Source organism: Aegilops tauschii, chromosome 3 (assembly GCF_002575655.3).
Source record: "Aegilops tauschii subsp. strangulata cultivar AL8/78 chromosome 3, Aet v6.0, whole genome shotgun sequence".
Lineage (NCBI taxonomy): Eukaryota > Viridiplantae > Streptophyta > Magnoliopsida > Poales > Poaceae > Aegilops > Aegilops tauschii.
The window spans coordinates 616692273-616764106 of record NC_053037.3 but is presented as its reverse complement, the minus strand read 5'-3'; the positions used below and the strand labels follow the sequence as shown (position 1 = coordinate 616764106).

Below are 71834 nucleotides of genomic sequence, written 5' to 3'. Positions count from 1 at the left end.
CATGCCCTACAAAAACAAGTTAGACGTTCTCTACTTTGTTGTTGCAAGTTTTACGTGGCTGCTACGGGCTGAGCAAGAACCGTTCTTTACCTACGCATCAAAACCACAATGATAGTTCGTCAAGTTAGTGATATTTCAACCTTCTCAAGGACCGGGCGTAGCCATACTCGGTTCAACTAAAGTTGGAGAAACTGATACCCGTCAGCCACCTGTGTGCAAAGCACGTCGGTAGAACCAGTCTCGCGTAAGCGTACGCGTAATGTCGGTCCGGGCCGCTTCATCCAACAATACCGTCGAACCAAAGTATGACATGCTGGTAAGCAGTATGACTTGTATCGCCCACAACTCACTTGTGTTCTACTCGTGCATATAACATCCACGCATAAAACCTGGCTCGGATGCCACTGTTGCGGAACGTAGTAATTTCAAAAAATTTCCTACGCACACACAGGATCATGGTGATGCATAGCAACGAGAGGGAAAAGTGTGTCCACGTACCCTCGTAGACCGAAAGCGGAAGCGTTAGAACAACGCGGTTGATGTAGTCGTACGTCTTCACGATCCGACCGATCCAAGTACCGAACGTACGGCACCTCTGAGTTCAGCACACGTTCAGCTCGATGACGTCCCGCGAACTCTGATCCAGTAGAGCTTCACGGGAGAGTTCCGTCAGCACGACAGCGTGATGACGGTGATGATGTTGCTACCGACGCAGGGCTTCGCCTAAGCACCGCTACGATATGATCGAGGAGGAATCTGGTGGAGGGGGGCACCGCACACGTTTAAGAGACCAAGAGATCAATTGTTGTGTCTCGAGGTGCCCCCCTGCCCTCGTATATAAAGGATGGAGGAGGGGAGGCCGGCCAGCCCCTAGGGCGCACCAGAAGTGTGGAGTCCTACTAGGACTCCCTAGTCCTAGTAGGATTCCTCCTCCCACATGGAATAGGAAAAAGGGAAGGGAAAAGGAGAAGGGAGGAAGGGGGCGCCCCCCTTCCCTAGTCCAATTCGGACCAGACCATGGGGAGGGGTGCGACCACTTTTTGAGGCCTTTCTCTCATTTCCCGTATGGCCCATTAAGGCCCAATACGAATTCCCGTAACTCTCCGGTACTCCGTAAAATACCCGAACCACTCAGTAACTTTTCGATGCCCGAATATAGCCTTCCAATATATCGATCTTTACGTCTCGAACATTTCGAGACTCCTCGCCATGTCCCTGATCTCATCCGGGACTCCGAACAACCTTCGGTACATCAAAACACATAAACTCATAATACCGATCGTCACCGAACTTTAATCGTTCGGACCCTACGGGTTCGAGAACTATGTAAACATGACCGAGACATGTCTCCGGTCAATAACCAACAGCGGAACCTGGATGCTCATATTGGCTCCTACATATTCTACGAAGATCTTTATTGGTCAAACCACATAACAACATACGTTGTTCCCTTTGTCATCGGTATGTTACTTGCCCGAGATTCGATCGTAGGTGTCTCAATACCTAGTTCAATCTCAGTACCGGCAAGTCTCTTTACTCGTTCCGTAATGCATCATCCCGCAACTAACTCATTAGTTACATTGCTTGCAAGGCCTATAGTGATGTGCATTACCGAGAGGGCCCAGAGATACCTCTCTGATACTCGGAGTGACAAATCCTAATCTCGATCTATGCCAACCCAACAAACACCTTCGGAGACACCTGTAGAGCATCTTTATAATCACCCAGTTACGTTGTGACGTTTGATAGCACACAAGGTGTTCCTCCGGTATTCGGGAGTTGCATAATCTCATAGTCATAGGAACATGTATAAGTCATGAAGAAAGCAATAGCAACATACTAAATGATCAAGTGCTAAGCTAACGGAATGGGTCAAGTCAATCACATCATTCTCTAATGATGCGATCCATTAATCAAATGACAACTCATGTCTATGGCTAGGAACTTAACCATCTTTGATTCAACGAGCGAGTCAAGTAGAGGCATATTAGTGACACTCTGTTTGTCTATGTATTCACACATGTACTAAGTTTCCGGTTAATACAATTCTAGCATGAATAATAAACATTTATCATGATATAAGGAAATATAAATAACAACTTTATTATTGCCTCTAGGGCATATTTCCTTCAGTTTGATCATTTTAAGCGGGGCCGTATTGTAAGAAGCTGAACCACCAAACAATTAACACGTACACCCGCACATCCAAAAAGCGTTGGAGCAGCGCGAGCTCGGCCGACACGACGGTGCCCTGACCGTACCGTCCGCTGGGATGCTGTGGCGGGGAGCATGAGCCCTGGCAAGGCGGACATGAAGACGAGGAGGAGGTGGAGGCAGGAGGAGATGGGCAGTAGCGAACCGGCGAGCACCCCCTCCCCCCCCCCCCCCGAGTGCGTCGCTGTGGCGGATGGCGCCCGCGAGCAGGTCAGCGCACCCACAGCACAACTCCTCGGCCTCCTTCTCGGCGCACCCATGTCGTGCTTTGAAGCTCCGTTGAGCCATGGACCACACGGGCCGCGGCCTCGTCTATGACCCCGACTCGCTGGCCGTCCGCGCGCTGACCAGGTTGCCCAAGCGCAAGTACATTCATGTCTCCCTCACCGTCGACGACACCCTCTACGTGTTCAACTGGATCCCTAAGTTCTACAAGAAGTGGTGCTGTGAGGCCCTCACCTGTCGCCAGTCCCCCGACGACTACAAAGACTGGTCATGGCGCGCTCTGCCCCTGCATCCCTTTGTGCATGAGCCCAGCAGCCACGGCACCCCCAGCCAAATCGACTCCAACGCGTTGGTCGGCGATGCTGGCGGTGAAAAGACTCAGCATATCCAACAGAAGAACTGAGGTCTGATTGCTTTTCTTTTCTACATCTAAGGGTCTAGGTGTTAATTGTTTGCTAAGTCAAGAAGTGATCATATATTTTCCGAAAAAAAACACCACAAATGTGGTGGCTTTTGCAAATAATTAGGGACCATATATTTTGCTGCAAAGCTAGTCGCAAATGTGGTGGTTTTCTGCAATTACCTCATGGGTTGTGCAAAAGGTCGCAAGTTCGATCCCCATTCCATGCTGCTCTTTTCCCCTCCTCTCAGGGGTATTTGGGCACAATGTACAACATTAAGGGGCCGGCCCATAGCTGCATGCGAGATGGGAGAGCGAGAGGGACGTGCTGAAAATGACAGCGAACCATTTTTTGGGATCAGGTTGATTCTCTAAAAGTTGAGGGGATTTTCTGCAAAATGTCATGACGGACCAAGAATATCAATTCTCCTTACTAATAGGTATAGATACGAATATTCGATTCTGAGCCCGAGCTCAGCTGATCTCGAAATCATGCTCGTCCAGTAGCATATGGATCCGTGCCAGTTGTTGTATTCCCGTCTGCATAGCAGATGTATCGATGGAAAAATAGGTAGCGCGTGGGCGCATTAACTGCACCGATGGACGGTAAGGTCAGAGGCGGAACAGCAAAAGCATGCACGGCTCAGCGATTCGCGTGCGCCAGGCTGAGCCGTCTCCGTGTGTCAGCCGCTTCAACGGCTACCTGACCTGCCCGTCTCGGAAATCAATCAGACCTGCTCCGCTGAATCATCCTCCCTGAGTCTTTTGTTCACTCCATTAAGATGTAATGAGTCGCCCCACTTAATCGTTTGTGGCCGTTCTCGGCGCTATTCGTGTACCCTCATACTACATTAACTATCCCTTTTATGTGGAACCACAATTATCTACAAGTAGTATTTATCTGGGGAGTTAAGCTTTACTCAAAAAAATCGTATCCTGGATATCTACATGTCTCAATTTTCTGCCCCATCTACGGTCAGCAATACACTGAGGAATTTCACGGCGATCCCCCTTAACCACTCAATGCATCTTACGTGCAAGCACACGTCTGAGAGGGAGTCTTATCGAAGTTTTTTCACCAAGCACTCACGTCAGTTGCTGCAATCAAATAGCCCAAATCTCTGTACATTTAGAAATTCAGTCAGGCATTTTTTTGCCATAAACACAGCCGTGCAAGCCTTTCACGTTTAGTAAGAGCACAAATCGCAATATTTATGACATTGCGAATTCAGATAGGGGGTAATCTGTCCATAAAACTTTGCTCGCACGTCCGTAGTTTTAATTAGTCTGCTTAGGTCTCTTAAGTAAAAACTTAACGCAGGCCCATAGCCTATTCACCTACAAACGGGTGTGGGGCATCAACGTAAACGGGCAATTCCACGGAAAAGCACACGCACAGCCAACGATTTCGTTGTGCAGGAAATACAGGATATCTCCCTTGTTCCCCTTCATGATCACGACCTCGTATGCAATTTTCTTTCTTATTTAGGTGCTCAAGCTGTGCCTGCTGAAAAACACACGAGAAACAAATGATCCAGTCACCAACTCAGTTATATATTCATACTTTTCAGACAACCACAAGTTTGCCATATCTTACTTGGGTAAGCATCGAACGAAGGTAAAGACCAGTGAACTCCAGAATGAAGATGGGACAAGATTGTAGCACACAATGGATGTGATCTATGCCCAGCCACAGAAACAATGAGCCATGTCATACTAAGATGCAGACTGGCGGAGATTGCCGTCTCCTCCGATGGAATCCCACACTCTTCAAGGCGGAGCAACCAGGGGCCATCCATGGCAAGCTGTGGCATATCCTTTTCGCCGCATGCGCAACCAGCCTATGGAACGCCAGAAACGCGCAGGTCTTCAGGAATGAACTCTGGCGGTCGCGGCGGATCTTCCATGAGGCGGCTGAGTTGCTCACGTTGTGGACCGCGCGCGCATGCGATGCCGACTCCAGGGCCACCATGCGGGCAGGGCATATCTTCTTACTTCAGGATAGACACATGCCGGCTCCCCTCTTCTTCTTCTTTCTCTTTCCCTCTTTTCCCTTTTTCTTTCCCTTCCTACTCCTCTTTTCATGTTAAGGTCTGGTGATGGCCTGCTGCATCCCCCGCGCAGCGTTAACATCACCTTCATGTAAATAACCTCGGTCATCCGGGCACTGCCCGTTTTGAATGCATAAGGTAGAAGGTACCCTACCTTTTTATTCAAAAAAAAAAAAACTCCAGAATGTAGTGCATGACATACACACCGCTATCCTGTACTAGCATGGTGTCCGGATATTAGTGTCAAGGCAGGCATTTTCTTTTTCCTTTTTCATGATCCACAGAGATGAACTCACCTCATGCATGGTTCGTGCTGCGCCACCAGGGGGTACACAAATGTCCAGCCAGTCGTCTCGACCAACCCTGCACCGAACATGACATTGGACAGGTGGCAGAATCTAAACCGGAACTTCCTCGCTAATGCCTCGTGCTTCCTCTTCATCTCATCTGTCGGACCTGTCTCGGTTGGGTCAAGCACCATCACAACCTTCTTCTCGGTATCGAGAATGTATAATGACCAGCGGTCCACGAAAAGCACTGGGAACATCAACTGGATTTTAATTCAAAGAAAAAACAAGTTAGAATTCAATCACAATGCAGCATACGATTAAGTAGGTCTTCAGTTACCCCATCCGACACGCTTACCTTCTTCAGCCAATCAATTTTGTACGCTATCAATTAAAGTTCATCCCAGTCCACTTCATTGTCTGCCCTGCAAAGCTCTTCCAGAAAGCACATCCAAACAACCCACGGTTAGCATCTCCAGCAAGTGAAAAAATAATTCACAGCAAAAATGCCAACTAGCAAGGCATGTACCACAAAGCACGGATCCCTCCACCTCGCGAGCCACACGCGGTACATCCTCTTCTCATTTGCATTCAGCATGTGCTGCATGCATCTCCGGACATTTAACGTCACCTCACCACCAGGAGTCAGCTCAGCCTTCAGGTCCTGACTAGACGCTACCGCAAGTATTAGATGGAAGTGCTGGAACCATCTCCTGGAAATGAAGTGTTATTTTTGCGACGGTCAGAGAAACCCACCGATGAAGGGTGCATTACGCCTCGGGGTTGACCCTGTCAGCTGACTGTGTGGAACGAGTTGGAGATACCTCCCGTCTCCGCCGCAAGCCCTACCGTGGCTTCGCCTGGCATCCAGACTCAGTATTCGAGTCTGCTGGCACGGATCTGTTGGTCTCGTCTGACGGTAACAACACCAGAAGTATTGGATCTGGTTGTCGATGGCTGTTGGTGAACTCCTCCAGGAGTGGGAACCTAAAACACACACACACACAGCCATGGGTGACGGACAATCTTAAAATTTCTTTTGCCAGTGCCATTGCCATCTTAACTTCAGGTATGCTACAATTCCATATGCATAAATTCAGAACATTCCATGTGCTACAATTCAGTAGAAATGTTGTCTGAACATTCCATATCATAACTTGGCCACTGTAAAGAAAAGCATCCATATATAGCTGACCAACGGATATCATTTAGTAGACATGAAAAAAGGCAAAGAATCTTGTCTTGATATAGAAATCTAATTAGAGGTGAAATTAGAGGTGAATTGGCAGATGTGATATGGAAAAGATTGCCTTCTTTCGTGAACGGAAGTATGATTTCTCCACGGCCAATTTGATCTTCGATGTACATTTTACCCTCTGCATTTATCATTTATTCCCCAGTGTAATTTTAATAGGGACATGCTTAGGATTAATATGGCCACTAATTACTAGAGAAAACATCAAGATGTAACCTATTGTATCCCTGACTTTTATGCAGAAAGCACAAGAAAATAGTAGTGGCTTCTCTACTGTTGGTGAGCCCGGATAAGTGCTTATGCACTAATTTGCCTCCTAATAACAGATAAATTATCCAATAACGTTGTATGGCAACTAAGAAACTTGTGCTAATCTAATACAGATACTGACAAAGAAACAAGTATGATTGATGTCCACATGTCATGTTACACAAAACTATCCAAATCTACCTGTACGATTTTGGAGTGAACCAACAGCAGCTACTGCCAACTCACATACTGTATACTTGCATGTTCCAACAATTACAGATCAACATGATAGAAATCTTGAGAATTTCACAACAAGCATCAACACTCAGGATCATGAATCCATTGAAAAGAAGATGAGGGAACTGGATTAGTTACCCGTGGTGTCTGGTGGAGGCTGTCGGGCTAGAGATCTCGTGCAGAATGAAGGGGACATGGACTTGTTAGTGCCCGAGAACGAGATGCCGCCGACCAGTACAGGAGAAAGACGACACCGGCGAGCAGCTGTCCAGTAGAGGGGAGCAAGGCAGTGAGGAGCGCCGGCGAGACTGAGATCTAGAGAGCAGCGGTGGCGTCGGGGTCGACGTCGATGGGGCGGTGGCAACGGCGTGAGCGGCGATGCAGCCCAGCGGCCATGGACGGACGGAGGAACCCTAGAGTGTTCGGATTTGGCTGCTCCAAGCTGTCCGCGAACTCCTCCCTGATTGGGAACCTTGAAAACCACAGCAGAGTAAGCAGCGGCGGCGGGGAATCGGGGAATCCATCGAAGCATGAAAATCCAGAGGCGAGCGCTACGGCAGAGAAACTCACCGGCGAACTGCATCCGCCGCGGCCGCCATTACCGCGAGGTACCTCCCCACCAGCAATCGACGACCTCATTGCTCGTCAAACCGGCCGTCCCGAACCCTCGACATGTCTCCCAGGCGGACCCCACAAACAGACGTGCACTCCAGGGACGGCTCAGTTTGGCCCCTGACGAACTGGACTACCATCGTACAAGTTCTGAGCCACGGCTCAGACGCCGGCAATCACGGAGCGACGCCAACAGCTACGCAACTGGCCCACCCGTGCGCACTGTGCCATACAGTATATAGCCTGTATCCTCTTTTTTCCACGGTCCAGCTCTGTTGCATCTGACACACTTTTTACCATCCCAATGCAACAACCAAAGGCTCAGATTTCAGGAGCAGATGAGCCCGAGCACCAAATTGACCTGTCCGTATAGATATAGATACATTGTGTATTCTAGAAAGAAAGAAAAACTTTCTCCTCATCACCGCCGGATCCATTAAAATTTTGAATCCGTGGTTAGGTTATGCGAGGAGACGCTGATGACCACCATCTGGAGATTTGATTATCGTCCGAAGAAGAGGACGAGGAGAAGAGAATGACATCATGAAAACAAGTAAACAACTGCTATCCCAGTAATGCAGAGTGTCTAACGGGGCGACCTATTAGACACCCTGACATGATGAAAACGACCACCAACCTCGTCAACAGGGACAAAGAGATTGACATTAGACACTCCCGCCTGAAGCAGAGTGTTTAATGTGCCGGCCCAGTAATTCTATGCTAGTTGCTAGTTAGTTTTCTTTGGTCGTTCATTTCTTTTTCCTTTTTCTTTTATACTTTTGTTGATATTTTGAAATATAGAATATATATATATATATATATATATATATTGAAAATTAATTGAACTAGATTTCTAAAATTCCTTTACTTGAAATTTTAAAAAGTTCATAGTGCATTAAAACTGTTCATGTAATATAAAAGCTTATACGGGCAAATTTTGAAAAGTGTTTGTGCCATTATAAAAATTCCTTGATTTTTAAAATACTGACACGTTTAAAATATGTTCATGGCATTATGGTAAAAAATTTAAAAATATTCGTATTATTTAAAAATTTGCCAGGGACATCTAAAAAATGTATCACGTGTTTAAAAATATGTTTAATGACATTAAAAAAATTTCATGAAATGTAAAAATGGTCACGCATTAAAAAATTGGTTCATAACATAATAAAAAATGTTTGTGCCACTTAAAATATGTTTTATAAACAGTTAAGAAATGTTCGCATGTTTTACAAAAAATGGTCATGAAATTAAAAAAAAGGTTCAACGATTGTTTAAAATTATTTACTTTGTATTATAAAAATTCCATTGTGCATTTTATAATTTTTAACTTGTATTTCACATTATCTGAAAATATTTAGCATGTATACAATAATTGTTCAAAGTGTATTGAAAAAAGTCGTCTTTCAAAATTGAACAAAACAAAAGAAAAGATAAAAAAAAGAAGAACAAATAAAAAATTAAATGCCAAAAATTAATAATAAACTTGACAAAAACCAATGGAAGAACACAAAGAAAAATGGGGAAACAACACAGAAGCTTCCAAAACCGATCCATAATGGTCCTAAAACCACTACCACTGAACCCACGGAACACGTGTTATTGGACCGGCCTACCGTCTCGCAAAGAGTGAGATATAGCTCTCACACACATGCTTTGAAAACGGTTGAGCACCGATACATGGCAGTCCAACATGTTTAAAAAACGGGCGAGCCCGTGTAGGCCTCCAAGGAGGGTGGTGAAGATTGATGTCGTAGTTTGAACGGCAAACAGTGAATTTGAATGCTGATAGGACCTGAATCCGATGCAAAAAGTAAGTACTGCATTATCCGATGGTACTATGTACTGAGCATGGGTTTAGCTGGAGGCTGCAAGAAGAGCGCGCTTGGCGTCGCACGCAGGTAGGAAGCCAGTGAAGAGATCGATGAAACGATGTCTGGCGGCTGCGGGCACAAGTTCTCGGTGGTGGAGAACCTCATGCCAGAAGCCAAGGTCGTCCATGAGACGTACGCTCTCGGTGGTGGCGGATGAGGTGCACGAAAAGCACAAGAGAGAGCTCGACAAGCTCATCGTCTCGATGGTGGGTCACGCGGTGCAGTTGAGGGTCGCGCATTCGGTGCCCACGACTGTTGATGTCATCGCCCCTACTCCAACAGGCGAGATAGGACAGAGTAGGCGGATGGTGGAGATCGCGGGCAGCAACCGTGGGTGATTTGAATTCAAGTGATGGGCCAAGTTGTGCGCTTGGGCCGTGGGCCGTGTAGAGTGTAGTGGGGTGCATGTGTGTGGAGCAATATATAAACTCGAGTCCCTGTAGCTATATGTCATCGCTTTCCCCTCTCGCTAGGGTTCTTTTTCCTCTAGACGGCGCCTTGCACCGCTGTGGAGATCGCGATCCCCTGACCTCTCCGTCTAGGTGCTGGTAGCCGGGGTCTCGTACCCACGGGCTCTCCCTACCCGGGGAGGCAAGTTAGGGTTCTCCCGCCCGCGGAACCGTCTCTTCTTCGGGCAAGAGATCTGATGGACACCTTCGGTTCGGCGTCTGGATCTGTTCCAGTGATGAGCGACATGGAGGCGATGATGGCAGAACTTGGACTCAAAGAGGACGACCTCCTGGATGTGGTCGTAGATGAGGCCGATCTCCCAGAGGATGGGGCGAGGTGGTTGGCAATTTGTAGGGTTCACGTAACAAAACCCTATAGCACCTACTGGTTTTACAGGAATATGCGTGTGGCATGGGATTTGACTCAAGAGGTCAAGTTTCGACAACTGGACGACAACCTGTATACTGTGCAATTCTCTTGTCTTGGGGATTGGGAAAGAGTGATGGAGGAAGGTCCATGGACGTTCAAGGGCAAAGCTGTGATCATTGAACCTTATGACGGGTTGACAAGACCATTCTCCATTGAGCTGAACAAGATTGAGATGTGGATTCAGATCCACGATCTTCCCGAGCTTTTGTTCCACCTGATCAAGTCCCTTGCTGCTACAGTAGGGGAGTTCATATATGCAGAGCCTAAATCTCCTGATTTTGAGGGTAATTTCTATCGGGTAAGGATTAAAGTAGATGTCACAAAACCTCTCCGGAATGCTGTTTCTCTGGTGATAAAAAAGAAGAGAGAGATTTTCCGTGTCAAGTATGAAAGGCTACCTGACTGGTGTGCCGTTTGCGTGTTTCTGGGTCACCTCTTCAAGGAGTGTGGCAATGGTGTACATCCTCCATCAGCGCTGGTTTTCAAAAACCTGCGGGCAGACTGGTTCAAGGGCGCGGGACGCGGCCCAGGTGGTGGGAGAGGAGCAGGAGCTGGTAGAGGAAGAGGACGCGGGGGGCGCAGAACCGGCAGTGGCTCATCACAATTTGATAACTCCAACTGGTCTGACCATGATATAGAACAAGAGGCGGGCGAACATGACTCTGCAATGCTGGATGCTGAAAACAATAGGAAGAGGGGCGTACAGGTGATTGATCAAGCTGGGTCACCATCTGCGGCTTTGTCTACACCCAGGGGCGGGACTAACCTTCTGGCTCTCCCCCCTCCATCTGCCCCCGTGAGTCCATCTTCAAAACAAGACCCCAAGAGGAACAAGCCGACTCCGACGATTGAAAAGGGGAAGAACGGTCCAGTAAACAAACCCTCTGATGCGCATTTGGCGGGCTCCCATGGGGCGGTCGCGCCTAGCACAATGAGTCTCCTCTGTTGGAACTGTCGCGGTGCAGGCAAACCCGCGACAGTTCGAGAGCTTCGCGACATGGCGAGGCAGTTTGCCCCCTCTATTTTATGCATCCTTGAAACACAGATAGAGGGATCACGGGTTGAGAGCTTAGCGGGTAATTTAGGTTTTAATAAAAGTTATGCTGTTAGTAGTAGGGGAAGAAGTGGTGGTCTTGGTATTTTTGGAATGATGAAATAAAGGTTGAAATTATTGGCTACTTTGAGTATCATATTGATGTTGTGATTAATGATCTGTGCGGTGTACAGAGTAGAATCACTTTTGTGTACGGAGAAGCTCAAGTACCGGAAAGGTATAAAACATGGGACATGCTGAGAAGTATTGCTAGCACAAGCACCCTGCCCTGGGCAGTCATCGGTGATTTTAATTAAGTTCTCCACGCCCATGAACATGATGGCGTCACCAATCGCAGCCAGGCCCGGATGGATGCATTCCGAGATGCAATTGATACTTGTGGATTAATGGATATTGGTTTCAAGGGTAATAGCTGGACTTTTGAGAAGAAAGTAGGGGGGGGGGGGGGGGGGGGACTTTTACTAGAGTTCGCCTTGATAGATGCATAGCTAATGCAGACTGGTGCACAGCGTTTCCTGAGGCAGTACTTCACAACGAGACAGCAGCGTCCTCGGATCATGCACCGTTGCGCCTCCAACTCAAGGACGTGCATGCATGCAAAAAGGGGCCAGATCTTTTAAGTATGACACCATGTGGGAGCGGCACCCTGACTTGATGGCTTTTGTTGATAATGGTTGGAAGGAACAGGCTGCTAGCACGGTTGAGAACCTACACGGAAAGCTGCAAAAGATGTCTGCCGATTTAACAAACTGGGGCAGGGAACATTTTGGGAATGTTCGTCTGGAGATTCGACAGCTAAAAGCCCAGCTCCAATCACTGCGCACGGAACCGGGGAGATTAGCGCCAAGCCATGCAGAGATTAAAATAACTGATCGGCTGGTAGAGTTGTTCCACCGAGAGGAACTATTGTCGAGACAAAGGGCGAGAATTGTGTGGTTAGCACACGGAGATAAAAACACGTATTTTTTCCACATTAGGGCTAGCCAGAGGAGAAGGAAAAATCAGCTCAAAGCTCTGCAATTGCCTGATGGAACCATGACCGAAGATATAGCAGTACTGGAGGAAATGACTAATTCTTTCTACACCAACCTGTAAACATCTGAAGGAGTCCAGGATATGGAAGCGGTCCTAAACACAGTGCCACGCAAGGTATCTCCAGCTATGAATGAAATTCTGAATGCACCGTACAACAAAGAGGAAGTGAAAGCTGCCCTATTTCAAATGTTTCCCATCAAGGCCCTGGGCCGAGACGGTTTTCCCGCTCACTTTTTTCAGCGTCATTGGGAAGTGTGCGGGGAGGAAGTGACGAAGGTAGTTCTAAGAATTGTTGATGGAACCGAGTCGACTGAATGTATTAACAGCACAATCTTGGTGCTAATTCCGAAGGTAAAAAACCCGACACTTCTAACCCAGTTCCGCCCCATAAGCCTCTGCAATGTACTTTATAAAATTGCTTCCAAGGTTATATCCAACCGCTTGAAGTTAATTCTGCCTGATATTATCTGTGCGGAGCAGTCAGCGTTTGTGCCAGGAAGGCTTATAACTGACAACATCATTGCTGCTTATGAGTGTCTCCATTTTATGAAGAGAAATAAGGCAAAGAAAAATCGACATTGTGTGTTGAAGTTAGACATGATGAAGGCATATGACCGTGTGGAATGGGCTTATCTTCAGGCAATAATGGTAAAGTTGGGCTTCTCTGATAAGTGGGTAAGCATAGTCATGAACATGGTAACATCAGTCAAATTTTCTGTGTTGTTCAATGGCAAGAAATTACAGGAATTTACACCATCTCGTGGAATCAGACAAGGGGACCCGATCTCTCCTTACCTATTCATGATAGCAGCAGAGGGCCTTTCGTGCCTCCTTAAATCCAGAGTTTAGTCATCCAATCTCAATGGTTTGCAAGTGGCTCCTTCAGCGCCACAAGTGAATCATCTGTTATTTGCTGATGACAGCCTGCTGTTTTTCAAGGCAAATGGGGAGGGAGCAAACGAGGTGCGCCAAGTTTTGGATATTTGCTGTTAGGCCACAGGGCAGAGGATCAATTATGGTAAATCATCGATATACTTTAGTTAGGGAGTTCCTGAGAACGTAAGAGATGAAATAAAAGGTTTGCTTCAAGTCCCAAATGAGACTCTTAATGAGAAATACTTGGGTATGCCATCTGGCATAGGGTCCTCGAAGAATGGTGCATTTAAATATCTCAAAGACCGATTGTGGAGTAAGATACAGGGGTGGATAGAGAAAACCATGTCCATGGCGGGTAAGGAGGTTCTGGTGAAAGCGGTAGCACAAGCTATCCCAGTCTATTCCATGTCATGTTTTAAGCTCCCTAGAGGGCTCTGCGAGCACCTGAATATGCTAATAAGGAAATTTTGGTGGGGAAGCAGAGATGGGAAGCGGAAGCCTAACTGGGTTTCCTGGACAGTGATGACCCAGCCCAAGGGCATGGGAGGCCTCGGTTTTAAAGATTTCGAGCTTTTCAACCTCTCGCTCCTCGCTAGACAAGTGTGGCGGATCCTGCAGAACCCTGATTCTCTCAGCTCAAGGATTCTGGAAAGTGTTTACTATCCAAACAGTTCGATATTACAGGCAGAGTTGGGGAGAAAACCTAGCCAAATATGGAGGGCTTTAGTGGAAGGGCGAGACGTCTTGAAACAAGGACTGATTAAAAGAATTGGTAACGGGCAGGACACAAAAATATGGGAGGAAAACTGGATCCCGAGAGATGAAATGATGAGGCCATATGGGTCTACATGTAGCGACCCCCCCCCCCCCCCCCCTATTAGTGTCAGAATTAATAGACTCCACGAATGCCACATGGAATGTACAGCGGCTGTAGGAGGTATTTCTACTCATCGACATTCCTGCCATACTCAACATACCTATTTGCACAAAAGGTGTCGCTGATTTCTGGTCTTGGAATTTTGAAAACAACGGAATTTTTAGTGTTAGGTCAGCCTACAGAATGCTCATACAAACTAAGCACCGTAGAGCGGCCTGGTTAGAAAACACAACAGGTTCTTCAACGGCCGACCGCGATGCTGGATCTTGGAAACCATTGTGGAATACTTGTGTGCCTGCCAAGGTACGGATGTTCCTCTGGCGTTTGTCGAAGCACTCCCTGCCAACAAATGACGTCAGGGCTCACAGGAACATGGCGGACTCGAATACGTGCGGGTTGTGCGGAGCTGCAGATTCCTGGCGCCATTCCTTGTTGGAATGCTCGATGTCAAGGTGCATTTGGGCTCTGGTAGATGGAGAACTTGCGGATCATCTCAGAGAAACTACTGAACCGAGTGCAAAGAACTGGCTGTTCACGATGATCAACACACTCTCGCATGAAGCTTTTGTCAAGCTATCGGTGACCCTATGGGCAATCTGAGCTTCTAGGAGGAAGGCCATCCATGAAGGGATTTTTCAAAGTCCTCAAGGCACACACTTGTTCATTGGAAGGTTTTTATCTGACCTTGAAATAGTTAAAGACGGGAAGCAACCAACTACGAATAGGACATATCAGCCAGCAGCAGGGAGGCAGGTTCGTCCGAAGGCTCTGCCGGAGGGTTTCGCAAAAATCCATGTTGATGCGGGAGTTTCCAATTCAAACCGACGGGAACAGCAGCGGCAGTAGCCAGGGATGGTCATGGTAATTACCTGGGGAGCTCTTCCCTCGTCACTATAGGTCTACATGACCCAGCTGCTCTGGAGGCAGTCGCATGCCGAGAGGGGATCGCTTTGGCTGAAGATTTGAACCTTCACAGTTTTGTTATTGCATGTGACTCTAAACAGGTAATTAATGATATCACAAACAGCAGTAAAGGCCATTATGGAGCAATCATTTCAGAGACCAAGGATAGAGCGCTAAACCTGAACTGCAAATTCAGTTTTGAAGGGAGAAGGGCAAATGTTGAAGCCCATAGCTTGCTAGATTTTCACTTTGGCTGCTACAACCCCATAATCAAGCTTGTATCCCACCAGCTGTGGACTATGATGAATAAAGTGTAGTGATACCCATAAAAAAAAAGCTATCTGTCATCAAAAAAGAAAAGAAAAGAAACAATTATCCCCTTCCCTTGACATCTTCTTCCTTCTCCTGCCCTGATCTTCTTCCCCAAGTCGCCACCTACCGCAGTCCCAAATCCTAGGGTTTGCCCCAAGGCAAGGACACGACAGTTGGTATCAGATTGTCTTGTTGATATATTGTTCCCCGCTTCCTCGAGATCGGACACTAACATCGACCTATCGGTTGCGTGGCTGCTTCAGTAGCCGCCTGCAAATTCAAGATCAATGTTGGTCTCGTTCAGAGAGGGTGACAACAACTCCGTTCAAGCCAAATGCGCAGACTAGGCATTTGGTGGAGGTCATGGCGACGTTCGAGGTGTGCGTGCTACAAGAGTTGGCAGCCCTCAAGGGGATCGGCAAGCAGGTGTCGCACATCGACAAGATCCGTGCGCGGCTCGACGGGGAGTTTTCCGAGCAAGTACAATGTCTGGATCAAGTTCAAGCCAAGGGGGATCTCTCGGTCACTTCCATCGGAGAAATCCATTAGGAGCAAGTTCATGTGGCGCGCGTGATCAAGGAATCCCACAGCACTCAGGACGCGGATCTGGACCGGCTGGCGCAACCAGGGTGTTTTGCAGCGTCCCCAACCGTTGCGCAGGTAGCGTCTACTGTTCAGGCACCTCCGCCGCTTCGTCGACCGTTTGAGGTCAGGGAGGGTGCCGCAACAAAAATGCTACATCGACGGGCTCATTACGGGGTATTCACGGACCTTCCAACCAACTAATACTTTGCCCCCCCCCCCCCCCCCCTATTATCAGAAGGGTGGGGCCGTCCCTCCTCCTTTTGTCCAATCACAGGTTGACACTTCAAATTTACCCCGTAAAAGGCCCGTAACACTCCGTTGATGTAGCATTGCTCGTGCCGCAATCCCCGCGCGTCCTCCTGACGAGCAGAGCTCCAAGCGGTCGTGGATGACAAAGATAAAGTTTCCTCGCTTCGATGGTGACGGGTCCGCATGTGGCTGGACAAATGCTAGGTCTACTTCCAGCTCTATCGGATCCCGAACGACTTCAAGCTCATGTCCGCCTCTCTGCATCTGCAAGGTATCGCTGCTGATTTGTACCAAGCATGTAAGCATAAAGACGCGTGCGCCGATTGTCCAAGGTTCAGAACAGCAATACTGCAAGAATTCGATGTGAATGTGCGCCGTAACTGTTTGAGGGAATTACTGTTATTAAAACAAGACGATTCAATACAGCAATATCGCACCATGTTCAATCAGCTCGTCTATCAAGTCTGCTTGTATGATGCAGACATCGGTGAAACAATGTTGGTGACTCAGTTTGTGTCGGGCCTGAAAGAGGAAATTCGAGCGGCTGTTGAAATTCAGTTACCCCAGCCTATGGTACTAGCGGCTGAATATGCTCTTGTGCAGGAGGTTGTGTTGGAGCGTCAGAAGATGCAGACCTATGGCGAGCAAAGGAGAATTATACTCGCCCTCTGTTTGCCACAGGAGATCTGTGGCGAGCAAAGCAACTCAAGGAGTTCAGACGTGCAAACGGCCTATGCTACAGCTGTGGAGAAAAGTACAGCCAGTGTCATGTTTGTGCAAACAAACCACCCTTGCAGTTCAAAGCCCCGGAAGCTCAAGAAATTGAAGAAAAACTCTTCAGATGAGATCCTGAAGGGACACATCAACGCCACGCTCCATTTAGCCACCGCCCTTGTCGATGCCGGCGTCCAGGTCACTTTCCTCCACATCAAGCACAACCTCCGCTGTCTTGCTCAGACGCCTCCGCCGCCGTGCCTACGCTTGCTTTCCATCCCTGACAGCCTCCCCGACGACCACCCTCGCAGGTCGCAGCTTCTTAGAGCTTCTGGAGTCCACGCGGACGACCAGCAGTGCCGCATATTGTGCCCTGCTCTTGTCCGCCGACGCGCAGGCGACATGCATGCGCTGTTGCCGATGGCACCGTGCCGTTCGCCATGGACGTCGCCAAGGAGCTCGGCATCCCGACGCTCGCCTTTGCGACGCACAGCGCCTGCAGCTACGTACCTGGCGCTCCTGTGTCCATGCCCAAGCTCGGCTAGAGCCCCTTCCCTGCGGACGACCCGGTGTGCGGCGTTCCGGGGATGGAGGGCTTCCTCCGGCGCCGAGATCTTCCTCGGGGACTGCTGCGCTCGCTGAACAAGGCGACAGAGACCCCTGGGTGCTCAAGCTCGCCGAGGTCACCGCTCGCTCCAGCAAGGCATGTGCGCTCATACTCAACACCGCCGCGTCCACGGAGCAGCCAGCGCTCGCCCACATTGCGTCGCGCACAAGCAACATGTTTGCCATAGGCCCGCTGCACGCCAGGTCAAGGTTCGCCGCAAGCCCAAGCCTGTGGAGAGAGGACGACGGGTGCATGGCGTGGCTGGACAGCCACGAGGACTGGTCCGTCGTGTACGTGAGCCTGGGGAGCCGCGCGATGATCACACACGAGCAGTTCACCGAGTTCCTCTCCGGCCTGGTGCTACTGGGTACGCCTTCCTCTTGGCGCTCTGGCCGGACATGGTCCAGATGACGAGCTCCGCGCTCCTCCGAGAAGCTGTCGGGGCCGGCGGTGGAGGGTGGCAAGGCACGAGCCGTCGAGTGGGCTCCTCAGCGGGACGTGCTGTGGCACCGAGCGGTGGGCTGCTTCCTGACACATGCCGGATGGAACTCGACGCTGGAGTGCGCCATGGAAGGCGTGCCAATGGTGTGCTGGCCCTTTTCTGACCAGCAGATCAACAGCCGCTTCGTGGGCGTCGTGTGGAGGACGGGGCTGGACGTGAAGGACGTCTGCGACAGAGGCGTCGTTGAGAGGACGACGAGGGAGGCCATGGAGTTCGACGAGATCAGAGGGGTGGCCCAAGCTATGGTGCAGCAGTTGAGGCTGGCGCGGAGGTGGGGTCGTCGTCATCCGAGTTGGAGCGGCTCGTCCGCTTCATCAGGGAGCTCAGCATCAGGTCCTGTTGAAGCCCAGAACTAATGAAGACTGCTAGCACAGCCTCTCATGCACTACATGTTCAGAGCATCTCCGACAGCCGCGCTATATAAGCATCGCGCTGGAAAATTTGCATGCTCCGGGCGCTCCAGCGGAGGCGCAAAAACCGCGCGCGTGGCATAAGTGGTTCAGCGCGCGGAGCGAAACGGCATCATGCGCCGCTTATTTCGTGCACCCGGTTCCGTGTGCCGCACACTCGAGCGCGCGTGCCGCACCCTCTCCGCCGCGCCGCCGCCGACGAATTCGCCCGAGGGATGGACGCCCCGACACCCCACTCACCCCTTCCTACACCCGCGACGGAGCTTTGGCTTCGCCTCCGCCGGTGCTCCTCCATGCACCGGTATCGCGCGCGGCCTTTTCATGCCGCCATGGACGACCTCGGCGGCGGGTGGCGTCGTGCCGGCGCCCGCCGTGAAGCCACGTGCCCCCCCCCCCCCCCCCCCCCCCCGCCCCCCCTCGAAGCTCCCAAATGCGGCGCGGGCGAAGGCGGGCAAGGTTTCCGGGAAGAAGAACAAGGCGGCGGACGGCCCATCTAGGCGGTCGAAGAAGAAGCTTGCATGGCGTGCGATGGATGCGGTGGCGACCGAAGCGCCGGCGAGCCCACTTGTTTGGTCACCGGAAGCCCAAAGTGCTTTTGAATTGCTTAAATCTGTCCTAGTGTACGTGCCAGTTCTAGCTCTCCTAGATTTTTCTCAATTTGTGGTGGAAACTAACGCGTGTGACACGGGAGTGGGAGCTCTTCTTCTTCAACAAGGCCATTCCATAGCATATGCAGGGGATCCTGGACATTTAGGGGGATAATGATCAAGCTAAAGAACTCCTCATTCATTTGGTTGTCGCAATGTAGAGTGATGGCAAACTTTCCTTGCAGGATGGACTAATTCACTACAAAGAACGAGTGTGGTTACCTCCCAAAGATGCAAGTTACTCGAAGCCTGCACGTTATCCTGGACTATTGGAGCCGTTGCCGGCTCCTAAACAATTTTGGTAATTGTTGACCATGGATTTCATGGAAGGATTACAACGATCTGGGTGTTTCAACTATGTCCTGCTGGTAGTTGATAAGTTGTCTCGTACGCCCATTTCATCTGGCTTACAGCATTCATGCACAGTTTCTATAGTGGCAACAGCTTTCATGGATAATATTCATAAACTTCATGGCATGCCTGAGTCCATGGTGACTGATCGTGACCGCATTTTCACAAGCTTTGCATGAGTTCGCCACATCATCCTCGAACCGACGGGCAGTCTGAACGTGTCAACCAATGTTTGGAGGCGTACTTGCGCTGTTTCTCTCATGATTGTCTTGTGAAGCGGGCACAATGGTTGTCACTAGCAGAATATTGGTACAGCACCAGCCCTCATTCTCCTTTGGAAGGCAAAAAGTGTGGTTATAGGTAAGATTCGGGTAAACTCCAAGGCAATTCAGCATATCGCTTGTCAGAAGCATGTGGAGTTTCAGATCTGGATTCCTTGCTTCCGGATGGTGGAATGGTCCTTAATTAGGCTGTTACAACAACACGTGGAGTGTACCCGTGCTCGCAAGAAACATCAAGCAGACAAGAAACGCTCTTATCATCATTTCAGTGCGGGTGATTTCTTCCTCAAACTTTAGCCTTATATTCAATCTTCGCTGGCACCATGGGCACACCACAAGCTGTTGTTCAAATTTTACGGACCTTTTGAAGTGCTGAACCACGTGGGGGCTTCTGCTTATCGTCTTCAACTTCCGGAACACACAACCGGATTAATCCTGTTCTGCATGTGTCTCAAGTTCAAAAAGCGTTCGGCCCGAATTGCAAAGTACAGCCCGAGCTTCCTCCTCCTGATGCTCAATTTGCAGTGCTTGTTCGTGTGTTGCAGCGCCGCCTTTGTCGGTGAGGAGCCATTACAATGGTCAGACCAACCGGGGACATCGGCAAGCTCGGAAGACCTCAAAGAGCTCCGGAAAGTTTTCCTCGCGCCCCAGCTTGGGAAAAAGCTGGTGTTCGAGCTTACCTATAACCGCTCATTTGACGATGGCATGAGTGAATTCGAACTACTCCTGTCCGGGAATACTTTCCTTGAAATGGATACAAATTTTTTTTTTCGAAAAGGGGGGAAGAAATGGATACAAATAGATGTATCTAAAACTAAAATACATCTAGATTCCCCGGACAAGTATTTCCGGACGCAAGGACCATAGCCGATTCCCAATTCCTACTCTGCTCCTTACAGATGACTCGGGCCAAGACGTGAGGGCTGGGTGGATCGTGGCCGGCCGTGCACACCATTCATATCGCCGGAGCACCGACCTGCAAGATCCAACCGGCCGAGGTCAGCCTCCATCAGCTCGAAGAAAGAGGTAGGCGGCGGCACACAATTTATCAATACCACCCACGTACACCCACTGCTTGAGGAGAACCTAGAGCCGGCATTTCCGACGACCACCAAAGATAAAATCATATTTGATATGGCGGAGTTGGACTTGGACGACCTCCGCCAATGGGACATCGGCGAAGACATAAGACTGGTTTGGAGGCGACCCAAGCACGGCAATGGCTGACAACATCACGCCGCCATGCGCACAGATTAGCAGCTCAGGCGGAGGAGAACGCCGCCACAGCATTGTCCGCTCCTGTCCAGCCTCCTCACCCGATTCACCAGGCATTGCTTGCTTGCCCATACATTAACAGTCACATTCATCTCTATCCCTGTGAACGATGATGCAACACGCGGCACTCTACTGTTTATAAGGAAATTCCCTTTGGCAAAACTAAACTGTTGTGTTCCAGGAAGTAATGTTCCTTTCAGAAGATACAACTTACTTCGAACAAATCCTTCACCAAATGGCCAGCATCCTAGAATTATCTACAATGCATATGTTTTTAATTACTCCGAAATGAAATCCTTTTCAAAACAATTCAGGCAAAGAACCAGCAAGAGTAGAAAGACGGGTATCGAGAAACAGAGTACTTCGATTGCTTTCTTGTACCCGAGGCAAACATGTGAGTGATAGTTATCATACTTCTCAAAGATGAAATGTTTTCAGATGACCGCCAATTTACAACAAGAACACCGTTCATCACAACAGAGTTTATTCACTCCAATAGGTTTGCATCATAGAGCTATGCCTGGCGCTATCCTGAGATCCAAGTGCATGTACCAAAGAGCTAACAGCCATCTATTGGATTGGACCAAAAGATCCCACCTAAAGCGGAATGCACTTCTCCGATGTGCCAAACCCTCTGAAGTCCATCCTAGCAACAGCATCATGGTCAATGCCCTCGGCTTCATTCTGGCCAGGCCGCGCTTTCTGAAACCATTTTATATCCAGTTATTACTATGAACTAGCAGGCAGAGGCAGTTGTTCATGAGGTTTGATCTTGAGAAAAACAGCAAAGGTTAATGGTTGGAGCGAGTTTTGATGTGGACTCAAATCCTGCTAAATAATAAGGTGAATATGATGCACCAGAGAAGCAAGTTGAACGAAAATCCTGATTGTTATTTTTAGGGTAATCTCTTCATAATAAAAGCTTTTGGAATGTACCCTCTCCATTTCTAAATATAAGCCCTTTTAGAGATTTCAACACAAACTACATATGGATGTGTATAGACATATTTTAGAGTGTAGATTCACTCATTTTGCTCCGTATGTAGTCACTTGTTGAAATATCTAGAAAGACAAATATTTAGGAACGGAGGGATGTTGGCACTGGTCCGACGTCGACGTAGTGATCCGCTGATTACTTTCCGGCGGAGCGACGAACGACGAAGTAGGCTGGAGACACGCAGGTAGCAAACTAGCTGACTCCGGCGAGTTGCACACGTACGTACGAGAAGCAGGCTAACTGGATCGATTTTGTAGCTGGCTATACACGTGAACAGGACACGGCGACTTGATCGCAAAACCAGGAACGTGTCGTCCCTGTTGTTTATTGCTTTTACAATCTGATGATTACAGGGGGACTAGGTATAGGTATAAATAGTATCTATCCTACCTAGCATCTAGCCGACTCGGCAAAAGACTACAAGTCCGTCCCGGACTAGTTTTCTCCTAATCGTGATTATCTCTAACAATCACCCCCCTAAGCACGATGTCCTCACTTCACAGCTTGGACGCCAATCCTTCCCCGCATCTCCGTGAACTTCTGCCGCCCCAAAGACTTGGTCAGGATATCTGCAAGCTGGTCGTCGGTGCAAACATAGTTGACTTCAATCTTGCTTTCTTCCACGCACTCCCATATGTAATGATACCGTATGTCGATGTGCTTTGTCCTATCATGATGCACTGGATTCTTACATAGGGCAATCGCAGACTTGTTATCAACATTGAGCACCACACTCTCTGCTTCCTTATCTGTGAGGTCACCGAGTAGCCTTCCTAGCCACACCCCTTGACCCGCCGCGGTCGCAGCTGCAATATACTCCGCTTCGCAGGATGATAATGCGACCACCTTTTGCTTTTGTGATAGCCAAGTCACTATGCTCCCGCCCAAGAAATATGCCACTCCCGATGTACTTTTACGGTCGTCCACATCTCCTGCCAGGTCGCTATCACTATAGCCAAGTAGCTCCACCATCTCCTTCTTCTCTCTCAAATAGACACAACCGAAGTTTGTTGTCCCTTTGATGTACCTGAGTATATGTTTGATAGCTGCCCAATGTTCAGTCGTGGGCGCTTCCATGAAGCGACTCACTATGCCAACGGAATAGGCCAAGTCCGGTCGTGTATTCACAAGATACCTTAGGCTTCCGACCACACTTCTATACTCCGTTGCATCAACCGCAGAGGCTTCACTCCTTTTGCTAAGTTTCAGTCGAGGCTCCATTGGAACAAAACTTGGGTTGCAATCCTCCATGCTACAGCTTTCAAGTATCTTCTTTGCATATGCCTCCTAGCATAGTGTGATCCCCTCCGGCTTTTGATGTACCTCGATCCCGAGGTAGTAAGTCAAGAGCCCTAGATCACTCATCTTGAATAGCTCCTTCATCTGTAGCTTGAATCGCGCAATCTCCTCTTCGTCTGCTCCAGTTATCAAGAGATCATCAACATAGATGCCCACTAAGAGACGATCCTTGCCTTTACCTCGCTTGTACATAGCATGCTCGAGTGGACTTTTCTCAAAACCAAGAGAAATCAATGTACGGTCAAGCTTGATGTTCCACGCCCGAGGAGCTTGATGTAGCCCGTACAATGCCTTGTGTAGCTTCAACACCTTGTGTTCCTCTCCTTCTTTGATGTACCCCGGTGGTTGCTTCACGTATACTTCTTCTTTCAACTCCCCGTTCAAAAATGCGGATTTTACATCCATGTGATGTAGCTTCCAAGATTCTTGAGCCGCGAGAGCTATAACTAGCCTCACCGATTCCATCCTTGTAACTGGAGCGAATACTTCCTCGAAGTCCACACCTTGCTCTTGCACGAATCCTTTAGCTACGAGCCGAGCTTTATGCTTCAGCAAGTTCCCTTCGGCATCCTTCTTGACTTTATACACCCACTTGAGCCCTATGGCTTTATGGCCGTTGGGAAGATCCTCGAGCTCCCATACTTTGTTGTCTCGTATCGATCCCAACTCTTCATCCATAGCACGACGCCAGTACTCCTCTTTGTTTGCATCTTCAAATTTCGTCGGTTCCTCGACGCTTAGCAAACATTGTCGTCCTCTTCTTTTAATTTTCACTGGATTTATCTTCTGAAGCGCTTTCTTCGGATATAAATCTAACACTGGTCGAAGACGGACTGGCGTAGGCGGATGTTCCCTCCTCTCCTGTTCTGTCGAAGACGAAGAAAATTCATCTGAAGTTTCCAAGCTTCTATTTTCTGGCGATTGGGGCTCTCCTGGGCTATCTGCACGTGCACCAGAAGAACCAGCCACGAAATCTGAAGTTGCTTCACGTGCATGCACTTCTGGACCTCCTGTCACGTGGCCTTGTGGAGATTGGGTAGCGGCTGGGCTTTCTGGCTCGTGGGAAGAACTCCCTGGTGGAGAGCCTGGTGCTGGGCCGCTGCTGCCTCCAGCGCACCTGGCTGGGCTGCCGGGTGCAGGATACGTGGCTCTCTCTCCACTGCTGCTGCTGCCTGTAGCGCCGCTCGCAGCGTCTCTTCCTGGGACGCCACCACATACAGGTGAACTCCCTGACGCGTCTCGCCGCGCGTCGTCGTCTCGAGCATCGCTCCGTGCCGCCGAAGTGTCCGGTTGATCAACATTATCTGCTCGCTCAGAATCGTTGTAAAAAACGTGAAAGATTTCATCAGAGATCGGGTATACCGGCTCGGTGGAGTTCCAATTCCATGACCTTGCTTCTTCAAAGACCACGTCACGCGTTACAACCACCTTATTGTTAGAGGAGTTGCATGCACGATATGCCTTCGTGCCCGCTTCATAGCCAACCAACACCATTGAAGTACTCCGGTCCGCCAACTTGCTAGTATGCCCAGCCACCGTCTTCACATGCGCGACGCACCTAAAAGTGCGAAGATGATCAACCGCGGGCTTGTGCCCGTACCATGCTTCATACGGCGTCATCCCAACCACATTCTTGGTTGGAGCCCGATTCAGCAAATAAACGGCCGTGTTGACCGCCTCACCCCAAAACTTGCCCGGCATCCCTTTGCTCTTCATCATGCTTCGTGCCATCGCCACCACGGTTTGATTCCTCCGTTCCACAACACCGTTTTGCTGCGGTGAATATGGCGCCGTAAGATACCGCTTGATCCCATGTGCTTCGCAAAATTCCGTGAATTCACGAGACTTGAACTCACCCCCCCGATCGGTACGGAGGGCCTTCAGCTTGGCTTCAGACTCAACTTCGGCCGCCATCTTTACTTTCCTGAAGGCTTGCAAAGCTTGATCTTTCGTCTTCAACAACACAATCCACATGTATCTGCTGAAGTCGTCGACGATGAGCAAGAAGTATTTGTTCCCAGCTGGGGTAGCCGGAGTAATAGGGCCGCACAAATCTCCATGGACCAACTCAAGAGCTTTACTTGCTCTAAAGTTTCCCTCTCTAGGGAACGAGGCCCGCCTTTGTTTCCCAACAAGGCAACCGTCGCACACTTGCTCAACATGATCGATGCACGGTAGACCACGTACCATCTCCTTTTGTCCAAGTTGCCGAAGAGCTTGAAAATTTAGATGACCGTAGCGCGCGTGCCACTTCCATGTTGAGTCTTCCATGCTTGACAAGAGACATACTGGATCCACACAATCCAAGTTGAGGATGTAGAGTCTGTTCGGCGACCTCTGCACTTTCATGATCAACATCCTCTGACGGTCATACCCCCATAAATAGCCATCTTCGAGCACAATCTTGCAACCACGCTCCTCAAGCTGGCCGAGACTTATGATGTTGCTCTTTAGTTTGGGAATATAGTACACATCTGTGAGTACCTTGTGACCGCCGTTCTTCAGCTCAAACAGGACAGTGCCTCGCCCTGTGATGCCAACGGTTCGCCCGTCACCGAACCGAACCGTGCCTCCCACCGAGAGATTTAGCTCAGAAAACTGGTCCTTGTCGCCGGTCATGTGGTTGCTTGCTCCCGTGTCGAGGTACCACACGTGTCCCGCCGTGTTCGTCCTCTGCTTGTCATGAAGATAAACCTTCTCTTCGTTGAGCGTGACAACCTCGGTAGCCGGCGCCTTTGGAGCTGGACCCACCTCGTCCATAAGCTCGCATACTTCGACCATGAGCATCATGTCGCTATCATCGCCTCCCTTGGCCATGAGAGCTCTTTCCTTCGGTGGATTCTTGCAATCAGACTTGAAGTGACCGAGGATTCCACAATTGTGACACTTTACTTTCTTTATGTCAAATTTTCTCCTTGGTTTTCCAGCCTTTTTTTCCTGTCCAGCGAAGTCCTTTCTCGCCGGGCGTTGCTTCTCCTTTGCTTTACCGCCGCTCGAGGATCCACCTTGCTTTTCTTTCATCAGGGCCATCCATTGAGCCATTGTAAGCATGAGATGCTCACTCTCCTTCGAATCGCCGAAGCTGAGACGAATTCTCTCGTCGTGGGCCTTGAACCTTCCGACGAGATCCTCGACCGTGAGAGTCTTTAGGTCGAGACATTGTTCGATCGACGTGACGATCTGGATGTAGCGTGCGGGCGCGGCGCGCAAAAATCGTCGGACGATCGCAACTTCTTCTAGGGTTGAACCATAGCTGCGTATGCCGTTGACGAGGGTCTTGAGACGGGCGGCAAACTGATCAACCATCTCACTTTCATCCATCTTCAGGCACTCGTAGCTTCTCATCAGGGACTGAAGGTGTGCTTCCTTGACACGATCATGACCCTGGTGCAGGATCTTGATGGTCTCCCATGCCTCCTTCGCCGAGTTCTTTCCGACGAGGTGTTGTAGCACATCCTTCGGCATGGCGGAGTAGATCGCTGTTAACGCCTGACGATCCTTCCGGTACTTCGCCGCGCCCTTTGCGTACTCGGCGCCACCCGGGTCGACGGCTTCCCAGAACTCAGCTCCCTCCATCGCGACCTCCATGTTCATCGCCCATAGTGCGTAGTCCTCTCGATCCAGACGGGGGAATTGTGATCCCCCCACCATCGGCATCGGTGCTCCCGCTGCCGCCGTCACAATCTCCTTGCCCGTGGTCGACATGATCCTTCGATTGCTTTCCGAGAATCACGTCAATACCAAAGCTCTAGATACCAATTGTTGGCACTGGTCCCGACGTCGACGTAGTGATCCGCTGATTACTTTCCGGCGGAGCGACGAACGACGAAGTAGGCTGGAGACACGCAGGTAGCAAACTAGCTGACTCCGGCGAGTTGCACACGTACGTACGAGAAGCAGGCTAACTGGATCGATTTTGTAGCTGGCTATACACGTGAACAGGACACGGCGACTTGATCGCAAAACCAGGAACGTGTCGTCCCTGTTGTTTATTGCTTTTACAATCTGATGATTACAGGGGGACTAGGTATAGGTATAAATAGTATCTATCCTACCTAGCATCTAGCCGACTCGGCAAAAGACTACAAGTCCGTCCCGGACTAGTTTTCTCCTAATCGTGATTATCTCTAACAAGGGAGTAGTCATCTGTAAATGAAAATAAAATAATCACACGTCAAATTAAAGATGGTGTACAGTGTTGATTGCATTTAAACTGTTCTCCTAATCTTTGCTATCATTTGCAAGTAAAAGTAAGTTCAGGTTAAAGCAGAGAACAGCCCATCCGTTGGTTCTGCATATAATTGCAGGAGTGTAGCATAAAGTTCCAAGGAATACATGACTCTTATCCTGTAGCTAAGCAGACACCCAAGATTTTCCAAGAAATTACTCGTATGACAGTCAAGTTAATAGTCAGCATAAAAAATAACATCACCTCTAAATAAAATCACTAACTTGCCAACTGATGGAATAGCAACTTCTACGACAAAATATATATCTCTGCAAAGAAAGATCAGGTGAAATTGAAGATCAAAGAATGTGAACAGAAGAACCTGTACCTGTTTTTCTGGAAGCATCAACAAAATTGATAAAACTCTGAGCATCTTGTCCAAGGAATATATAAGTAATTTTCATGCATACATGTATGTTTTACTGAATATATTACCGATGAAAATTGTGATGTTCCTAACAAAACTAGACAAAGTTTGTAAGCAACAATGAAAATCGATTTCATTTCATAGAGAACATGGCAATCAGAGATGTAACAACAGGTACAGAATTGGAAGTAGATCCTCTATGACAAAAAACTCAGCAAGCTTGTTTCTAAGGCAGTAAGGCTTGCACGGCCAAAGAGATTTGATCCCTACTGGGCCTATTTGTCTGAAGCCCTCAAGATAACTACCCATGTGCATGTATTGTCTACACAGCTTATACGTTATTTTTCTTGGCCCTCTCGTCAGACGCCTCAATCATTTTTGCGACTCTTTACCATTTTAAATCGCACCTTTTCATCAGGTTAAGATTCAATGCTGCAAAGCCTTTTATAATGTTATAAAATAGCCATGTTACTTCTTGAGTTTTCTTTCCACAAGTATAAACTACCTCTGACCCATACCTGCAGTTGGATAATGTTGTTTCATGACCTCCATATTAAGGTTGCAAAGTTCAAGGTATAGTAATTTGTGTTACTTTTGTTAGGAAGAGCAAGCTATATAGTAACTGGCACCGGCCGACCTAGACAGTCAAAAGAAAATACCACGATTGGAAGTCCGAATTCAACTCAATTTAGATAACCCTTGGCACGTGTTATCCTCTACACGATATGCTCGATGCTTTCCTGAACCACGTAAGCGTTTCTGATGGTCCTGAATCATGAATTTCTAATAAAATGAGCTATTAATAAGATTTAATTTAGTAAGCTAAGACTCTAGTTTCTTAAGCCGAAGAACTGTTTCATACTTACGCGAAGGGGTACCTTTGAAATATGACTCTGTTGATAAAACCGGCTGTGGTTACTTTATTTGGCACTGCACCAATGGTTGCTAGATTTTACTGCATGCCAACTATGTAGCATCAGAAGCTTAACTTGCACATTACAAAACAATGGGGTAACATCAGGTTTGGCCTCTGCAATCTGAACTAAAACACCACATGTAATTTTAATTATCAGTGATGCTCCCTTGTATTTAGTAATAAAAATCTGAAAAAAATATGACATTAATGGCATACCTCAGGCTTATTGGTATGTAGAATGTATTCTATATCGGAAAACTGCAACATATGCAGCCTAACCTAATATGGTCTTGCTATAATAAAGTAGACATTATTCTACAAATTCATCAACCACAAGCAACCTTCAATTTTATTTTATTTTACTACGATGATACCTTCTCTGTAACAAAACAAAGGACTATATGCAAACATGAAATGTTTGAGTGAGTATGAGCCTCAGTACATATAAAACAGAAAGTACATGAACAGTTAAAAACATCTTCACTCTTCTTTTTTCAATAGCAGGCAATTAAATCTGTTTACTTAGTTGGTTTAATGAAGCCCCACAAAAGCAAATCAATTAAGTAAGACAATGGTCCAATGCTTATTCAGTAGGGAGAGGAAGGCAAAATAAATACAGTAAAATAAAATGGACATGCAGATATCATCTCGACATTTCTAGTAGTTGGTCTGATCCGAATGCAAATTTACTATCAAAGTGTAATATGCTTGCATTCTACTGTCATTTAGTGTAATTTGGAATTTCACTTTGTCATCTTATCACAGCTTACTAAGTTTGGCAACATGAATGGGTTAAAAGAAAGAAAGAGAATTAGGAGCATGAACAATGGAGTATAAAAAGAAAGAGGGTTAGCAACATGAATAAGGGCCTGTTCGGTTGACAGGGAAAATGGAGGGGTTTGGCAGGGATTGCACCCTCCACAAGTCAAAACCTCCTCTAATCCACCCCAATCCCCCTGTGAGGAGGTGTAACCGAACAAAGCCTAATGGAGCTGTGAAATGGAATGTACCCCCATAACCAACCACCTTTGCAACTATCTGATCTGAGCCCCCCTTTACAAAATATCTTGTAATGTGATAACTGGCCTATCTTCTCTCTAGAACTGTAAGTTGGCATATTCTTTGAATTTTGAGTATTGCCTGTTGCATGCTCTACTTTGCTATTCGTAGGTGCAGAATATACCGGTTGGTTTAGGACATGAAGTTTGGCACTTCCGTTCTCCAAGATGTACACGACGGATGAAATGAATGGACAATCGTTGGGATTGTCCTGCACACACAAAAGAGCCCTAGCTGGATGGAGGCAGAGAAACATAAAAACAGATGGTTAGTTGTTGTAGACATTAGCAAACAGATATAGGGCATGAAATACCAACATCAAGAATATAATACGTGCACATCATTGTCAGGTTTCTCTGAATTAAACCTGACATTAGACGAATATTTTTCATAACAATAAAAAAATCACATTTTGGATTGACACATTAATTCTATTGCAAGATCTTGTATTTTGCTATGAAAGAGAGAAGCTCCTGAGAGAAAGAAGAGCAGCAGCCTTTGCAGTTTGCACGGTCGGGGGGAGAGGAGGTAGAGCAGCAGCAACAACTTAACATTTCTGTACACGTATCTGAGAGAGAGATAGTAGCAGCAGCCCAGAACGAATGTGCTTCTGTCAGCAGTGACCACGAGCATGGTAGGTCTGCAGGAGATGGTCCATGCTGATGGCGTCAGGGTTCAAGCAAGTGGATGACTAAGCGGCGGCGCTCCGTAGCAGGGGAGCCCCGGCGCGCAGGCAGATGCAACGACCAAATAGCTATATGCAGATACTACATTTTAATGATTACTTATAAATATGTTGCATTTGGATTGAGCAAGTCCAAAATCTGCTCATTACATATCTCCAGGAATGAGCATCTGCAAGTAAAACTGAGTTTTTCTCCTTTTCTTGCAAATAGCAATTGAAAAGATTACCTTAGAGATACTACACCATCTACAGCACAAAATTAGACATCTGAATCAACACATCATCAAAGCATGCCATCTGGATTCTTAAGAACAGATGCTCAAACACTCGAGGCGTAACACATGATTGCTAAAAAGGTACTACCTCTGTCCCATAATATAAGACGTTTTTCAGTGCTTTTATGCAGCAAACCTATGCAACATAAACACACGATTTAGACAGTTGACTGCATACAACAACAACAACAACAACAACAACAACAACAACAACAACAACAACGACTTTAGTCCCAAACAAGGTGGGGTGGACTAGAGGTGAAACCCATAAGATCTCGCAACCAACTCATGACTCTGGCACATGGATAGCAAGCTTCCATGCACTCCTGTCCATGGCTAGTTCTTCGGTGATACTCCGGTCCTTCAAATCTCTCTTTACGGACTCCTCCCATGTCAAGTTTGATCTACCCTACCTCTCTTGACATTATCAACACGCTTTAGCCGTCCGCTATGCACTGGAGCTTCCAGAGGCCTGCGCTGAATATGGCATCTCGTATATCATCATTCCAGACCTGGTCCTTCCTTGTGTGGCCTCACATCCATCTCAACATGCGCATCTCCGCCACACCTAATTTTTGAACATGTCTCCTTTTAGTCGGCCAACACTCTCTCTCGAAACAGGCTTTCGCCCCACTTTATAAATAGAGCACCAATCAAACAGAGTACACGGCCGAACGATACAATGGGATGGGGTAGCACTCCAACAATGCCGATCCCAGGCTAACCGGATCACGCACGCGACTACGCTACCGAAATAAAGTACAGGAGGAACTGAGAACAGCACCTAAGTTCCACGACAACGCCCCCAGGAGGGAGAACGGCGCTAAGCGTCGCCATTGCCGAGTCCCGAACAGACATAGGTTTTCACCCGGAACCCGGACACGAAGAGGAGCACCACGACGACGTCTTCAAGATGATAACAACGCCCCAAGCGTCGCCGTCGTCGGTGACAAAGCGCGGAGCTTTTGCTCGGCAACTCCCCGCGCCACCAGACGAGGTCTCCAGGGCAAGTGCGACGTGCCCAGCACTCCAGATCCGGATCGGGGCGACGCCATTGGCAGAGACAAAGAGCGCGCCCGAGCCACCCGCTGCACCACCTACCGCCGCCCACACGACCAAGAGGGAATGCCTTCACTGCCGCCATGGTGACCGCCGGAGAGCCAACCATGTGGACCGCCATCCGGGGCCGCCACCCCAGCATCCATGTCCAAGGCTCCACAAACCGTCCACGTCATGGTGCATCCACCTCGGTAGGAGTAAAAGGGAGCTCCTTGCATTCCTAGCCCGGCATGAATCACGGAGTATGGGTCGATGCCTCCGCAGTAGGAAGCACCCACGCCTTCGTCTCTAGCCTGTCCCGGTGCACCGAGGGATACACTAGCTCGTGACTCCCGACGGCTGTCGCCGAGCACATTCTCACAACGCCATGTCCATGGCCCTTGACGCCGATGTGCCCGACAGCGTTTCGCAGCCTCGACCACCACCCACGTCCACCGTACCCGCGAGGAGAGGGACCTCAACGCCCACAGGCACCTCCCGGATCGAGCCCAAGCGCACCTATCCAGAGCGCAAACTCCAACTCGCCCCGGGCCCCGTCCAGATCCGCCCGAGCACAAGCCCCAACTCACATCCATGCCATCGGCCTAGAGAAAGGCGAAGGAGGCCCACTGCCACCACCTAGCGCCACCGGCGGGGGGCCGACACCCATCTCTAAGCACCGCCGCCCCACCGACCCGCACCATCCATGCCCCCAGACTAGGCAACTCCAGCCGCAAAAGCCATCGGATCACCTCACCATGGCACACCACCACGCCAACCACCTCTAGTAGCCGAGACGACCGGCGACGGCTGGCCCACGCTACCTTAGCCCGCGCCGCCCACGTGCAGCAGGCCGGCGGAGCCCCCACGATCCAAATCTGGACCGAGAAGTTCACCATAGCCGCCCCACGCCGGCATGAAATGCTTGGCAGCGGATCTGCAGCCACTCGCGCCTTCGCGCCAGAGAGCCGCCGTCCGGCCGCCCCGGACGCAGCCGCACCGCGCCACCTTGCGTAGCTGCGCGCATCCGCGCCAGACGCCAAAGGGAGGAGGGCCCGCCGCCACCGACACCGGCCGGGCTTTGTCGGGCGACGACGGGGAGGGGGAGGGGAGGGTTGGAGGCGACGACGCGTGGTTTCGCACCCCCCTCCCCCCCCAGGCGCTCGCACGAGACAATAACTGGCTTTCGTTGTTTCAGTTCAATCTGGTTGGCCAACACTCAGTGTCATACAACATTGTGGATTGAATCGTCGTCCTATAGAACATGCCTTTTAGCTTTGTGGCACTCTCTTGTCACACTGAGCTTGGCGCCACTTTATCCATCCGGCTTTGATTCGATGGTTCACATCTTCATCGATATCCTCATCCTTCTGCAGCATTGACCCCAAATATCAAAAGGTGTCCTTCTAGGGCACCACCTGACCATCAGGGCTAACCTCCTCCTCGTGCCTAGTAGCACTGAAACCGCACTTCATGTACTCGATTTTAGTTCTACTAAGTCTAAAACCTTTTGATTCCAAGGTTTGTCTCCATAGCTCTAACTTCCTATTGACCCGGTCCGACTATCATTGCTAGCACCACATCATCCACAAAGAGCATACACCATGGGATATCTCTTTGTATATCATGTATGACCTCATCCATCACCAAAGCAAAAAAATAAGGGCTCAAAGCTAACCCCTGGTGTAGTCCTATTTTAACGAGAAAGTCATTAGTGTTGCCATCACTTGTTCGAACACTGTCACAACATTATCGTACATGTCCTTGATGAGGGTAATGCACTTTGCTAGGACTTTGTGTTTCTCCAAGGCCCATCACATGACATTCTGTGGTATCTTATCATAGGCCTTCCCGAGTCAATGAACACCATATGCAGGTCCTTTTGCTCCCTGTATTTCTCCATAAGTTGTCGCACCAAGAAAATGGCTTCCATGGTCGACCTCCCAAGCATGAAACCAAACTGATTTTTAGTCACGCTTGTCATTCTTAAGCGATGCTCAATGACTCTCTCCCATAACTTCACTGTATGGCTCATCACCTTAATTCCACGGTAACTAGTATAACTCTGAACACCCCCTTGTTCTTGAAGATTGGTACTAATATACTCCTCTCCATTCTTCCAGCATCTTATTTGCCCAAAAAATGGGGTTGAAAAGCTTAGTTAGCCATACTATCGCAATGTCTTCGAGACCTATCCACACCTCAACGGGCATACAATCAGGGTCCATCGTCTTGCCTCCTGACCTCATACTTCTAGATTCGCCGCACAAAACGCATGCTGGTATCATCGAAAGAGTAGTCAGTATAATGGTAGAGCTCTCATTCACCCCACTGAACAACATGTGAAAGTACTCCCCGCCATCTATGCAAGTCTCCTTGACCTTCACCTGAACAACATGTCGAAGTACTCCCTGCCATCTATGCTAGTCTCCTTGTCCTTCACCTGAACAACAAGTTGAAGTACTCCCCGCCATCTATGCTAGTCTCCTTGTCCTTCCCCAGGAGTTGGTCTGCTCCGTCCTTGATGCATTTGACTTGGTCGACATCCCTCGCCTTCCTCTCTCGGATCTTGGCCGTCTTATAGATTTCCCTTTCGCCTTCCTTCGTGTCTAACCGCTGGTAGAGGTCCTCATACGCCCGACCACTTGCTTCACTCACAGCTCGCTTTGCGGCCTTCTTTGCCATCTTATACTTCTCTATGTTGTCTGCACTCCTATCCAGGTAAAGGCGTCTGAAACAATCTTTCTTCTCCTTAATAGCCTTCTCGACATCATCATTTCACCACCAGGTATCTTTAGCATCGCTTCTACTTCCTCGGGACAATCCAAACTCCTCTAAGGCCACCTTACGAATGCAAGTCGCCATCTTCATCCATATTGTCTGCATCACCTCCTTCCTCGCAAGGGTTCTCCTTAATAACCGTCTCCTTGAACATCTGAGCTACCTCCTCCTTGAGCTTCCACCACTTCATTCTAGCGACTTTGGCACGAATCCGAAAGCTGAAGTCAACCACCACAAGCTTATGTTGAGAGACAACACTCTCTGGGCATCACCTTACAATCTAGGCATGCCTGCCTATCTTCTCTTCTCGAAAGATTGAAATCAATCTGGCTAAGAGTGTTGACCACTACTAAAAGTCACTAGATGTGATTCTCTTTTTAAAGAGGGTGTTAGCTACAATCATGTCGTAGGCTAGAGCAAAGCTTAAGACATTTTCCCCTTTTTTATTCCTGATGCCATTGCCAAAGCTCCCATGCACCCCTTCAAAACCGATGTTAGATGTACCCATGACCCAAAGACAGTTGACTGCATAAAAAGAAAAAAAATGAAGCCACTAAAATCATGCTTCCTAGATCAAAATCAATTATCAATGGTAAGAAAGATACAAATAACTAGATAAGTACAGTATGTGAACTTCTAAAGCAAGTAGCTGACATATGAATACAAGAAAAAAAAAAGATCTAGCCAATGAACAAGTAGATTATAAAGCCTATTGCTTTCCACAAGGTCGTCCACTATCTATAGTATAAAATTCAATAACAACCACTATTAGAAATTAGACCCAAACGCTAAAAAGCACGTGTGTGTGCGTGTGTTGGTTGTCTTGTTCGAGTACACATGCATGCACCATCCGATTTGGCACCGCCCCGTCTGGTCTTCCTTATCTTATCTAGTCCCTCACTTCTCTGGTTCACTAGTAGGAAAACCCTTATAGGTTGAGGAAGTTAGTGGCGCCGACCAAAATCCGTGCGCCACTAGTATCTTCGGAAAAAACCACAAGCGTGAGAAACTTTGTCAGCGCTACTTGTGAGTTCACATTAGTGTCGTTGGAGGACACCAACGACACTAGTAATTGGGACCCAGCTACCTGCGAAGCCAAGAGTTGATAGCGGCGTCTTAAAAAATCCTTTGCCGGTACTACTTCCTTTTCTAGTGGCATTGGTCTGTAAGGGTCATGCCACAAGTAACATTATCCGCTTATGCCATGTGGGCCCTGAAATCTAGAGGCGTTGGCCACTAGTGGTGTGGGCTATTTCGGCTATTTCAACCTTCGCCACAAGATATATTGGGACCCACATGTCATGTGCACCTCTGCGCGTGTTTTATTAGTGGCATTGATTCTTCTGTAGCGTCGAAAGTGCTTTTCGTAATAGTGGCGTCGTTTTTGTTGCCAATGCTACAAATGTGTATGGGGGGGGGGGGGGGAGGGGCAATAATTGAGCTCACCCCACTGTAGGCATGTGAGCCTTTGTTCTTCCTTTCCTCACTCTCTTCCTCTCAAAAACTCCATTGCATCGTGGTTGTAATCCCAAGGACACCAAGCTCAACATCACGCTCAAGCTTCGAGACATCAAGGCAACACACAAAAGCACGGACTCAAGCATGGATGCTACATTGGAGTATCTACATGAAGTTCTTCTCGATGGTAACACATTACCTACTGTCGTCGATGAGTCAAAGAAGGTCGTGGACCCTATTGATTTGCTGCACTTAAGATACCACGCCTGCATCAATGACTGTATCATTTATCGGAATGAGTACGAATACCGAACAGTCTGGAAAGTGCGAGGAACCCCGATTCAACCAGGAAAAGCAAACTCCTCATAAGGTTGTATTGTACTTTCCTATCATTCCTCGTTTGCAGTGTCTACATGCCAACAAGACGCGGAGCACTTGCGTTGCCACAAGGATAGGAAGCTGGCGGGTAAAGACAATGGCGTGTTGAGGCACACTGCAAATGGTTGCCAATGGAAAGCAAGGAACATCGTGGTGGGTGTGAGTACAGATGGAATTAATCATTTCGGCAACCAAAGCAGCACACACAAGATCTTGCCTATCTTTGTATGGTTCTACACCCTACCACCTTGGCTCTACATGAAGCAAAAGTATATACAGATAGTTATGATATTTCAAGGGCCGACACAACCGGGGAATGGTATTAACTTGTATCTCGAGCAACTGAAGGAGGAGCTACTCACATTATGGGTTGTTGAAGGTGTCAAAACCTAGGACGCCAGCTAAGGAAAATATTTCCCTATGAGAGTTGTCTTGCTTACAACGTGCATGAGTATCTCGGTTATGGGCATGTCTTTGGCCAGGTGTGCCACGAACACTGCGGTTATGTTAAGTGTATGGATGATACGTCTTATGTCCAGCTAAAGCGCATAACAGGCGGCTCTAAGAAAACCGTGTTCATAGAGCATGGGGGTGGCCTAATGAGGATGACGAGTGGAGAAGTCATAGAGATTTGTTCAACGGTACAAAAGAGACTGCCAAAGGCCACGTAAGAGGAGCAGAAAAGAAATCCTCATTTGTTGAAGTGTTGGAAATAGTGCCCTGCGAATGGAAAGACGAAGCGGAAGGCCCTCGATCCGTTGTTAAAAAGTATGGAAAAGGAAGTCTGTTTTTTGGGACTTGCCTTACTGGCATCTTTTCAATACGCCTCATAGTCTTGATGCCATACATATCATGAAGAATGTCTGCTAGAGTTTGGTTGGTACCCTGTTCAACATGCCAAAAAGACAAAAGATGTTCCAAAGTCAAGAAAAGATTTGAAAGACCACACTATAAGGAATGAATTGACTCAAACGGTCGGAATGACATGGCTGAGGGCAAAACATCAAAAAGTGATGATCTGAAGCAGCACAAGGGTTGTGGAGGAGCAACTCCACCTTGCTGCTACGATGTGTACAGCACTAGTGTTGAAGGAACAACTTCAACATGCAGCGCTAGATACCGCTCTAGTGGCAAATGTAGGCCGATATGGCAGCAAGAGTTCAATCCAGAACTCCTAGAGCACAAGATCTACTCCAAGATCTTAGATAAGAACAACAAGTTCTATTATACGTAGTGGGTACATAGTCTCCGCATCATTCTCCCCTAGTTGTTTGGAATTTGCCCTCGAGTTATCTTCATAGAGTGCTTCTTTTGGATGGTAGAGCCAAGTCCGCAACATTGAAAGTGTTGGATATACCCATGTCGCTTGGAAGATCTATCACATAAGCATTATCATTTATCTTCCTCACGATAGAGAAGGGCCCATACCTTCGCTGCCTAAGTTTCCCTTTAACACCTAAAGGTAGCCTCTCTTTTCGGAGGTATACCATCACCTTATCAACAACTTGGAATGATTTTGGCCTCCTTTTGCAATCAGCAAATTGTTTATATTTCTGATTTTGTGCTTCCAAAACACCACGAATCTCTTCAAATAACTCAGTGTAATTATCAGAAAAGGACAATGCTGATTTTGAGTTTCCCCTTGATGGTAGCCTCATCAGATCCACCACGTGTGTTGGAACTTTAGTGTAGACAATGGAAAAACTTCTCCTCTCAGTCTGCGCTCTTCTTGAACATGATGCCACCATGCACCAGCCCCTCCTTTCAGCTTGTATGCGACCAAAGGAACTCTACGATCTTCCGAAACCTCCATGACCTCAAAGAAAGTCTCCACTTCACATAACCAATCTAGGCACCCTTCAATATCAACATTTCAACTAAAAGTTGGGATCTCAGCTTTCACCTTGTATGTATCTCTTGCATATGTAGGGTTGGGTACTTCCCGATATGCATAGAGATCAGGTTCTTCAAGGGCATCATCATATTCTTCACCTTCAGAAGCTTCAACATAAATTGGCCTTCTTGAAGCACGTTGAACAGCACGTTGTTGTGGCAGTCTTGCTCCAAGATTACCTCTCTCTTGTTGAACATCCTCTTCTTTAGATGAATCTCCTTCATTGGCAGCAAGGGGAACACCCTTTCTTATCATCTAAACCAACTGGTCAAATCTCCTATTATGATCTTCGCGCAGCTCTTTGATTTGTTGTTCTGCAGCATCCATCCTCTTCTCCAATTACTCCATTGCTTGCTGCAGCTTGCTCTCAAAGAGAACAGCAAGAACTTGTATGGATCAACAGGGCTCTAATACCACTTGAAGCAACACAAGATTGTGGAGGAGCAACTTCACCTTGCTGCGAAAATGTGTCTAGCACAAGTGTTGAAGGAACAACTTCAACGTGTTGCACTAGATATCGTACGAGGCGAATGTAGGCCAATATGAAGCAGGAGTTCAATCCAGAACTCCTAGAGCACAAGATCTACTCCAAGATCTTAGATATGAACACCAAATTCTATTATAGGTCACCCGCAAAAAAAAGTTCTATTATAGGTTATGGGCGTACATAGTCTGGTTCCAAAGTAGAGGTGAGGACCTTTATTTATAGGGCTTTGCGAAGCCTTCACATACTTCTACTTATAACTAGAATACTCTAGAAAACATTTTTTAAGTTTCACCATTCAACTCATAGCTACTCACAACTAGAAGACTGTAGAAAACAGTAGGTAGGGTAGAAAAGAAAATAAGACATACTACACTAGAGTGGAAGCATCTAGAAGTAGCCAAACAAATCTGACATATGATTTTTTTTCCTCATCTAGTGTTCCTCATCACTCCGGGCTTGTTATGAGCTTCCAGCCGTGCTTCCCAAGCAAGGCTAAATTGAAAAACTCCAAGTTTCAAAACTCCTTGCCAGCAATCTTTGGCTTCCAAAGTACTTGCGTTGCGACAAATGTGGCAGCCACATACACTGCCTCATAGGAGGACAGGGCCATCACTCGATGCTTGAGTGACTGCCAGCTCACCAAACTGCTACCAAGGAAGAACATCGTGCCACTTGTGCTCTTCCTGGTGTCAATGTCACCGGCAAGGTCATTGTCGCTACAGCCAACCAGTCGTGTCTCTCCAATCTTCTGACCGTGTGTGGACAAGGTCATTGTCGCTATAGCCTAGATCATAGTGGTTGGTATAGCCTAGATCATAGTGGTTGGTACAGCGACATATCAAAGGATGTGCTTCACTGCCATCATATGCTTCTCTGTATGTTGCTCCACGAAGTGACTCATGAACCCAATGGCAAATGCTACATCCGATCGTGTGTTGACAAGGTAGCAGAGACTGCCAACGATTCGATACTCTGTGGCATCCACCTTTTCTGTCGTGCACTCATGGCTCAGTTTGAGTCGCTCCTCCATCGGAGTGTGAACTGGGTTGCAGCCTTCCATTCCTCCATGCTGAAGGATGTGAGACGCAGAATGTGCCTGACATAGGCCGATGCCATCGCCGTCTTGCTGAACTTTGATTCCAACATAGAATGACAACAGTCCAAGTCACTCATCTGGAATTTTGCTTTCATCTCGTCCTTGAAGCTCTTCACTGCTCCCTTGGATGAACCAGTGATGATCAAATCATCTACATATACTCCAATGAGCAAGATTTCGTCGCCGGTGATGCGCCGGTAGACCGCGTGCTCGTGCTCGCTCTGTTTGAGACAAATATCCTTGAGCGTGCAGTCAAGCTTCGCGTTCCATGCTCGTGGCGCCTACCAAATGCCATAGAGGGCCTTACGCAGTTGCAAGACTTTTCCTTCTCCGGTCAACATGAAACCAGGCGGCTGCTTCACGTAGACCTCCTCCTTCAGTTCTCCATTAAGGGAGGCTGATTTTACATCCATGTGGTGGACAGACCACTCCTCCTAGGCAGCCAAAGCAAGCAACGGCCGATGGATTCCAAGTGAGCCACGGGCACAAGGACTTCATCAAAGTCAATGACGACCTGATGAATGAAACCTCGTGCGACCAGTTGTGCTCTGTGCTTGATCACCATGCCCATGTGGTAGATCGACAAGGTCCCATGTCATGTTTTGCTTGCCATGCCTCATCTCTCTCAGCTTTTGCAAATGAGCATGTCTCCCCCATGTTGGATAGGTGTAGCTCGGCATCAAGGTAGCATGATGCAAGTCTGGGCAGTGGTTCTTCTCCTCCAATCAAATCCTCGATGGTGCGATAGCAAACTAGTGTGTCGCTGTGAGCAACATCGGGTCGATCATCATCATCTGCTGGTGGTGTGACAAATTCTGGAGTTGCTGGAGCTGATGCAAGTTATGGTGGTACGGCAGGTGAAGTACCCCGAGTACCATGTCCTGTTGACACAGGCTCAGCTCCCCTTGAGCTGGACGCATAGCTGGGTGACGACCGACGTACTGGACATCAATGTCGCCGCCCGAGTGTGCATCGTTGTCTTCTGACCAATCCCAGCCACGCTCTCATCGAAGATGGCATCCCGGGAGATGCGGATGCGCCTCGTCATAGGGTCCAGCAACCGGTGCATCTTCACACCTTCCTCATAGCCGATGAACACAGCGAGGGAGCTACGACCATCAAGCTTACGCAGGTTCCTGTGTTCTTTGACACACAGCCAGGCACCCAAGGGTCCGAAGTAGTGGACAGCCGGCTTGTGGCCGTGCAATGCCTCATATGGCGTCTTTCTTGCAAGGGATTTGGTGGGAGCAAGGTTGAGCAGGAAGACAACCAATAGTGCTCACAGCCTCCCCCTCAAAATTCAGCTAGCATGCTCCTCTGTTTTAATAGAGCACACGCCATTGCCACCACCATCAGGTTCCACCTCTCAACAACACCATTCTACTACGGAACATAAGGTGCAGAGAAGTTGCATTGGATGCCTACATCAGCACAATAGGCAGCAAACTTCGTCGAGGTAAACTCGCCGCCATTTTCTGTGCAGAACACGTGTTGTTTGCATCCGCTCTAAGCTTCTGCTCCTGCCTGAATCCTTTTGACGGCATCAGATGCACTATTCTTGGCAGCCAAGAGCATCACCCACATGTAGCGAGTGGGACACCCGCAGCAAGAAGTAGCGCCGCCCTCCAGGTGTGGCAGGCGAAACAGGACTGCATATGTCGCCATGGACAAGCTCAAGTAGCTCTTGCGCGCGGTACCTTGCTTGTTGAGGAAATGCACCACGACGATGCCTGGTGATGACACAAGTGTTGTAGAGCTGCTCCACATGACACACCCGTGGCAACACGCATGTCATGGCGAGGCGTCCCATCTCCAACGTGTCAAAATTGAGATGTCCATACCTCTCATGCCACTTCCAAATGGTGTCATCATGGTGTGTAAAGAGACATATTGGTCGCGCCACCTGGCGATGTAGGAGGTAAAGGCGATTCCAGCCATGCCTGACCAGAACAAGTAGCCGACCTTGCTGATCCCAGATTCGAAGCACACCTCTTCGGATCACCACATGCATAACTCTCATCAAGCTGATCAATGCTAATGATGTTCTTCAGCCGTGGGATGTAGTAGACAACGCCAAGGGCCTTGTGTTCGCCGTTCTTGCCAGCAAAGATGATGGTGTCGATGCCCTTGATTGCAACGTCGGAGCCATCGCTAAATTTGATAGTGTCGATGACAGCTCGGCCAATTTTAGCATAGACTGTGGCCCATCATATGGCGCCGGTGTCGAGGTGCCAGCCCGCGATTTGCTTATCTTCACTGCTTGTACCGAGGTAGGCTTTCACCTTCAGCTCATCGATGTGGAGAGTGGTGCTATTATGCACCACTATAGTTGGGGCTAGAGTGATGTCGTCCCACACCTCCATGATGGGGCTAGAGTGGTGTTGCCCCACACCTCCATGGATGGGGCTGGAGCGGAAGCTCCTCATCCGCCATGAGGAGCTTCGTCTTCCTCTGCTTTTGCCAGGAGAGCCCTCTATTTCCCCTAGGCTGCCCGCACTCCTTTACCCAATGGTCATGGTGTCATCATGTTGGCCATCCCTAGATGTCAGGCGATCGTCGCCACCTTCTCCACCCTTCTTCCGCTAAGGTCGTCGTCGTTGCTGTGCACAACCGACGCAGGCCTAGAGGAGTTGCTCCCTTGGCACACCTTCATCTTCTCCAACCACTGCTGCTCGGTGAGAAGTCTACCATGCTCACACAAAGGCTCCTACAACTCAAGACGGTCCTCTGCCACCTTCAGCCGACTTGTGACCTCCTCCACGATAACTCAGAGATGTCGAGGGTCTCGGTGGAAAGGGCGAGCTGGGAGAACTTAGGTGGCACAGCTCCCAAGTTCTACTCGACAACTTGACCTGACCCACAGACTTGTAGCCTAAGACACAGACTTGACTCACTAGCTTACTACCTAAGGAAAAGTTTGACTTATTGATTGACTGTTGCAAGGATTACTAACACTTAAAGAGCTCGGAGTACTTGGTATCCATGATCTAAAATCCTTGTGATGGTTATGGCTGACCATGACACAACCGGATAAGCCATGGGTTGCTTCCCTATACATGTTCATAACTTAGTTAGGACCTTCCTCTCAATCACCATGATGATGATTGTGTGTGATGGTAATCTACTTTATTCTGGGCCGATAACTAGGCTAGAAGGGAGATCAATTGCTAGCTTGGCACCTAGTCTTTTTGCACTAGTCCATAAGCAAAGAGTAGACAAGCGGATCATGAAAGAGGCTCTTTTGGGCAGTTGATGGATTCGGGACATTGTTGGCGACCTCATAGTCGCATCCCTAGCTGAGTTCTTGGAGATTTGGGAGTTGATCTCGGTTGTGCAGCTGCGAAGCGACCGGGTGTGCAAGATGAACACCACTGGAAGAGGCTCTTTTGGACAATCAGTGGATTCAAGACATTGTTGGCGACCTCACGATCACGGGCCTGGCTGAGTTCTTAGACATTTGGTAGTTGATCTCGGTTTTGCACCTGCAACCAGATGTGCAAGATGAACATCGCTGCAAGTTCATAGTGCAAGATGAACATCGCTGCAAGTTCATAGTGTCCGGCCAATTCTCAACCAGTTCGGCCTATAAGGCCTTATTCCATGGGGCTGTTTATTTTGAGTCATCGAAGCTGCTTATTGGGATGTCTCTACTCTAGACCAGTTTGGTGCATCCTCTTCTGTTGCTCTAGTCTAACAGACTTCTCACCACGTGCCGAGGATAATGTGTTCTGTGCTTGGTGGCTGAGAATCAATTCTTTGACTCCGGGAAACAATTAGGGGCTTAACTCGCTGACCACTTTGGGGCCCTGGATGTTGTGGAAGCATCAGAATGACTGTGTTTAATGGCGCTACACCAAGTCTCCAGCTGGTGCTTAGACAAATTTGGGAGGAGTAAAGGGCTTGGCGCAGCTGTTAGCTGCTGCCACCTAATGGTCGTTTTTTAGGTAGCTTAGGTCGTTTCATTTTAGTAACAGGCGTGTTTTTTCCCTGGTCTAGTAGTGGGGTGATTTGGTGTGTGTTAGGTCTTCCTTGTAAATATTTTTCTGCTGTTTGGTCTCTTAAAATCCCTCCCAGGATTCAGTTCTTCGTATGGCTGTTTTCACAAAACAAAATTTTGACTAGGGATAACTTGAGGAGAATGGGGCCACTAGAATGCAGTCATTGTAAGGAAATTGAACCTGTGAAACATCTTTTCTTTGACTCTGCCTATTTGTTATAAGAATCTGTGATTTTGAATCTTTGGCATCAAAATGGTTGTGCAAAAAGAAGCATGAGTTTTTAACGTAATCTCTGCTGCACTCCTGTTGTGTTTATGGCTATTTAGAAATGAGATTGTTTTTAATCGTAGCACCTGGTTGAATCTGAAGCAGGTCTGGCATCTGGTTCTGAGGAACATCCAAATCTGGAAAGTTCTATTCAAATACCAGGAATGTCCAATGCTGGAGGCATATGCATCACACCAGATGGATCTGCTCAGGTGATTGCTGCTGGATATAGGTTGACTAACTACAAGAACATGCTTGATGGACTTTCCTGGAGGGCTTCTTTGCTGGGAGCTGGTCACGGTGGGTATGCGACAAAAGGATTCCTGCGAGTGCATCCATCAGATGAAGATGCAATCCACGTGATCCGGGGTTGATACAGTGCCGTTTGTAAAACCATATTCTCTTTTCCGCCTCTCTGTTCCTCCCACTCCCACTCCTTTTGTTGTACAGATATGTAATAAATCTGTATCGCAAACTCCCCAGGTCTTTTACTTTTACTGTTATTTGTACGGGCTGAATGATGTGAGACCTGGTTTATTTCATATATATGAAATGGAACCGGGGATGTTTGATCCCTGATGATCTAATGCAATGCTACGGAGGTCTCATGCGTATTCCAGCAAAAAACTAGGTTATATTTCATCTTTCAAACTTGCTTTGTCATGCACGTTGTTTCTCTAACTGTAGTTTTTTTTTCCTTCCACCCATGGATCAATGTTGCGACATCATTCCAGCTCAGGTAGCGGTTTGAGGTCAGGTAGAGGGGGGGGGGGGGGGGGGGGGGGGGGGATTTGGACACCGACCATTCCAGGTTTTCGGTGGTGACAGGGTCGGCCATGGTGGCTGTTGGTGGTGGGCGGCCAAGGAAGGTCCTCTCTGATACCAAGACGTTGCGCGTGTGGAGTTGGAGGTGGGAATGGACGGGATAGCGAGGTTCGCCCTCAGGCGCACGTAGGGACTCGTCCCCAGCCGCGACACTGTAGGCTCTGAACTCCCAGTTTGGGACAATTCTCTCTGTTTCTTGATTGATAACCCTAATACAACCTATCCTCCCTTATTATAGATCAGAGTGATCACATAAGTTGGAGAGCAACCAAATCTTGGAAAGAGTAAAGACAACTTCCTAATAGAGGTATATTTCCTAGGGATAAATTAGGACTTCTTGGCCACCAAGGATTGGGCATGTGCCTGCCTACGGCACAGCTGTTGGTGTGGTTACGGACTGTGTGCAGATTTGGGCCTGCAGCTATAGTGCTGCCCCTGATACCTGTCCGTAACAGGATGACTCCTCATATTACCGATTATGCTGCATATTTGCAGAAAGCAATAAGGCAACTCTACCACAATGGTTTATCCAACTAATAATCTAATTATAAATCGTGAAGAATTTATGATAAAAAAGCAGGCAATGATACTGAATAAAGTGAATCATTCACTGAAGAAAAATGCATAATGTTCTCTTTGATTCATTGAAGGATGCTAAGTAGTTTCCAGTCCACATGAACTCTAGTTCCTAAAAGCATTTACTAGGTTACGTTGCAAACAATGAGGTCATGTTATCATAATTACTAGGTCATTACACAAAATAAAAATGTTACCCTCATGCAGGAGATCAGGCTGTTCTTCAAATAGTCTTGGCAAGTTCCTTCTCATAGCATCTTCTAGCTTCACTCATTTTCACCAGGAACACCAATCATACTTTTTGTTCACCAAAGTGCATGTAATTCAGAGAACAAAGGAAATGATCTTCCACATGCTACAGCAACATAAAGAACAAGGATATATGAGAACGTGGACCCTAAACAACGTGTCAGTCATGTACATTTAAAATAATTATGGTCTCAAGATAACCCAACAAAAGAGCTGCATGACACAGAAGATTTGTGAAGTACTCAGCTACTAGTATCTTTCAACCACCTGTAGAAAACATGCAACTATTTCTTGCTTGGGGAGGGGATTAAGTTAAGAACCAGTTAAGATGGAAGAGGATTTGAATTTTAGGCGATAACCAAATCTGGTAGTCATTCAGTTAGCTGCTTTTGTCAAATTCTCCATGGGGTGACATACACAGATGAAATAAGAAAGATAGGAAGGATACAGGAAAATTCTACTAATCTCTGCATCTCAATTAAGGCATCGGAGGACAGAGGGAAACAACCCTGAGCCACCTGGACCATATTTAATTAGCACAACACGCTGGGTTGCAAGTTGGTGGCGTGCCGGGAACCAGGTGACCCTACTTTTACTATGTGTGGGTCATCACGGGCAGCCTTTTTTAGCTGTGGCTTGGCCGATCCATCCAGCACCCAGCCGCTTGCTAGATGGGTCTTAAATCCAAAATTAAATGGCCCCATAGAGAATGATGATGTAAATTCAAGAGATAAGTTCTATTGAGTTCCAAGTCCAAACAAGACTGTTACTCTGCACATAAAGGAGTAATGACTATTGTTTATGTGTGTAATATGACTGTAAGGGGAATTGCAATGTCACGTTAAATTCTGGGTTCAGTTAGTTCGACAACTTCTTTGAGAAATCATTCCATACCAGTGAAAATTCATACAAAACCTACAATCCAAACCTCAGCGGAAATCACACATTTCACCACACAATGGTGCAGTCCTGGCACCGGCAATGTTCTCAAGAAAGGAACAATGGGATACAGTACATTATTCAAACTAACCTTTCTCTGGAGGTGGAGCACCGATAACATTGCTATCAGAGGTCGTCAAGTTCCCGGCATCATCTTTATTGCTTGTACCCTTCACCGATTCTTCATTTGGTTCCCATCTTAGGAACATCACCCGGAGGGTAGCAAGACACATCCATGTTTATGAGCTTGTTAGGACCATCCAGAACACCTTCTCCATAATATGGAACCCTAGGTGAAAACAAAGGCGTAAATTTTTCAGTCTATAATTTCAAGGTTATAAATAACACTAGATGACCCGTTGCGCCCATGGCGCAATAAGTCAATTAGAACTGAGAATGATGTGGGTATTTGTAACCATTATATATGTGAGTACTTGTAGTCTTGCACATAGATTATTTCATTATTGGCCCGAAAGGAAACAAATGCTTAGATAAGTACACAGGAGATCAATGAATATACCATGACAGGGACATGAGATTCTCAAAATGCCATTAGATAAGCACGCAAACAATGAACATAGGAAAACAGTTAGTGCCTAATCCTAACCTTCTTGCCAACAACCAGCACAACATCAGCCACTCCAATAATTTACAATGGGCAACTGATATTGTTAGTATAGATATACTACAATAATTGCATGTTGGTTGATCAGCCAACTGAAATTTTAAGTCTCTAATTTTGAAGAATGTCAAGCCAAACAGCATCCCGGATGACATAAAGGCTTTTGAAGAATGTCAAATCATGCCAGCAAAATGTAATATCTACACAAACAACATCCACCTACATCAACACTTAAAGAGACAATCAACTAGAATAACTATGTAGAACTTAGAAGCATGCTATCAACCTATAGTACGCTAGAAACATGACACAGTCAAAACCATATCTCAGTTGCCTTATATTGTCTGGAACTGACTGTTCTTTTTTTATTAGCAACAACATAATCATGCAAGATGTTACTAATAACTGCCGATGACCACAGATTAAGTAGACATTCCCAATAGCTACATACGCCATCCGTACCAAGAACTATTAGTAAGTAACGGTTGAATTGTCAAATAAGCACGTCGAATCAGCCTACCAGAGAATTAGAGCATATGATGGCATTAACATTCTGCAAGGATTTTCCTCAAAAGAAAATATTTGGCAAGGATTTAAATAAACCAAAATAGACGATGCAGACTTTATTCCTTGGGGGAGGATCGAAGCGCACCATATAACGAAGGCCATTAGTTGATCACCCAATTATAAAGGTAAGAAACATGTGTGACCTTATACAACAACATTCGTCTCAATAATCTCAATTTCATAGCAAACACTTTCTAGCGAACATGAAAATTACAAAATGTAAACCAGTGATACTACCACTAAAACCATGATAAACTTTGAAGGGGGGTCAGGTTCGGCACATGGAGGCAAATAATCAAAGAGGGCAATAGGGGAGAACTCACCAGAGTAGAGCCAACAGGATAATGAGTACTTCCAGCATGCAGCACCATTGTGAGTAGAACTGTTGCCATCCCCAAACTGGAGAAAAATGAGGTGGTTGTGTAAAAAGGTTTTTCTGCTTGAAATAAGGATTTTGGAGAACCTTATGGCATGAGTCTTGTCTTAGTCATATGTCATGTAGACTTTGTCAAAAACATGTCCTGTAGAAGATTCTGAGGAACTACTTCAAGAGCCATTGCTTTACAATCACCAGAACTAAATATAAATTTCTGAGGAACAATTTGTTGGCTACAACAAAGGCTCCCAAACATATCTGTAAAGGGAAAACTCACATAGGTCCGTGAGAGGCTAGGGATAAGGGAAGTATAGGAGCATACAAATTGAACTGTAGTTAAAAAAAAAAGATGCTCACAAGTTTGATAGAGGGCGATCTGAAGAAAATACTCTCTATCCTTGCAAGAATAAAGCAAAACCTTTTTGCCGTTTGTTCAAAATAAAATCTATTTTTGGAATGGAAAAGAGAGAGAAAAGCATAAAGGTAATAAGGGAAAACAATTTATTATTCAGTGAAAATGGGGTCTTTTTGGAACAGAGAAGGGGCAACAACACTAAATGTGCATGACCATGAAAATCTGTGGTCTGCCTTCAGAAAACAATACCAAATCGCAAGTTTATAAACAAAGATTTCTTTCTTTGGTGCAAGAGAAGGGGCAAGAGAAGGGCAAAGCAAAATGATATGAAACGCAGAGATAGATCAATTCTGCTCCAATAATTCTGCTCAATGTGCACAATCTAAATAAGCACTCTCGTTACAGACTGAATCAAGGTAAAGAAAAGGAGAAAGAAAGAGAAAGGTGCTGTACATGAATGGCCTCACCTACATGTTTTTCGGTAGACCTTAACAGTGACTGCTTGTGTACTTTCAACAGCATGAGTGATCTTCTTCATTAACTCTCACATCCAGCATACTCTCAAACTGACAATATCGATTATTGGTTTAATTTGCGGAAAGGAGAACCGACAGGGATAGGTCACAGGCCCCATCAATCATTTAGCTGCTCTTTTCCTCTTTTTCATGTGTTTCCTTCATCAATCAATCTGCGCAAAAACAAAACATAAAAACTAAAAACCAATATTCACCCGCCATGGTAAATTTAAGTGATTTGCCCGAGTTACCTCTCATGCTACTAATCACACATCAATTGCGATGCAAAATAACCATCCAGTACTATAATCAACATTAATGTTTGGAAGAAGTTAAGTACAATTAAGCGTTCCAGTTGATTGGAGTTACAGTAAGTGATACTTGGATTGCCCATTGGCCTGTAGGTGCCACTTAACCAACGTCTTTTTTGTAAATTTAATCACGTAAGGTGCTTCAAGAGGCATAAAATCAGTTTTGAAGAAGCAACCCTATTCTTGTGAAATTCGTATACTCCATAATGAATAGCAGCATGGTGAACTAACGCCACACTTATTTTAACTACAGAAAACAGAATCAACACAAAACTAAAGAAAAAAATCATCACAGACCTTTCAGAGCAAAACTGAGGTTTAAAAAGCCACGCAGGAGATGTTGACTGATGTGCGCCTAAAAATGTTTAAAACTAACCAACAGAGCAAACTATAATAGGAGTATGTGGTGGAAAAAGCTGAACATATCGTGATCATTAACACATTTTGATACACCATCTATAGAGCACCATACCTATGCAATGGCTATCTGAAGCAGTAAAAATCCTTCAAACAGTAACTGTTAATATATTCTTCTTTAGCAAAGTATTACATACTCCCTCCGTCCTTGAAAGAGTGTACTTCCAACTTTATTGGAGAGTCAAACTATCTCAAAGTTTGACTAAGTTTGTGCAAAAATATATCAATGTTTGTGAAACCAAATAGGTATATGATGAAAATATATTTTATCATGAACCTAATGCTACTAATTTGATGGCATAAATGTTGATGTATTATTGTATAAATACAGTCAAATATAAAAAAGTTTGACTTTCCAACAAAGTTGGAAGTACACTCTTTCAAGGACGGAGGGATGGAATAAGAGGTTCAGCTATATGTCTATCAAATGATGCAAGGCACAATATAAACTGAAAGAAACATCACATGCTTCAAGGTATACACTGTATCGACCATTAAATAGAGGAGAGGGCCATAAAGAAACACGATAAAGGCCACTCACCTGCTTCTTCTCCCGCCTTGCTTTGGTATATACAGATGAAAGCTCCCGCCTTGCTTTGGTATATACAGATGAGTTCCTAGTTGAACTGAAAGGCATCACTGTTAGGAGAGAGCAAAACAGTATGCTCTGGAGTAGTTTGAAATGATCAAAACCAGTCAGAGCAAACCAAACAAATCTTCAGGTACTTTTGTAGAAATATGAGAGTATCTCATTTGTGCATGGATAGTGAAAACAGTTTGCAACACATGACATGCTGCAAATTTCCTAATTAATCTACTTTTGCTGTAACATGAGAACGATCTGCTAAAGAGACAGAAATATAAATGCCTGATTGAAAGAACAGAAGCTATAAGCACCCTATATGAACAAGTGCAGCCCCTCAAATCTTCTTCAGAAGGTTGTATCATCTGATCAACAAAAGCTTCAACAGCACAGCTTACTGGTAGATGCGGTGGACTATCATAAATAGCACAAAACTGAATCCTTACACGTATATATTATCCAAAATTTCCATTTCGGTTCACACTGCATTTAGACTTTTAGAGGCTGCTTTTCAGTTAGAAAGCGTTTAAGACACAACATTGCAGCCAAGGCTTTGACAAGACCATACAAAGAAGACTTAACTAAACGCACATACATAGCTAACACTTGGGCCAAAGGAATATTTTATCTGTTTAGCTAGAGCCGAAATGGAAGCAAGCAAGCAGATAAGATAGATGAGGCAGGAACAATCAAACAACGATATAAATTTAAAGTAGTTCTTATCCAAGCACATGAAAAATAAACGTTATAAGCGCTCCTAGCAGAAATCAAATAGAAAAGGTATTGACCTAGGGCTTCCAACATCAAATTGAGTGAACCGTGCCGATGCCAAAAGGGTGATCTAAGGTTAGCAGCAAAGTTGAGGCACAATCTACGATATCTATGATATCCACAATCAAAGCCATTAGTTTTCCAAATGAAGTATCTATGGGGAGGCTGGAGGATGGGAACAAACCTACCACATGCCAGACAACCACTGAATCCTCGTCAAAAAAATAATTGTCGTCAGCATGAGAATTATACTGCCACCCAATCTCATAAACCCAATCATTCCAGGTTGCACCTGAGCATCTGCAGAGCAGTCAAGTAGAAAATATTTGGTTATCTAGAACATAAATTTTAGAGCCATCCATAGGATCCCTTTAAATTCGAAGAAAACGTCAATAGAATCTAGTGAAGTTAAGAGATAAATTAGTACAATCATCAAAACGACTAATCACAAAATGTGACTTCTTCCTTCACGTTTTATGCATCTTTCAATAGTAAAGTGCATCGGGCAAGCTTGTAACATTTTGTGAATCTTCCAAATATAAAGTATATTCAAACCTAAGCAGCAGCAGTGCATACTTACGAATTGGAGGACTTAGCAGGCATCGCCCCCTCCACCATGAACAGGTTGGCCGTTTGGATGATCCACTTGAGCAAATAGTAGTGATGGATGTGTACATCACGCCTGCAAGACCCACCACCAGAAATTAACCGAAGTAGAACAGCAAGAAAAAGTAGCAAAAGCATCCCAAAAACACATCAAGATAGCTCACATCATGTCCGTAGACGTAGTCCGCTTCCCAGTTGCTCTGCGCCATTCTGCAACCACAACAAACCTGGGAAAACAAAGAGAAATCAGCGCAGGAGCCAAGCGAATCGAGCAGGAAGTGGCGGGATCAGAGACTTAGCGATCTCATTGCTCTGCTGGTTGTTGTCTCCTCCCTTGTCGCCACGGCCACCCTTGTTGTTGCTGTGGCCGAGGAGGTCAAGTTGGACACCTGCCATGCTCCTCACCGCTGTCCCTGAGCACTTCACAAGGAGAGTTCCAAGCCTCACACCTCCTTCCTCCCGCTCTGCACATCACCCTCAGCTACCAACCTCGTCCCCCCAGCTGTGATTATTTCAAGATGATATCGACATGCTATTTCTCTCGCATGGAACAGATGGTACATGTTCAGCATCAGTCAGTCTCACTAATCTTTCAGCTACAAAGGCAGAAAAAACAATGGCATGATAAATACATAAAAAAAATGGAACAATAATGCTTGTAGTGCTAAAAAACTGTGAAAGTAACAATCGAGGACAAAAGAACAGTTATTTGTAACAACAGCAAGCTTGACAGATGCAAAACGACTACATTCTGAAACTATATCTTTAAAACCTACAAAGGAATAAAATTATCTAATAGAACATAAACATCATGTATCTTTAGGAACCAATTTTTAGAATCCTGGTCTATTAGCATGCCTAGCTGCCAATTAAGAATATAAGCAAAAGACATGTACATTTTTGCATTTTTTATAGCGATACTGAACCCCTTCTGGTCTATCAGCATGATGTTTATGTTCTGATGCTCTATTTATAGCTTGTACAAAAAGGGGTTCAGTATCACTACAAAAAATGCAAAAATGCGAAACCGACCGAAGAACATGTAGCTTAGCTGAATGGGGAGATGATTCCTGACCTGCCGATTGAGAATCCTATACATTCGGCCAGCAAACTATCAGGAAGAGATAAAAGAACAGGGCAAGGAGGGATGCTGTTTCTGAGACAATATTTTTACCTGCTCTAAGGAAGGACTCTCCGGTGAATTCTGACCAGACTGATTTGCTACCAATTGCCTCTCTTGTGCTACAGCGCTTCTTTGAGCTGAATAGAAAAACTCACCAGCCTGAAAGTTAAAAAGAAATTTAGGAGAAGCGTTACCATATATGGCGAGCATGGGAAAGTTGAGTTCAATTTTGCGTGTTCTTATTTACTACTAGAAAGGATGGCATGATCGTATTGCCAGCCCCCACCCCACCCCAACATCCACACACATGTCGAACATTGTTTCTCAGCATGGCAAAAAAGATACTACTGCCCATTCAATAACTGGTCTTGAGATCTTACTACTTCAACACACAAATCAAAAGTGATTAGCACACAACATTTATGACACGTTTAACCCCACAAGATATAATTTGCACATGATACTAAACAGCAAATGTACGCCACACAATAGCCTTAGTTCTCCAAATTCACAATGCCATCTGTGCGCCCCCTACCAGATCCTTCACCTTAACCAGCCAAACAACACGCAGCAGGCAGATCCTCCACCTAAACCAGGCAAATAGCTAAAATCGATTGCAGGAGAATATGGAGGACGAGGCAGGCCGGACAGCGCGGTGCAGGGAAGGCGAATGTGGGGAGGGGAGCGCCGGGTTTCTAGAGCAGGGGAGGCAGAGGACAACGGGGAGGGGGCGCAGGGCTCGACAAAGGAAAGGGATTGGTCGCCACCGCGGTTTCTCACTGTGATAATATCTAAGTGACCGAGGAAGCTACTCAACTCTCTGTATAGTGAATAAAAGGGTACGCTAGTGATCTACCCTGGAGGCTGTGCAAACGTGAACGAGAACGGATGGCCAAGGAGATGCCATGCAGTCAAAATGTACAACAGTAGAAGATCTATTCAACTCTGGATAGTGATAAAAAGGACGTAAAAGGGTCCACCGGTCATCTACCCCTGGAGGCTGTGCAAACGTGAACAAGATCGGATGGCTAAGGAGACACCACACAGTCAAAATGTACAACAGTAAAAGGATCTAACGGTCCACGATGGTGAAACGAGCGCAAGTGCCTCCTATGGCCGGGTAGAGCAGCAACCTTTACTAGTTAGATAAGGCCATGAAAGTTTTGTGTCGCAGCTACAGTTATTCCATCATCCGTTTTAATGACCCAAGCTGCTAACTATGTTCTGTTGAGTTCTGTTCTAATAACTAGCTAGTGTTTGCACAAATTATTTGGTACAGTTACAAGGTACCATACAAATAAATGGCACATTTTACAACTAGCAGCACCAGAGGCATATAACTCCTCACAAATAGGATAACATCTATTTAGTCCGATAATTGCGCTTTGATTGAATGCTTACCACAATACACATATCATGCCAAAATATAACACGTCCTAACTCTCAAGTATTGCTATAGAACAACACTAACACTAATTTGACTCATTGAACCCTTCAAACGCCAACACACACACAATCAGGCTCACCCCCGAACAAAAGAAAGATAAACACTGCTTGGCAACCGCCTCGTCTTAGAACATCTAATACTGTTCTAAACTCATCTCCCAAACTACAAAACTCAAAAGCCCAAAGCAACTGAGGACGCATAGAAACCAAGGCTGGTCCTAAAGAGTACCAAACTAAAGAGAAGTTTCTTTCGACAATGCCATCCATACAAATGTTTGAGTGCCGCGGAATAGGTGAGGCGTTCAACAGTAGAGCCCTAACCTGATCTTGAGGTCGTGGCTGACGCATTCAAAGGTGTTGACAAAGTCCCCTTCCTTGATAGGATTGGTTCCCTCGTCGGACAGCTGCTTATGTGCCTGATTTACTGGTCCGAAAGGTGTTGACAAAGTCCCCTTCCTTGATAGCATTGGTTACCAACTTCGTGGTTTCTACTTTCTAGGCATATGAACGAAAAACACGTCCCATTATAATATTTTGTACCAGTACATACATGTTGATTAGCAATACCATTAATTTTCCTAACTGTAGTTCAGCACACTCGCCACTGGGTTTAGATAGCTAATAATTTGTAAATCTGAGTACTATTTCATATTAAGTTGCCTATAAATTTATCTGTCTAGTTAATTATCATAGAGGTTTAAGATACGGTTTTATGTTTGGATTATGTTCATTAATACATATGAATTTAACCAATGGCTTGATCAGTTGTCTGAGGCATCGCAAACTTCAAGCAAGATTTCGTTTCCCTAGCATATACTGCTGTTTCTCTTCATCCTTAGGTCCATGCCACTTGCAACAGAAAATGAGCAACAGTCATGGTTAAAAAGTGCATCCGGAGCTTTGTGTGATGACAATGTGATCTTTTAGGTTTTTATAGAGTACATATGCAACGTGTGTGGAAGTTTACTACTGAATGCTTGCATGCTGTCCGAAATCGACAAATCATACATGTTTATTCTGCTATGTGATGAACAACTTGGTTATATTTACGCTAGTGCAGCAAACAGGGAGATACCTTCATCAAAGGAAACTCCCTCGCATTCTTCTTAAGTTGGAACATGCCAAGGCGTTCGATTTGGTTTCTTGGTTGTTTCTTTTGAAGGTAATGCAACACCATGGTTTTTGGCCTATCTGGTGTCACCTGATCAGTGCCTTACTCTACACTTCATTTACTAGAGTTTTGCTAAATGGGATGCCCAGAGAAGAACTTCAGCACCAAACAGGCCTCTCTCCCCTATGTTGTCTGTTATTCTGTCCTAAATGCTATCATTCAAAGAGAAAGTGATGCTGGTCTCCTGCAACCACTTGCCCTCGCCCACTCTGGCATTGAGTTTCTCTCTATGCAGATGATGTGATCTTGTTCTTGAGACTGGTTGCCTCAGACATTGATCTTATTTTGGAGATTCTCCGTGTTTTTGGTGTTGCTTCAGGTCTGAAAACTAACATTCAGATGAGCAGTGTCACCCCCATCCAATCCTCCGAGGAAAACATTAATTTGGTGCAGCAGCTCATGCCTTGTGAAATCAAGGAGTTCCCCCTTCAAATATCTCAGTGTTCCCCTCTCCTGAGGCCTTGTTCGTTTAATCCTCCTCCCAAGGGGATTGGAGTGGATTGGAGAGGATTTTGGCTTGTAGGGGATCTAATCCCCCTCAAACCCTGCCATTCCCCTTCAAAAACCACCTCAACCGAACAAGGCCTGAAGGAAATTAGCCAAGGCACAAGTGGAGCCCTTCATTGACCGTATTGCCGATCTTATGCCGGGATGGAAGGCTGACCTCATGAATCGGGGATTTTAGATTGGTCCAAGTGGAACATGCCATGACCTCCACGTGGTCTGTCTTACTATTTCCCTTGATCTACCCCCGTGCACCATCAAAGAGATTTACAAAATTAGGCGGGGCTTCCTTGGAGAGGTAGAAAAGAGGCAAATGGTGGACATTGCTTGGTTGCCTAGCCTAAAGTTTGTCACCTTAAAGAGCTCGGGGGTGCTTGGTATCCATGATCTAAAATCCTTAGGATTGGCGCAGAGGATGTGATGGTTATGGCTGCCCAAGACACAACCGGATAAGTCATGGGCTGCTTTCTCTGTACATGTTCATGACTCAGTTAGCCGGTAATCCCTAAGCGAAGAGTGGACAAGTGGACCATGAAGGAGGCTCTTTTGGACAATAGGTGGATGCAGGACATTGTTGGCGACCTCATGGTCGCAGCCCTGGCTGAGTTCTTGCACATTTGGGAGTTGATCTCGGTTGTGCAGCTGCCACCGGATGTGCAAGATGAACACGGAAATTCACAGAGTCCGGACAGTTCTCAACCAGTTCGGCCTATAAGGCCTTATTCCATGGGCTGTTTATTTTCAGCCATGGAAGCTTATCTGGAAGTCTTGGGCGACAAAGAAGTGTCAGTTTTTCCTCTGGTCAGCAGCGCACAATAGATGCTAGACTGCCGACAGATTAGCACGAAAGGGTCTGCCCCACCTGAGCCAATGACGTCTTTGTAATCAAGAGACAGAGACAATCTAACACATTTTGACAAACTGTGTCTTCTCTAAACAAGTTTGGTGCATCATCTTCTATTGCTCCGGTTTACCAGACTCCTCACCACACGCCAAGAATGATGTGTTCTGTGCTTGGTGGCTGAGAATCAATTCTTTGACTCTGGGAAACTTCAAACAGGGGCTTAACTCACTGATCACATGCGGTCATGGATGTTGTGGAAGCATCAAATGACTGTGTGTTTAATGGTGCTACATCGAGTGCCTAGCTGGTGCTTAGACGAATTTGGGAGGAAGGACACCTCTAATGCATGGCCGGAGCAAGGGGCTTGGTGCAGCTGTTAGCTGCTGCCACCTAATGGTAGTTTTTGAGGTAGCTCAGGTCATTTTGTTTTTGTAACAGGCACGAGTTTTCCCTGTTCTAGCAGTGGGGTGAGTGGGGTGTGTCAGGTTTTCCTTGTAAATATTTTCTTTCTCCTTAATGCAATTATACAGAGGCCTCATGTGTATTCGAGAAAAAAAGAACTTGGCTATATTTCATCTTTCAAACTTGCTTTCCGTTTCTCATTTTGTCAACATACGTCATGCATGTTGTTCCTCTAATTGCAGATTTTTTTTGTTGCGCTACATACCCATGAAAAACATGCAACTATTTCTTGCATGGGGAGGGGCCTAGGTTAAGAACTAGTTACCTACTCCCTCCCTTCAAAATTATTTGTCGCATAAATGGATAAAAATGGATGTATCTAGAACTAAATATATCTAGATACGTCCATTTCTCCGACAAGTATTACCAGACGGAGGGAGTAGTTGTTTTTGTGTTTGGAGATGGAACAGGATTTGAATTCTACTACCAAAATAACCTTTTTTTACTGCAATTCTTTAGGGGGGAGGAGGTAAAATTCTCCATAGGGTGAAATATGCAGTTGACAGAAGAAAGATTGGAAGGAGACAGGAAAACATGGTTTTTAAGGCGTCCCTAAGGTGTCGCTTAGGCGATGCCTAAGCGTCAGGGCGCTCCCTGGTCACAAGGCGACGGCCTTGCCTTAGTCATGTGTCTACGGCGTCCACTTTAACTCTTAGGGCGTCCAAGTCATCAGCCTAGGCGCCATTCTGCCCGCCTTAGATAAATCAAGACGCCTCAGACAGGGGCTGGGGCTTCAGGCAGGAAACAGAGTCCAGCGTGGGAAGAAAAGGGCGGGAACTGTTGGCGCGGAAGAGAGATCGAACCCCTCTCGCGTTTCAGTCCACACGAGGGATCTCCTCTCTTGACCTTTGGCGGCAGCTGGAGCTGCAGATTATATGTAATGTGAAATAAGGCATCAAAGGACAGAAGGAAACGACACTGAGCCACCTGGACCATATTTAATTAGCGCAACACTCTGGGAATCAAGCCACAGATGCTTCACGGAGTTTAGGATCCAGGTGGCCATCCTGGCTAGTGGCTACTGATGATTACCTTGAGGAGTTGTGGTTGAGATCTAGAAAACCCTTACCAAAGATCATCAAGAAGGAATTCGACTCTGGTGGTCATCCTCATTGTTTGGAAACTTAGGAAACAGCAGTGATCCATCCCGGCTCTTGTGATTCACATTCGTGATGAACTCCAGACTTGGATGGCTGCTGGAGCAGTGTGTTTACAAAATTTTGTGACAAAGTAGCTTCTTAGGCTTGTGGTGTGGTGTTGACCTGTGGCATTGGTTGCAATGTGAAGAGGCTATTCTTGTAACACACTTTGCTGCCTCCCATATAAATATGGTATGCATTTTGTTTACTCTCGAGAAAAAAAAGAAGGCAGTGGGGTGCGGAGACCAGGTGGCACTACTTTTAGTATGTATGGGTCGTCATGGACAGCACATTTCCCTTTTTAGCTGTGCGCTTGGCCAATCCATCCAACACCCAGCCACTTGCTAGACAGGTTTTAAACCCAAAATTAAATGGCCCCTTAAAGAATGATGATGTAAATTCAAGAGATAAGTTCTATTGAGTTCCAAGTCCCACACAAGACTGTTACTTCGCACATACAGAAGCACATGAACATGTTCTATGTGGGTAATATGAGTGTCTAGGGGATATTGCAATGCCACTTCTTTGACAAATCACCCCATACCAGTGAAAAATCATACAGAACCTAATGAACAATGCAAAGCTCAGTGGAATTCACACATTTCACCACACAATGGTGCAGTCCTGGCACCGACAATGATCTCAAGAGAGTAAAAAATATACAGTACATTATTCGGACTCACCTTCTCTGAAGGTGAAGCACCATCAACGTTGCTATCAGAGGTCGTAGGTTCCCAGCATCATCTTTGCTGGTTGTACCCTTCGCCGATTCTTCATTTGGTGCCCTCTTAGGAACATCACTAGGAGAATCTTTGGGTAGCAAGGCACATCCATGTTTGTTGAGTGTGCTACACCCTCGAGAGCACCTTCTCCATAACAAGGAGCCCTAGGTGAAAACAATGGTGTAAATTTTCAGTCTATAATTTTAAGGTTAGAAATAACATAAGGCCATGAAAGTTTTGTGGCACAGCTACAATTGTTCCATCGTCCGTTTTAATGACCCAAGGTGCTATGTTCCGTTCTAACAACGGGCTAGTGTTTGCACAAATTATTTAGTACAATTACAAGATACCATACAAATAAACGGCACATTTTATAACTGGCAACAGCAGAGGCATATAACTCTTCTCAAATAGTATAACATCTATTTAATCCAATAATTGCACTTTGACTGAATGTTCATCAGAATACACATATCATGCCAAAAGATGACAGGTCCTAACTCTGAACTCTGAAGTGTTTCTATCGAATAACAATAACACTAATTCAACCCACTGAACCCCTCAAACGCCAACACACACAATCAGGCTTGCCCCCGAACAAAAGAAAGACAAACACCACTTGGCAACCACCTCGCCGTAGAACATCTAATACTGCTCTACACTCATCTCCTAAACTACAAAACTCAAAAGCCCAAAGCAACTAAGGACAAATAGAAACCAAAACCTAAAGAGCAACGAACTAAAGAGAAGTTTCTTTCGACAATGCCATCCATACAAATGTTTGTGTGTGGCTCCGAATAGGTGAGGCATGCAAGAGTAGAGTCCTAACCTGATCTTGAGGTTGTGGCTGACGCATTCAAAGGCGTTGACAAAAATCCCCATCCTTGACAGCATCTGTGCTTATAGTGCTTGTCTGGTTGGCCGAGCAGAGTCAGGTCGCAACTTGCCAGGTCATGCTCCACGATCGACACACTGTCCCCGTGGACATGGAGAAGAGCAGAGACCTGCCAACAAGAACGCTGGAATGTTGTGTGAATTCCATGGAGAACTTGCCTTCGCAGAGCATCATGGTCAGCTCGCCCCAGCCGCCAGCCTGAGCATCTGCAGAGCAGTCAAGTAGAAAATATTTGGTTCTCTAGAACATATATTTTAGAGCCATCCATAGGATCCTTTTAAATTCAAAGAAAACATCAATAGAATCTAGCAAACTTAAGAGATAAATTAGTACAATCATCAAAACGACTAATCACAATGTGACTTCTTCCTTCACGTTTTATGCATCTTTGAACAGTAAAGTGCATCGACCAAGCTTGTACTCCCTCCGTTCCAAAATAGATGACTCTACTTTGTACTAACTTTAGTACAAAGTTAGTACAAAGTTGGGTCATCTATTTTGGAACGGAGGGAGTAACATTTTGTGAATCTTCCAAACATAAAGTATATTCAAACATAAGCAGCAGCAGTGGATACTTACGAATTGGAGGACTTAGCAGGCATGGCCCCCTCCACCATGAACAGGTTGGCCGTTTGGATGTTTCACTTGAGCAAATAGTCATGGATGTGTACATCACGCCTGCAAGACCGGCCACCAGAAATTAACCGAAGTAGAACAGCAAGAAAAAGTAGCAAAAGCATCCCAAAAACACATAAAGATAGCTCACATCATGTCCATAGTCCGCTTCCCAATTGCTCTGCGCCATTCTGCAACCACAACAAACCTGGGAAACCAAAGAGAAATCAGCACAGGAGCCAAGCGAATCGAGCAGGAAGTGACGGGATCAGAGACTTAGCGATCTCATTGCTCTGCTGGTTGTCGTCTCCTCCCTTGTCGCCGCGGCCACCCTTGTTGCTATTGCCGAGGAGGTCAGGTTGGACACCTGCCATGCTCCTCACCGCTGTCCCTGAGCACTTCACAAGGAGAGTTCCAAGCCTCACACCTCCTTCCTCCCGCTCTGCACATCACCCTCAGCTACCAACCTCGTCCCCCCAGCTGTGATTATTTCAAGATGATATCGACATGCGATTTCTCTCACATGGAACAGATGATACATGTTCAGAATTCAGTCTGTCTCACTAATCTTTCAGCTACAAAGGCAGAAAAAATAAGGGCATGATCAATACATAAAGAAAAAACTGGAACAATAATGCTTGTAGTGCTAAAAAACTGTGAAAGTAACAATCGAGGACAAAAGAACAGTTATTTGTAACAAGGGCAAGCTTGACGGATGCAAAACGACTACATTCTGAAACTATATCTTTAAAACCAAATTACAAAGGAATAAAATTATCTAATAGAACATAAACATCATGTATCTTTAGGAACCAATTTTTAGAATCCTGGTCTATTAGCATGCCTAGCTGCCAATAAAGAATATAAGCAAAAGACATATAGACCTGTTTAAGCCTGTACGCATTTTTTATAGTGATACTGAACCCCTTCTGGTCTATCAGCATGATGTTTATGTTCTGATGCTCTATTTATAGCTTGTACAAAAAGGGGTTCAGTGTCACTATCAAAAATGCAAAAATGCGAAACCGACCAAAGAATATGTAGCATAGCTGAATGGGGAGATGATTCCTGACCTGCCGATTGAGAATCCTATACATTCGACCAACAAACTATCAGGAAGAGATAAAAGAACAGGGCAAGAAGGGATGCTGTTTCTGAAACAATATTTTTACCTGCTCCAAGGAAGGACTCTCCGGTGAATTCTGACCAAACTGATTTGCTTCCAATTGCCCCTCTTGTGCTACAGCGCTTCTTTGAGCTGAATAGAAAAACTCACCAGCCTGAAAGTTAAAAAGCAATTTAGGACAAGCGTTACCATATATGGCAAGCATGGGAAAGTTGGGTTCAATTTTTCATGTTCTTATTTACTCCCTCCGGTCCTAAGTAGAAGTCTTTTTGGAGGTTTCCATTACGGACTGCATACGGAGCAAAATGAGTAATCTACACTCGAAAATATGTCTATACACATCCGTATGTAGTCAGTATTGAAATCTCTATAAAGACTTATATTTAGAAACGGAGGGAGTAGTAAGGATGGCATGATAGTATTGCCAGCCCCCACCCCACCCCAACATCCACACACATATATGGTTCAGCTAACAGTTTATCTCTCAAGCCTCCCATGTGATACATGTCGAACATTGTCTCACACCATGGTAAAAAAGATACTACTGCCCATTCAATAACTGGTCTCGAGATCTTACTACTTCAACACACAAATCAAAAGTGATTAGCATAAAACATTTATGACACGTTTAACCCCACAAGATATGATTTGCACATGATACTAAACAGCTAATGTACGCCACACGATAGCCTTAGTTCTCCAAATTCACAATGCCATCTGTGCGCCCCCTACCAGATCCTTCACGTTAACCAGCCAAACAGCACGCAGCAGGCAGATCCTCCACCTAAACCAGGCAAATAGCTAAAATCGATTGCAGGAGAATATGGAGGACTTGCGTCTTAGAACTGGATGAGGCGGGAGACGGCGAGGTGTGCGGACCCGGTGGGGATGACCTGCAGAAGCTGCAACGCCTAAGACCACATCAGATCCATTGAGGAGCAGCCCCCTCCGCTGTGCGCCATGGTGCGCAGGCCCGGGACCAGCGAAGGCTCCTCCTCTCCAGCGGGCGGCAGGCGAGTACGTCCCCGGTCAGTTTCGCGTCGTGCCGATCATGGAAGGGGCGAGAGGAGGACAAGGCAGGCCGGGCGGCGCGGTGCAGGGAAGGCGAACGTGGGGAGGGGAGCGCCGGGTTTCTAGAGCAGGGGAGGCAGAGGACAACAGGGAGGGGGCGCAGGGCTCGATGAAGGAAAGGGATTGGTCGCCACCGCGCTTTCTCACTGTGAAAATACCGAAGTGACCGAGGAAGCTACTCAACTCTCTGTATAGTGAATAAAAGGGTCCGCCAGTCATCTACCCTGGAGGCTGTTCAAACGCGAACGAGAACGGATGGCCAAGGAGATGCCAGGCAGTCAAAATGTATAACAGTAAAGATCTATTCAACACTTTGGATAGTGGTAAAAAGGACGTAAAAGGATCCACCAGTCATCTACCCCTGGAGGCTGTGCAAACGTGAACGAGAACGGATGGCCAGGGAGACGCCAGAGAGTCAAAATGTACAACACTAAAAAGATCTAACGGCCCGCGATGGTGAAACGAGCGCAAGTGCCTCCTATGGCCGGGTAGAGCAGCAACCTTTCCTAGTTAGATAAGGCCATGAAAGTTTTGTGGCGCAGCTACAGTTATTCCATCATCCGTTTTAATGACCCAAGCTGCTAATTATGTTCTGTTGAGTTCTGTTCTAATAACTAGCTAGTGTTTGCACAAATTATTTAGTACAATTGAAAGACAAACACCGCTTGGCAACCACCTCGTTGCAGAACATCTAATACTGCTCTACACTCATCTCTTAAACTGCAAAACTCTAAAGCCCAAAGCAATTAAGGACAAATAGAAACCAAGGCTGATCCTAAAGAGTAACGAACTAGAAAAGTTTCTTTCCACAATGCCATCCATACAAATGTTTGCGTGTGGCTCCGAATAGGCGAGGCGTGCAAGAGTAGATCCCTAACCTGATCATGAGGTTGTGGCTAACGCATTCAAAGGCGTTGACAAAATCCCCATCCTTGACAGCATCCGTGCTTGTAGTACTTGTCTGGTGGGCCGAACCGAGTCATGTCGCGGCTTCCCAGGTCATGATCCACGATCGACGCACTGTCCCCGTGGACATGGAGTAGAGCAGAGACCTGCCAGCGAGAACGCTGGGATGTTCTGCGAATTCCATGGAGAACTCGCCTTGGCAGCGCATCGAGGTCAGCTCGCCCCAGCCGCCAGTCTCCGACGAGCATACGCGTCGTTGTCGGTGCCTTCCTCCACGGCGAAGAGGAAGACAACGCGGAAAGGGCCCGCGAGGCAGTCGAGGACGAGGTGGTCGCACCCGTCCTTGCAGAGGAAGGGGTGCGCGGCCGTGGCGGCAGCCGAGGGCCCGCCGGGAGCCGCGGTCCGGGGCGACGAGGGAGAAGGACGAGGCGGCGGTGGGGATGAAGCAGGGGCTGCGCTCGTCGGCCCGGTTGTGGAGGAACCCGAGCGCGGGGGGTGCCGGGTGGAGCTCGCGGAGGCGGCGTCGGAATCCCGGGTGCGAGACGGTGTGGCTCCAGGTCTTGCGGACCATGGAGGCGCGGTGGAGGCGTACTGGGCCATCGGGCGGGAGGCGGAGGGGGACCTCGTCCGGCGGCGCGGCGGCGGCGACGCCGCTGACATGGTGGTGGCTAGGTCTGGGTGCGGGTGCGGTGCGGGAGAGAGGGTGGGGGATAGGGGAGGGGGGAATGGTTCGGCTCAACCAATTCGAGGAGATCTTTTTGTTCCGCAACTCCGCCGGCGAGTCCGGTCCGAGGTTGCGGAGCGAGAGCGAGCGTCGTAGACGAAGTAGTCGAAGTAGTCGAAGTATGCGAAAGTAAAATGACACAGAGAGATGGAGGAGACCAGCTTTATTAATCAATGATCAGAGATTACAATGATGGCTCCTCGTTGCTTTATATAGGGGCTAGGGATCAAGGGATAAGTACCCACTTAACGTAAAGTGGGGGAAACGGGAGGGGCTAGCCCGTGCGATACGCACGAGGCCGCCGCCACCCCTTGGTGGCCCCGGTTTCCCAACACTCCCCCTTGGGTAATTATCCGTATATCCATGCCTCAAAACTCCGAAAAACTCAGTGGGAAAAAATGTGGAGAAAGAGCACACAGTATACGTTGTTGTATTGCACGAATTGCCTCGTCAAAAACCTCGTGTGAGAAACATCAGGAAAACTGACTCAAGGGAAAAAGAGTACAATCCACTCAACCATCAAGTTGAGTACTCGATCATCAGGATTGAGATTTTAGCGACGAGTTTGTGAAGTTTCTCCCCCTGAACCTTGCATCTCTCTAAGTCTCATCATACCGATTCCACGCACACACCTCCCTAAGGTTGATGCCGGTAATGATTTAGTGAACATATCAGCAAGATTGTCACAGGACTTAGTATGCAAAACTCTTACCTCGTTCAACTGTTGCAGCTCATGTGCATAGAAGAACTTGGGACTAATATGCTTTGTGAGGTTACTCTTCACATAACCCATCTGGACTTGTGCAACACAAGCAGCATTATCTTCATAGATAATGGTAGGGGTTTGTACGGTGTTCAGCTCACATGTCTGCTGAATGTGGCCGATCATCCGCCGAAGTGATACACACTCTTTTGACGCTTTGAATAGTGTCATGATTTCCGAGTGGTTCGTGGAAGTCGACACAAGTGTTTGCTTGGACGATTTCCAGAAAAACGCAGTTCCACCACAAAGGAAAACATATCCAGTCTGCGATTTGCAATCATGCGGGTCCGACAGGTACCCAGCATCGGCATAGCCTATAATAGATAGGTCTTGATTCCTCTTATAAAATAGACCAAGATCTTTGGTCCCTTGCAGGTAACGGAAGACGTCCTTGACACCTTTTCAATGTCTTTTGGTAGGTTCAGAACTGTACCGAGCAAGCAAACTGACGGCGAAAGCAATGTCTGGCCGTGTACAATTTGCGAGGTACATGAGTGCTCCAACTGCACTCAGGTAAGGAACCTCTGGTCCCAGAGTTTCCTCCCCCTCTTCCTTTGGCCTGAACGGGTCCTTGTCTGGCTGTAAAGATCTTCCGACCATCGGGGTCTTAGAAGGATATGCCTTATCAAATCCAAATCTTTCCAACACCTTCTGGGTGTAGGCCGACTAGTGCACTAGAATCCCATCAGGGGAATGTTCAAGTTGCAGACCTAGACAGAACTTGGTTTTACCCAAATCCTTCATCTCGAATTCCGACATCAGGTAGGAACTCGCTTCCTCAATATCCTCAGGTGTACCGATTATGTTTAAATCGTCCACGTACACCGAGATTATACAGAATCCATCTTGGGATCGCCGTATAAAAACACATGGGCAATCTTTATTGCTCGTGTAGCCCTTCTCATGAAGGAAATCACTTAAGCGATTGTACCACATTCTACCGGACTGTCTGAGTCCGTACAGTGCCTTTTGAAGTTGAACACTGTATAGACCCCTATTTGCTCTATCATGGTTCGGAACAGGGATACCTTCTGGAACCTTCATGTATATGTTCGAATCCAAGTTACCATATAGGTAAGCAGTGACAACATCCATTAGTTTCATTTTCAAGCCCATGTTTACTGCCATCGAGATCAAGTATCTAAAGGTAACTCCATCCATGACTGGGGAATAAGTCTCCTCAAAATCGACACCTGGTCGTTGAGTGAACCCTTGAGCAACGAGCCTTGCTTTGTACCGTACTACCTTATTATTTTCATCTCTTTTTCGAACAAAAACCCACCTATGGCCAACAGGGCGAATGTGGGGAGGAGTTCGACAAACTGGTCCGAACACCTTCCTTTTGTTGAGAGATAATAATTCGGCAGTAATTGCCTGCTGCCAATCATTCCAATCTGACCTTTTCTTGCAATTAGCGAGCGTGTTAGGCTCAGGGTCAAGATCTATGATTGAGGCAATTTTCGTAGCAAAGTTGATGTCGACAATCACCGTTGCTCGGTTCAGGGACTTCCCCGTATAAATATAATTTATGGCCATTTCGTCATGGAGCGCATCAGGCGCAAACACTTGCTCTACCAAATTTCCCATTATGGGAGCAAGGTCCTTTAGATTTCCCGCGCTGATGTGTGCGCTCACATCTCCGCTGGGTGTTTCCCCTATGGGAAAGTTTAAGTCCGGAATTTCGTGCACTGAATTTTCCGTACTTGTGCCAGGTCTCGACTGGCTCCCCGTTTCAATTTGGGGTACTTTGACGACAGGCTGTGATAAATCTCTCTTATCCTTTTTCGTCGGGCGTCCCCGAGTACTTGGGATTTGAGAAGCCGGATTTCTCGTCCTTTTAGGCCTTTGGACGGGAGCGGGCATACCATCATTTTTCTTCGGTATTTCAACCCTTTCCGGTGCATTGCGCGCGTGCACATGCGATTTTGTCACAGTCTTTAAGTCACTAAAGTGGTCGGGCAGTTGATTTGCTAAAGACTGCAAATCTATTATCTTTTGGACTTCTCTCTCAGTCTCAGCAGTGCGCGGGTCATGAGCGTGGATCCCCGTGGCTTGCCACGTGATTTCTCGACTTTTAGCATCAAGGGGTTGATTCTCTCCCCCTAAAGTCGGGAAAAGATCCTCGTCAAAAATGCAATCAGCAAAACGAGCCATGTGACAGTCTCCTGTCATGGGGTCCAGATACCTGATTATGGACACAGTCTCATAACCAACGTATATCCCCGACTTACGGAGCGGGCCCATCGCCGATCGCTGAGGGGGTGGTATTGGTACATATACCTGGCAACCGAACCTACGAAGGTGGGAAATTTTCGGTGCCGACCCTTGCGCAAGTTGAACAGGAGAGTGGATGTTGTAGGCCGACGGTCGAAAGTTGATGAGATTAGCCGCGTGTAACACCGCGTGGCCCCAACATGTAGTTGGTAAATTACAACCCTGAAGGAGCGGTCGGGCAATGAATTTAATTCTTTTAATCAATGCCTCGGCAAGTCCATTTTGTGTATGAACATGTGGTACCGAGTGCTCAACTTTGATTCCCATTGCCATGCAATAATCATCGAACGCCTTTGAAGTAAATTCTCCGGCGTTGTCCATTCGAATAGACTTTATACAATAATCCGGGAAATTATTCCGCATTTGTATGATCTGTGAGATCAATTTTGCAAAGGCATGGTTCCTTGTTGACAGCAGGCAAACATTGGACCATTTAGAGGAAGCATCAATGAGCACCATGAAGTACCGAAACGGCCCCGTGAGGGGCTGAATTGGACCGCATATGTCCCCTTGGATACGTTCCAAGAACGCGGGGATTTCATCCCTCACCTTGAGGGGTGATGGCCTAATGACTAACTTCCCCTTAGCGCATGCGGAGCACACGAAATCATCAGGATTCGGGAAGTTCTTCACGTTAACATTATGGCCATGCGAGTTGTTAATTATATTTCTCATCATCCTAAGTCCGGGGTGGCCTAACCTATCGTGCCAGAGGCAGAAGAGTTCAGAGCTTCTAAAGACGGTCTTGAGGGTAGTGTACACGGGCGGTGCTACTATCTTAGTGTAGTATAGCCCTGTGTCAAATGAAGGAAGCCTTTCGATAACATGTTTACCACCTGCATCCCGCTTTGTGATGAGTAGGCACTCCTTGCCGTTTTCATCATCGGTCTCAACATGGAAACCATTAGCGCGGATGTCTCTAAAGCTCAATAGAGTACGAGTCGACTCCGGGTACAACAACGCATCATTAATGATCAAAGTTGTTCCCATGGGGAGTATAATAGTGGCTCGTCCGGAGCCAACTATGTGAGAACCGCAGCCGGCGATTGTCATAATACTTCCCGGAGATTTTTTAATGGACTCAAAATACTTAGTTTCTCGTAAAATGGTATGAGTGGTGGCGCTATCGGCAAGGCACGTTTCCTCCATTCGGGCGCCACACGCGTTCTAAAATATGACATCTAATTAATGTAATGAGGAAGAAAATACATAAAAAATAAATGCACACATCTCAGAACATAACATGCTATCATGTATAAATAATGGAATAAATGAATAAATGTCATCCAATCGCCAAAGTAAAGAATAAGTTTATGCTCTCATAGAGCTTACAACCAAATCGAATTTATTCAATTTTATTGTATCAAAGCACGGAATCATGATAACCAAAGAGGTATGCTAAGTGGACTCGGTGAAGAAGCCATTCACTTCCGCCGCAATCTCCATACTAGTGAGCTGATCCTCCTCAGAAATTATCTTGGAGGCAGCATCAATGTCTAGTGGTGGCGCCGCCGAGGCGGCCATGTGGTCAACCTCCATGGCGACGTGGGCATCGGTAGAGACCGCCAAAGCTGCCGCGATGGGCACCACGGGGGTCGCCTCTATAGGCGCAGCAGGGGGAGTAGCAATCATCACGGGTGCCGCCATGGGCGCCGGTGGAGCTCCCTCCTGAACCAAGGCGAGGTGCGTCTCACGTGCCTTCCGAGCCTTATATGCATCAACGACCTCCTGTGGTGCGCGGCACTGGCGGGAGAAATGCTCCACCGAGCCACAACGGAAGCAGTCCTGAGGCCTTTGCCCTCCCTTGCCCGGCTTGTTCTGCTTAGCCGGGGCGGGGGGTGAGGGCCCTTCTTCTTGCCCTTCCGGCCCCTCTTCTTCTGTTAAGGCTTGCGGACTTTGAGAGCGTTCACCTCCTGGCGAGAACTCCCCCCAAGTGGTTGCGCGACAAAGTTCTTTTTGAGAACCTCGTCTTGCGCCTCCGCCACCTGGAGGACGTCAATCAACTCTGAATACCTCGTGTAGTTCCCCTGGCGGTAGTTCCATGAGGACTGGACCGCGTCGGGGTGGAAAGTGGATAGGGTTTTCTCAATCTTCTGGGAGTCGGTAATCTCAGTACCACACAACCGAAGAGTCGTACAAATCCGGTGCAGAGCCGAATTGTACTCCCCAACCGTCTTGAAGTCCGCAAACCTCAGACGGATCCACTCTGCCTCTGCACGTGGCTTCACAGTGTACTTCAGCCGCTCAAACCGCTGCTTAAGAGCGGTCCAAAGGCCAGAAGCACTGCGCTCAGCCATATACTCATCTTTCAGAGTAGGTGACAGGTGATGACGGAGAAAGTGCAGAGCCTGCGCATTCTCAGTCTCGAACTTGGGATCAGTGACGGCCAGCTGGGCCCCCTTACCGATCGCCCTCAGGAGGGTTTTGCCCTGGAGAAAGATCTCGCAGTCCGAGGACCATGACAGGTAGTTCAGCCCTGTCTGGGCCAACTCAGGAAACTCCTTGTGGACAATTCCGGCCATCTGCGATTTATGCAAAAATCATGAGATTACAGCAGGTAATCTTTTGCACAAAGCGATGTTGATAAACGTATTCAATAAAATGACGTTCCAATATTTAAAACATGCTATTATATGACTTACTAAATGATTAAGAGTGCTAAACAATTAATCTACAGCAGTAAAATCATATAATAATATCATGTTACAAAAGATAGCATGTTAAGCGCATCTAGTATGTGAAAAATAGCCCAAAAATTGAATTCCCGAGGCATTTATAAGCCTAAATACGCATTTTCAGCGAAAACAGACAGTTCCAGGGGTTTCTACGCGAAATATTACAGCAGGAATAAACTACGCGTAAAAACAGGAAACTCCAGGGGCTAAAACGCAATTCGCCGCGCTGCAGCCGGCGCCACCTTTTTTTTTGTTTGGATCCCCACGGCGCGCGGCCCTTCTGGGCCCACCAGCCAGCGCCTTCCCTTTTTTTTTAGGAAAAACCCACCAGGGGGCCGGTCCAGCCAGGCCCAGCAGGCCGGCCCAGGGCGTTGCACTGCCCACCAGGGGGGCGACGCTAGGGTTGCCCTAGCGCCCGAGCAACGCCCTGGCGGCGGCAGCGGAGCCGGCCAGCGGGGCGCGACGACCGGGGGAAAGGGCCAGCGGTCAACGGCGCGGCGGCGGGCCGCGACGCGAGGGCACGGCGCACGGCGACCGCGACCAGGCCAGCGCGCGCGAGGCGGCGGCAGGCCACGGTGCGCGGCGGCGGCGGCTGCGGCCCCGGCACGCGGCTGCGGCGGCTGCGGCCACAGCACGCGGAGGCCGGATGCGGCGGCCATCGGGGCGCGCGGCCATGGCGCGGCGGCGCGGCTCGGCCCCGGCGCGGCGCGGCCGGAGCGGCACGGCCCCGGCGCGGCGCGGCCGGAGCAGCACGGCCAGCGCGGCGCGGCTACGGCCACGGGCTCGCAGCGCGCGCGGCCAGGGCCACGGCCACGGCCACGGCCACGGCCACGGCGGGCGGTGTGCTGCCACGGCAGCGCCGGCGACCAGCGGGGTCGCGGCCAGCAGGGCGGCGCGTGCAGCAGGCACGCGAGCGCGGCGACGGCAGTCGAGCGCTTGGCGACGGGGACGTCGTCATCTGCCTCGGGATGGCAAGATCGTGCGTCTTCGGGACGTCACGACGCGTGTACGTCGGGTACAACGCGGCGGTACCGTGATCATCTGGATCACGATCTGTACCGACTCCCGTATAGTGTAGTCAACAAGTCTCTCGTGATCCAACATCGACATTGGTCGGCGACGTGTTCGTCCGCTCGGTTTTTGGGAGAGAAATCCACACCATAGGTAGATGTATCCGAAAAATAATCTAATCGCAAAAACGGAATCGTAGTAACGAGAGGAATCCATTTTTGCAAAGAGTGGGGATCGGATCTTATACCTCCGCGGGATCGACGAAAGCCTGCGTGATGCAGGCTTGACGTAGGCTTGACGGAGAGTTGATGGAGCGAAGCGTGCTGATAACGTGTTCCGCAACTCCGCCGGCGAGTCCGGTCCGAGGTTGCGGAGCGAGAGCGAGCGTCGTAGACGAAGTAGTCGAAGTAGTCGAAGTATGCGAAAGTAAAATGACACAGAGAGATGGAGGAGACCAGCTTTATTAA

At 47.2% G+C, this 71834-nt stretch overlaps 1 protein-coding gene, 1 long non-coding RNA gene and 1 pseudogene across 25 annotated transcripts; 1 reads left to right on the top strand and 2 right to left on the bottom strand.

The window, feature by feature from the left end:
- Positions 1-3934: 3934 nt before the first annotated feature.
- On the bottom strand, positions 3935-7384 carry LOC120976282 (uncharacterized). 3 transcript variants are annotated; one of them, XR_005771526.2, is made up of 6 exons: positions 7057-7384; positions 5934-6164; positions 5707-5841; positions 5536-5612; positions 4437-5440; positions 3935-4346 (listed from the first exon to the last, which is right to left on the bottom strand). It is a non-coding gene; the product is annotated as an uncharacterized lncRNA (long non-coding RNA). The 3 variants fall into 3 exon arrangements; XR_006671495.1 differs by lacking the exon at positions 3935-4346 and having other exon boundaries at positions 4378-4975; positions 5187-5440; XR_005771525.2 differs by lacking the exon at positions 3935-4346 and having other exon boundaries at positions 4378-5440.
- Positions 7385-16940: 9556 nt separating this feature from the next.
- Positions 16941-18340, top strand: LOC120976131 (myricetin 3-O-rhamnoside 1,2-glucosyltransferase UGT709G2-like; annotated as a pseudogene).
- Positions 18341-21307: 2967 nt separating this feature from the next.
- Positions 21308-63915, bottom strand: LOC109783444 (uncharacterized). Of its 22 annotated transcripts, XR_006671274.1 has the most exons (21): positions 63893-63915; positions 61990-62097; positions 61891-61906; positions 60969-61392; positions 60782-60880; positions 60137-60408; positions 59269-59471; positions 53071-53178; positions 52972-52987; positions 52061-52492; positions 51867-51972; positions 51479-51590; positions 50478-50562; positions 49161-49381; positions 48286-48596; positions 46865-47062; positions 45783-45940; positions 29952-30057; positions 28719-28807; positions 27690-28620; positions 21308-21663 (listed from the first exon to the last, which is right to left on the bottom strand). XR_006671274.1 is itself a non-coding variant. In XM_073511352.1 (20 exons), exons 10-15 carry the CDS (start codon positions 52290-52292, stop codon positions 49357-49359), a joined length of 492 nt encoding a protein of 163 aa, XP_073367453.1. In that variant the 5' UTR covers positions 52293-52492; positions 52972-52987; positions 53071-53178; positions 59269-59471; positions 60137-60408; positions 60782-60880; positions 60969-61392; positions 61891-61906; positions 61990-62097; positions 63893-63915; the 3' UTR covers positions 21308-21663; positions 27690-30057; positions 45783-45940; positions 46865-47062; positions 48286-48596; positions 49161-49356. The 22 variants fall into 22 exon arrangements, 3 of the variants coding, with proteins under 3 accessions (XP_073367453.1, XP_073367454.1, XP_073367455.1); XR_006671267.1 differs by having other exon boundaries at positions 28719-30057; XR_006671268.1 differs by having other exon boundaries at positions 27690-27754; positions 28731-30057.
- Between the last annotated feature and the right edge of the window lie 7919 nt (positions 63916-71834).

Bases quoted from the DNA above. Each gene is read 5' to 3' on its own strand.
- LOC109783444 (XM_073511352.1), bottom strand. From the start codon at position 52,292: ATGGCAGGTGTCCAACTTGACCTCCTCGGCCACAGCAACAACAAGGGT. The intron at 52,124-52,191 runs GTCTCTGATCCC...TTGTTTTCCCAG, and splicing joins CAGAGCAATGAGATCGCTAA to GTTTGTTGTGGTTGCAGAAT. The intron at 51,591-51,870 runs GTAAGTATGCAC...ACTGCTCTGCAG, and splicing joins CCTGCTAAGTCCTCCAATTC to ATGCTCAGGTGCAACCTGGA.